Below are 72089 nucleotides of genomic sequence, written 5' to 3' on the forward strand. Positions count from 1 at the left end.
TCGTCATTAATGGCAATTTTGACGTCCTATTTGTCCAGATACTTTCGAATACTTAGCTTGAAATAGAGTCAGTATTCATTGAAATTAAAATTGATGATTACTCCACTATTGACGTAAGAACCCTGAAATCGATGACTCTCTCATAAATTCGATCTGAAATATGACAGGGTGACCTTCTTCCAATGTACACATGTACATATATGCAATTCGTCGGCAATTAATAAGAACTAAAAGGAGAAGAAGCGCAACCATAACGACCGAGAAATGCTGAGGTCGCCGGGGAGCATCATTTCGACAGAACAGGCGAGTGGAATGAATTAGAAGAAGATGACCAGTTGCGAAACCCTTGACAAGCGGACTGGACCGGTCCTCCGACCTCGATCGATCGAGATACGATTCGAATGCAGATTTTTAAACAAGGGCCAACAGGCTCATCTAGATTAACATTTATGTAATCCGGTTTGTAGAAGAAGTCCTCTGAAATCGCGCAACGATTCGCGATGTACTAACTATGACAAGTGTTGCGTCAAGTGCAATAGATCAATATGCACGCTGCGTCTTCTTCAACTCAAACGACGAGCGGTCAAGTCATAAAAGTAACATAAATCTTAAGACACCGATAGTTTGAAAGTTTATGCATCAGGAAAATTTTAAAATTAATCAATACGAATTCAAATTGTCGAATGTGTGTTTAATTCCAAATATTAATCTATTAACCTTTTGTATTCATTTGGGGAAAAATCATAATTAGTTCAAATAACAGAAGGTTGTTTTCGACCGAGAGAACAACTGATTGATATAATGGCGGTCTGGGTCGCGCTGTGTAAAGTTTTGTGACCTCACGTTGATTTCTGTTGTTAGTTTCACGCGATGGCAATATTACTTTTCATAGATGATTAGGCGAAAATAAGCGTTCATTGAGGTCACGGTGACATATCTTTGGTGATATTCAATGATGAATTATTCACTTGTAAACGACTGCTTATGGGTTCAATGTCTTTTCTGTTAATTATTAATTATCATCAGTGTAGTTCCTATTAATTTCCCTTTCATAGAAAATTTAGTTGAATTGCAAGGCTGTGTTGCTAATTTTCCGTATACATTTATTTTGCGATTTGTAATTTTAGTACGTACCTATTATATTTACTTAAATAGTGCTATACATAGATCGTAAATGGTTTTTGAAAGGGTTTGGAGTTCGTAGTCAAAGGGTCTCTAACGCCGAGCAAATCTAATTGTACGATAAGCAAATCTACAGATTTCAATTTCAAACCACAACAGACATATGTACAATCTCATGTTACTTTAAGTTCGAATCTAAGTTAAAGTAACATGAGATTGTCATCTATGGTCAAAGTCTTAGACCATAGATGTTTTTGAAAGAAGTCGGTAGCAGCAATTTCGTTTAATTTCTGCAATTCCCAGAATACTGGAAAACAGCCAACATAATTCCCATACCTAAACCCGATAAAAGCCCAAAAAATCCGGCCAATTATCGAGCCATTAGCTTACTTTGCACGCTTTCAAAAATTCTAGAAAAAATAATCTACACTCGTTTACTTAAAGTCGTAAATAAGAAATTAATAAATGAACAATTTGGATTTCGCACTGGACATTCCACGACCCAACAACTAACAAGACTAACTCAACACGTGACGAAAAACTTTAATATGAAGAGAAGTACCGGAATGGTATGTCTCGACATAGAAAAGGCTTTCGACACAGTTTAGGACGATGGACTCATTCATAAGCTCCTTATTAACAAAATACCAAACTACCTAATTCTCATCATCAAATCGTACCTAACTCGTAGAAAGCTAGTGGTCAGCGTAAATAATGAATTATCGTCTCCAAAAATAGTCGCAGCTGGCGTTCCGCAGGGGAGTTTGCTTGGCCCACTCTTGTTCTCCATATATATAAATGACATACCTATTCCAAAAAACTGTCACATATCTCTATATGCAGACGATACCGCTTGCTTCACAAGTAGCAAAAAACCAGACACTATTCTTAAAAATCTTGAATTTGCAATTAAAACAATGACTGAACACTTCACTAAGTGGAAAATTCAAATTAATCAAACCAAAACAGACGCCATATTCTTTAGTGTTAGAAGCATAAGAAAAGTTCAGATCTGAAAATCCCCTCTGGAGAAAGTCTGAAATGGCAGTCAGTAATAAAATATTTAGGAGTAACGTTCGATAAAAGAATGAGATGGCACCTCACATTGAGGCAGCGAAATGCAAGGCGATGCGGGGTATATCCTCAATATATCCAATATTTAATCGCCATAGTTCTTTATCAACTCAAAACAGAATAAAATTATATCGCGCGCTCATATTACCATTATTAACCTATGCTTCACCTGTATGGAATAACGCCTCGAATACTAACCTTTCCAAACTACAAGTAATAGAAAATAAATCCCTAAAAATGATTTATAATACACCCATATATACTAACTTGAAAAAACTGCATGCCATATATAATATTCCGTTTGTTACAGACATTACTAACAAACTAACCAGTAGATTCTATAACAGAATCACTAATAACCATACTAACACACTTGTGAAGAGTCTCGGTGATTACAACAAAATGTCTATACCCTTCAGGTATAAACACAGATTACCTAAACACAATCTGCTTTAGGTCATCGACTTTAGTGAGTCTTTAATTAATATTATGTATTAGATGTATTATGAGCATTTATAAGGATTGTAAATAGGTTTTTGAGCTCTTTTTCCTATTATGCTGTAGATTAACATTAGAATTATATAATACTATGATTACTAACCAAATTAAATTAAATTGTAAAATAGATATAAGATGTATTGTGAACATAATTTCGTAATAAAAAGCATTTAAAAATCAAAAAAAAAAGTCTGCAACAACGGGTTTTCAACTAAGCATTCCTCCATTTCAAATTGGAGCTATAAACACGAAAAGTTCATTTTTTTCTACTATTTTTTTACAACTTAAGTCTACATATCTAATGTATAATTTCAAAAGAGACTTTGTATGTATGTTTTGGTTCGTAGAATCCGTGACGTTAAATTTAATAAAAAAAAACAAACGAATATTCAAATAAATTTAAATAAAATAAAACTATTCAAATAAATTTAAATAAAATAAAACTATTCAAATAAATTTAATAAAATGTTTACTATTAGATAAGCCATGTTTAAGCGGTTTATATTACAAATACCGAGTGAAGCCGGGTAAAACCACTAGTGTATATATAAAATAATAATTATTTCAACATATGTACTATTATAAATTTCATAGTTTCGTAATGTGATCTTGTTCACTCCCTCCCCCCTCCAAATTAAGTCAGAAATTGGCTATAGGCAGACATTATAATCATGATTCGGTTTATAAGAAAGACGAAAATTAATTGTGATCAGTGACTTAATTTTAAGTTACATTTTTATCAATAAATAAATAAATAATACAATCTTTGCATTTATTTTAGTTGCCTTTTTTTAAGTTTACCAACAGCAACAAGTGTTTTTATTGGTGGGCGATGCAATCCAATTACGACATCGTTCGTCGAAATGGTCCCCTCTTATTGCATCACTGCAACAACATGATGCAGTCCATTGACGTGTCGTTTCAAGGTCGTCACTTTATGAAAATAGAAAAGCGTAAGAGATTTTCCACGCCTCGCATGCTAGATGAGGTCGGTGTTGAAAAGGGGAGCGCTTTCGATTTCACGGCGTGACGGCGACCTTCTGTTAAATTTTTGACAAATTCTATTGAGACCATGAGTACAATAACCGAGTGAAATATATTTGTATCGATATCCACTTTGATTAAAATTGAAAATAAAAAAAACTTCTCAAAATAATCTCACGATGATAATATGAAAGGATCTACGAAATGCTCTACGATGTTGTTTTTCTCATTAATTTAGGGTAATCAATTGAAAATTCTTAATAGAAAAATTAAATTAAATTATACCCCGACTGTGATTGAATTAATAAAAAAATAAACCGTTTTTTTTTCTTTTTTATATACATATGTGAATAAAATCATCGAAATCACAATTTGTGTGCTGTGTGATTAATGAATACTTATATTGAAAAATTTAAATAAAATATAATATACGGTTTTATTTATTAAAAATTTAATTTATTTTAAATTTAACTACATCTATTGATGAATCGTAAATTAACTTTAAAAAATGTTCTAAATATAATAATAATTGGACACCTATGATACGTATTTACTTTGGTGGAGACATTTTGAGGGGGGAGGGGAAATACCCGGCTTACGTGCAAGTCGTGAAATAAGAGCACTATGCATATATGTATGTATGTATAATAGGGTTCGGTGATTACATCCCCAATGTGAATCGCTACCAGGATAACCGTCGCTATGAAAATCATTCGCGCGGTCTCCTGTCGTACGAAAATTCGTCGCACAGGAAAATTGCCGTACAGAAAACTGCCCAAATATTGCTCAAAACTTCCGGTTATTCTGGTAGCGATTCACATTTGGGATGTAACCCGTTTACCATAGAATAGATAAATATGGATAGAATAATATAAATATCTTCATGAAAAAAATGGAAAGATAAATTTAAATGTGGTATCGTTAAAGCCACAATTGTACATAGGTTGACTGTTGGCCACATGGTTTTTTAAACTTGAAAAAATAAAAACTTTGTGCCATTACTGAGAATCTTTTTTATGAACCTTTCTTAGTTTATTAGTGTCCTTGTTCACTATTAACTAATATCAATATATTATTTTTCAGTTATTCAGCATTAGTGTATTATTTTAATTTAAGTGATCAGCGATTATTGTACATTCGTGTATGGCTACACATTTATACGTTATGGTTTGAAGTGCCCGCGTTCTTTTGACAGTTCGAAACATCTAACAGTCAGTTGAAATTGAAGTGGACGCCAACATTCAGATGGCTGGTGATGATGATATCGGTAATGAGGCTAATTTTGGAAGTTATTATATAAAATGTTGTCTCAAACAGAACGACAAGAAGTCAACACCGCTCGAGGTGTGCGCAGCAACACGAAATTCAATGGTTGCCCTGCATTTTGAATCCATCAATAAGTACGAGCCGGTTTGTAATACTAATTATCACCGTTTTATACAATAATTTTTGTTTCATAATAATGTTTTTAGACTTAGCAATGAGTCAACTTGTTTATTACTAAGTGAAAATCTAGCACGCTATTCTCAAATCGTTGATGACAATTCTACTACAGACTCTGTGAACAATTTTTCAAAGCCAATTGAATCTCTTGTCAGTGGAAAGATATCGACATCCCATTGTTCTTCTTGGAAAAGTAGTTTAAGGTTAGTAGTTTATACACTGAAAAGCCAAACTTATTTAACTTCCATACAATATTTAGAATTTTTACTTTATTTATATTTTTATAGGCACTCTGGTATAGATCCGGTTGCGATAATGAAAAAAAATCTTATTGCCAGCGGACATTGCAACATACAAAATAATTTACCATGTCCACAGAATTTTATTACTGATGAAAATATAAAAGCACTTTTAGAAAGAAAAGCCTTGTCTAAAAATAAGATATTTACTAAATTTGAAAATTCGAACTTTGAAGCTAAAAAACGTACTGAAAATATTATGAAGATCGAAAAACCCAATAATAAAATGTTTACATCCACCAGCAAAAGTACTGAAAGTATAAATTTTAGTAATCCCAACAGTGAAATGAATAAACCTCCATTGGTGTCGCAAAATTTTGTGGCTAAGAAAAAAATCGTTTCTAATTTTAACAATTGTAAAAAATTTCATTCATCCAATTATCGAAATGAAAATTCTTCTTCGTTTACGAACAACAGCAATTCAAAAGAAAGTTCTCAAAAATATAACAATATAGCAACAACAAAAATAGAGCGAGCTGAACCAGACTGCCCTTTTAAGACTGCTCGTGCAGAACTCATGATACAAAATAAAAAGAAATATGGCAATGCTAATCACAATAGTCATCAAATTCAAGACCCACCAGTTCAAAAACGCAGCCTTGGAACGACAAGATCAGTACAAAATAAATTCATTCCACCAATTATGAATAGGTTAAAAATACTATATCTGTTTCATTTGACGGAATTTTATTGTGATTTTTATATATATTTTTTTGAATTACAGCGAAGATATTACAGAGACTGAAAGCGATACAATTCAAGACGAGCGCTTGAAACACATTGATCCAAAAATGGTCGAGTTGATTACTAGTGAAATTATCGACTCAGGGGCTCCAGTTGGTAAGCAATAAAGCTGAATGAAGGACTACGATGATAACAATACCTTTAGTTACTATACAATAGTGGTTTTACCAGGCGTAGCTCGGTATTTGTAATATAAACTGTTGAAACATGGTTAATGTAATAGTAAACATTCATTTGTTTTTTTATTAAATTTATTTGAATCGAAAAAAAAAAATAATATTCATCGATATCGATATCGTCGTCATAGAAACCTTGATTTGTTTTCGATGTTCCCAACAAACCTTACATAGTTACAAAATCGCTTTCGAAATTATATATTAGATATATCAGTGGCGTTGCTTAGGGGTGGTCACCTAAAAAATATTTTTTATTAATTATTAATATTTGTTAATTGTTATGACTTACGCGAGAGAAGATGCCAAAAGAGATGCTAAGTTCACACGTTGTTTCTGGATTGTGTCACTGTCTGACTGAATCAGTTAACCTTTTTACCTTTAGGTACATAGAATGATTTCTCAGGAATTTGAACAAAAGCCAATTATGGCTCATATTTGATGCTATATAGCTGCACCAGACGGATTTCGCGGTAGCTGTATAAATACAGAAAGCTGTATATATACAGAAATTGTAATGAGGCGTGTAGCCGCTCGAGGACATTCACCCCAAAAATGGTGACCGGAAAAATACACTCGAGACATCCAAACTTTCAAAGATGCTCAAGGAGAACTAATGCAATATAATTCCATAAAAAAGCGTCAATGGGTAGTTACATGTTATCCGAGGGTGCTAACCTTTTTTTGTGAAATTCTATTGTGTGTAAGTTCTTTTTGAGCGCCTTTGAAAATTAGGAGTTCTCAAAACTGCACTACTTACTATTCAGCAGTGGCGGCTCGTGATAATTTTTAGTGGCGGGGCTGCACTGAAAAGATGTCTAAAACATGTCACCATAATTGTTCTATCATGTCATAAACTAGAGGTAGGACCGGAAGCGCGCCGTCTATTGTTCCATTATTGTAAATGCTTTGTTAAAAAGGTTCGGCAAACCTTTAACAATGCATTTACAACATGTGAACAATGGACAGCGCGCTCTGGGTCCGCTCTTTAGTCATAACAGGACAAAAGTTTTCGTTATGCTTATCTATTTCCCGCCGATAAGCTTCGCTTAAATGGGTTTTTATGTTAGCCGATCCCAAAATCGTGAGATTACACACATTTTTTAAGTGTTCGACACTTCCCTCGTGTTTTTTTAATTTTATCGTTTAAATGTTTTAAGTCAATAACTCCTGTTTTCGTCCAAGATGCTTCGCCTGGCGCCTCGCCTCCAAACAAAAGACACGGATAACAAAATAACACGTTTTTTTTTCATCCCGTTGTATTTTTTATAAATGTCTGGATTAAATTTTCGCGAGTAACTAAAGGATCTACTAGTAGCAGGCTGTGAAATAATTAAATTGGGCGTGAGGCAGCCTAATGCTTTTATAGCGACTTTTTCGGTAAGTTCTAGTCGCGAAAAGTGCAAATTTTGTAAATATTTTACTGAATTCTTTTTTTCTTCCATTTTTGAAAGAAAAAAAAACCTTAATATATTTAAATAAAAATTACGAGAAAAAATTAAACAGATTTGAAAAAAGTTTGCTGTTATCGAAATGAAAACGACTCACCGAAGATTTGATGAGGGCTCGTACACAACCAATTAAGAGTAACGAAAACGAATAAAGCTGTGATCGTGCGATTCAACTAATCAAATGTAAGATCAAGCGCGCGAAATCTTACACAAACTGACAGATGAATGTCGTTTAACAGGCGAAGGCTGCCGACTATCCAGCCCAAAACGGCAGAGTGAGTGAAAGAGAAAGAGCTATCTGCAGTTGCAAATAGCTCTTTCTCTTTCTCGTTCCGAGACTCCGGGCTGCGTGGCGTTCAGGGCGGCGCTGTAAAACTTTACAGCCAGTACAGCAACATTTTAATTCATCTGTCACCATACAAGTTAGTGGGGTCTTCGAAACGGTTAACATTACTTACAATATCACCCTTTTGGATATGGGTGATATTGTAAGTAATATTTACTCTGTCGAAGGCCCCAATAGTTCGTCCATCCAACTAATAAAAAAAATATCATTAATAAATAAAATATTAAATGTATTATTGAACATATATTTTAGAATTTTAAAGGAGGGGCTGCAGCCCAGCAGCCCATTAGGACGAGCCGCCACTGCTATTCAGTGCAATTTAGTGCATCTTTTCGGGAACCACTGCATATATGTACATATACAAAAAATCATATTTCAGATTGGGACGATATTGCGGGACTCGATTTTGCCAAAACGGCAATTCAGGAAGCCGTAGTGTGGCCTTTGCTTCGTCCTGACATATTCACCGGCTTAAGAAGACCTCCAAAAGGAATTTTATTATTTGGACCACCGGGAACGGGAAAGACACTCATTGGTAACTTTTAAAATTAACATACATACAGAATTCAAAGAAAAAAAAAAAATATATATATATATATATATATGTACATATGTACAACGGTTTTGAAATTTGTAGGGAAATGTATAGCGTCACAGTGCAGTGCAACGTTTTTCAGTATAAGTGCATCTTCTTTGACTTCAAAATGGTTAGGAGATGGAGAAAAGATGGTTCGGGCTCTGTTCGCCGTTGCCAGGTGTCATCAACCCGCTGTAATATTACAAAAGTGACTTTTTTAATATGAATAAAAGTTTCAGAAATTTTAATCAGCACAAAATTTTCACAGGTTGTTTTCATAGATGAGATTGATTCTTTGCTTACTCAAAGAAGTGATAGTGAACATGAAGCTACTCGTCGGATAAAAACAGAATTTTTAGTCCAACTAGACGGAGCTGCAACCGGTATGAAATATACATATACTAAATGTTTTTTTAAATTTATTTCATATTATTTAATAAGTTATGATATTAAAGGCGATGAGGACCGTTTACTGCTAGTCGGTGCAACAAATAGGCCTCAAGAGTTAGATGAAGCTGCTCGACGAAGATTAGTTAAACGACTTTATATTCCACTTCCGGATTTAGCTGTAAGTCTAACTGCATTGTATATTTAGGTGAACTCAAATCAATTCATTTGGATTAAATTAAATTATATTTCATGCAGGCTCGTCAGCAAATTATCAACAGGCTAATGGGCACTGAAAGGCATTCCCTGACAGATGAAAATGTGGTCAACATTGCCGAGATGGCAGATGGATTTTCCGGAGCTGATATGAGATCTCTGTGCGCTGAAGCGGCTTTGGGACCAATTCGATCTGTTCCATTTTCGCAAATCACAAATATTCAAAGTGATCAGGCAAGCGTGTAAATTAAGAATGTAAAAATGAATTAGATACGAGTTTCGTTTAATGCTTTATTTTGATGTTCTGCAGGTGAGGCCAGTTAATGTGGACGATTTTAAGAAAGCACTAACCAGAGTGAGGCCAAGCGTTTCAGCCAACGATTTAGAGCACTATACTAAATGGGATCGAACATATGGCTCCGGAAGTAACCTCATATAGTTTCGGTGATAATTGTTCTGTTCAGTTGTGTCGATTAAGTAAAAATAATAAATACAAAATGAAGATGTTTAATTAATATATTAAAATTTCAATTTTTAAATTACATTTTTTTGAATAGATGTTTGTTTTACTGGGAGGGCGTCTTGCAATAAGTTTTGTTAATTTGATTCTAAAATATTTGCAGTCTTTTCTCTATAGTACCAGTTCCCAGAGTTTACATTGAAAATCCCATGCCACCTACTTTTTAACTTAAAATATGACAAAACCTAATATTCAAATAAATATTTATAAGTTTAAATTTTATTACGCTTGTATCCACATTGAAAAATAAATAATTTTATTTAATCATTCCGTAGAGAAAGAAAAAAAACAACGTGCACTTGCAAATTGCGTACAAGTTTTATAGAAACAACGTAAAAATAATACAGTAATATATTATCCCTTTGAAAATAATTTTGTTATGCCATTGTGTATTTAGCGGCGTCATGAACATAAAAAATATATTATCTCTATTGAGAAACTTTATAAATTAAAATTGAAAAAGAAACAAAAAATGTGTTCTTAAGACAGTGAAAGTATTAAAAATTTGAGAAATGAATTTCAAACTCAAGAAATATACACTTGTTATGTACGTAACCATATATTTCATATAATTACAAAAAATATTCAATAGGCCTGAAAGTGAATTAAATTAAATAATTAAAATTATAAACCTAATAAAATACAATGAACAATAGACATCTGTTCTTATTTCATCTCTTCGTTTCTTAATAATCATTGATAAATATGCACACAGCTCCAACTTGTCACCTCGTAATTCATTCACAGAAAAAAGGCATAAATGCAATAATATTTACAGACTGTTTGTACTAAATTTATTATATTGTTCATTGGGGATAGATAATTATCCAACAAACAGTATCGTCAAATTAATTATATAAACACAATCACTTCATAATTGCGTAAATATGAAACAAACATGCCCTAAAATGAAACATATATTCCGATATATTTCACATTCGGGATAATCGTGCATTTATTACTACGTACAGAGTTAAAATATAAAAAGAGAAATTATAAGTTTTTTTTTACATATGTATAAAAATGAAAAGGTATGACGGCAGAAGATGTTGCTCCAGATTAAGACCTTATTGCACAGAAGTATATTATATTGTAAGCAATATAAACATTAAGCGTCAACGTAGTGAGAAAAATAATTTAAATTAATAAAATAAAAAAGATAACTTGTTATACTGCATAATGTCAATTAACCGTGTTACACACTAAGTTGGATTATTTGATCCCATGAATTTATTAATTTCAAATGCATAAATATAAATATATATATATGTATGTATGTATTGACTATTCACTTTTAGAGAGTACTTTCAATGCATGCCAGCTCTCTTTAAAATACTGAAATGAATTGTAGTTTTAAAACCAACTGAAAAATATTTTTTAAATTGTCCCGTTAAAAAATAATAAGCAATAGCCATTTCAATAACAATTATTTATGTGCAATAATGTGATATTAACAATGAATTCTCGTATAGCTTCATAAAAGAAACAGAATTATATTGTAAACATAATAAGTGTTTTTTCGTGAAATATGCAATTAAAATTAAAAATTACAGAGATGACCAAAATCAATTAAACAGAAATAATAAAAAATGAAATTCTTTTTATATAGATGGTGAACGGGTCATTTATATAAACACTCATCGCTTTAAAGAGTGTTATTTATCATATTCATTAGCGGGATATACTACAAAACTCTATAACACTTTCACATAATATCATTTACAGACAACACTTACAAATAACATCTCATATCCACAGGTGAATTCGAACGATTCTCATTTCACACACATGATAAAAGTTCATGACTGATATTTATTTTTATGATAAATATATATTTTATGCACATATATATTTTACTCCATTTTTTTACTATTTTTAAATGTCATATTGATATAAAACACATAAGTGTTTATCATTATTATAACACAACTAGTTATAATTTAAGTTTTTCCTTTTTTTTTTATTCGTTTTATTACATGCAGATTGTTGTAAAGTAACAGTTTGTCTGCGAGTTTGTTCACTCTTTCGACTCATGCACGTAAACTTCTAAATAAACCACCAAGATAAAAAAATGTTTATTTACAATTTATTCACTTTACACTTGTTTTATTACAAAATGCCCCACATAGCTATTTTTGCTGATCAAAATCGGATAAGATCAGCGAATTGAACGTTTGGACGAACGAATCAGGGGGCGAGGCAGACATTACGTCGCGCTAGTGGTGGCTGGTGTGGGTTGTTGTGCGGCAGCAGCGGGTGCCGCTACTATTGCAGGTACTTCATCCTCATCCTCCTCTTCGGGGTCGAATTTAAGCATCAATTGTTTAAACTGAAAGTCGCACAATTTATTGTTTATAAATAGTTTCAATTACATTTTTTCAGCTCAGATTAAAGCAATTTAAGTATAATTAAATACTAACCTCAAGGTATTGATTAATTAAATCTTTCCTTCCATCCTCGTCTAATTCTTTGATACAACCACCTTCCTTAAGTTTACTAACGGTAGCTTTCGGATTAAACTTGGCATTATTCCTTCTATTTACTGCCTTCTCATATACTTTGGCACCTTCAGAAGGTGAGTATTGAGATATTTTTCTGTGACAAAATAGAACAGTTAACTTATTAAATTATTTTCTGCAACATGTTAAAAATGCAAATTTTAAATTTACTTACGCATCTGTCATTCCGAATGTAGCTTTCAAATGCTGTTTGAGCACGAGCAAAAGAAAGCAACCTTGGGCAGTGCCTAAACATTCTTGTAGTTTGGTAGTCTCGGATGGCAGTCTTGCCATGAGTGCTGTAGCATCTTCTTCGTCTTCTTCTTCATCATCAATCGGTACATCAGTTATCGGCATACCCGTCACGCTATTTATATACGCTGCAGCTGGATCAGGTGGTGGTTTAAGAGATATCAAGCCCTGAAAAAAATCAATTAATATATACGAACAATCAAGCAATTGATCAAATAATAAAAAACAATATACTAACATCCCGAAAAAGCTGCAACAGGCTAGAGCCAGATGTTGATATTATAATATCTATGTGATGTATTATAAACAACGGTTCATCTTGAACTTGGTATGGAAAGTATGCTAAGTTGTCAGCAAGATACAACATTTGTGCCAAAGGCGTTTTCTGAAAATCGAAAATTCGCAAAAATAAAATTAAATCAATATACACTTATTGCATTACAATTCTGAAGATACACACCGCATGTTCATCAAAATGTTTCAACATAGATAGAGCAAGTGCTCGTCTCTGCGGTTTTGTGCTACGTAAAAGTGAATATAAAAATCCATTTAAGGCTGTGGGGTACTCGTCTGGTTCTTTGATTCTGAAAGAATTATACAATATATATTAGTTATGAATCAAATGCAGAATTCTATTGAACGTTCTAAGTCAATCATCAAAAATTTACCTGAAACCCCGTATGATTCCAAAATTTTTAGGACAGATTTGTAAAATTTTCTGTAAGTTATATGACAATTTGATTCCCGACTGTGATTTCATGTGTATGAATCCAGGATATTTTTTGTCAATTTCTTGTAACTGTTTATCAGCAGTATGCGAAACAGTGACTTCTATGTCAGTGCTCATGCAAATTAAATACGGTACAATCTAAAAGAAAATAAAACGTTATTGTTTTCAAACAAAATCATTTATACTTTTTGTTATGAATGTAATGATAAATCACCTGCACAGGATGAATAAGGCCTTGAGCGAGTACCAATTGTGTGACTTTCATTGCGCTAGTCCTTACAATAGTACTAGGATGAAGGAATGAATCGAGAATCTCTTTTATGTATAATTGAATTACAGTAGAAGCCATTCCGGACGAGACATCACCCATTTCTTTCAAATTCTCCTGTTTGGACCTCTTAGACCCTATTAGAATTTCACATAAGATATATAACAAAAAGAGTTAAATCAGTAAAAAAAATTATAAAAAGAAAATGTTGCTTACATTCTTTGTCTTGACGTATCATTCTTTGTTCTTCTTCTAACAAATACATTTCAATATTTTTCAACACTTCCGCTTTCATATCCAATAATGTTAAATGTGACGTTAATAAATAATGATAATATTCTTTTAATTCTGGTTGTAGCATGAATTCATAGTGACGTACACACACAGAACCCACAGATTTCAGAGTATGTGCTTGGAAATCCTCATCATCAAGATGTAGAAAAAACATAAGCGTTCTAAATACTTGGTCTTTTATGTCCAGCTGAAATAAAAACAATATTAAAAATGAATCCACTCAAATGGACAAATAAAGAGTTAAAATAAATGTACTTACCGCTAAACCTTGAATCACATTCGTATCTGTAAAATCAAAATGCCTCAATAATAAACCAATGATGAAGAGAGCTCTCCGGAACTGTGGCCTTCTATGTGTTGTTCGCATCATTTCTGGATTAGTTTGCCACCCGTGTTTCCAATTAACAAGAACGCCTAAAATATATACAAGGTATAAAGAAGTCGCCTAACAAAAATTATTTGTTATTTAATAAGATTATTAAATTTTACCATGATATTTGTGAAAGACATCTCGAATCAACTTATAGTTTTTAGTGACGTTATTTACAATCGATCCGAGACACGAAAGACAGCTGGCAATCACGATTTGACCATGCTGTAATATTAGTTTTACAGAATCTTCTTCCAACTGGGCCAGGAACGTTTCACTCGGATGTTCCATCAACGGCACAACTAATTCTAGCGTCGAAGCTACAAAGCTAATTACTTTTTGGTCATTTGAAGTCTGTAAAATTCACACATCAATATTGCACAGTTAAAATTATTGCGTCTCCATATTAGTACAAATTTAAATGTAATTAAACAATCATACCTGGCACTTTAAACTGAGATATGGTTGCAAGGTCAAAGCATGATTAACTAACAACTGAGGTCTTATTTTAGCAAATAAATGCAATGTACTTATGCACGCTACTAATCGTTCTGAATTTCCTTGACCACCTGCTAGTCAATATTGAAATGATTGCAAAGTTAAAAATTAGATATAAAATATTTTAACAAAAAAATAAATCGAATAAATGCTAACTGACCATCAGGAAGGGAGGTTTCTTCAAGTCGTAGAAGATTCTCAATTAAACAATCGACAATTTGTTGGCAGGCTAACAGTAACGATTTTGGTGGAGTAAATACAATTTTTGTTGAATCATCTTTGTCTTCCTTCGGTTTAAATAACTAAAGACAAGAATAGACCATCAAATAAGAGTATTGAGCAAAATTAAAGAACAAAAAAAAAAAACTTACACTTTGTAATAATTGTTGAAACCATTCTAAGCCGATATCTCTAGAAGACAAAACGACATCGGTTATATTCAAAACTTTTCTGGTAAGTGGATCTGACGTTGGATCAATATTTCTCTGATGTGATGTAACCGGACAAGGACTAAACCACATGTTTTGAAAAACTTCCATGACTAATTTCCTAATACCTTCCTCATCATTTACCCGTCGTATCATTTTGACACATATTTCCGGTATCTTTGGAAATTCAGGACACTCTATACAAATATCTTTGAGTATTTTAATTACTCTCTTTCGAACTGACACACCAGTATCCTAAAAATGAGGGAGCAATGCAAAATATGATTTTTTATATGAGTAAAATATAATACTTTTTAATATAAAAATTATCAAAATACTCACCAAAATTCTACAAGAGAGCATACAATAGTATTTATCGATTAATTCTGGACGACTTAAAACAAATTTGCCTACAAGATCGACAGCCGCTTCTCTCACGGACGTAGACTGATCGAGAAAAGACCGATGAACACCAGCTTGCATATCATTACGAGCCAGCACACCAGGATCTACTTCGACTATCATCGCTAAGCATTTCATTGCTTTGGTTCTGATAGCGATTGAATTCTCGCATAAAATAAGTAAAATCTGTGAATTAATAAAAACTTTCAAAATAAGAAGAAACGAATCATAACAAAAAAAAATACAAATGATTTGAAATGAAATTTACCTTTTGTAAATATCTATCGAAACTTTGGGAAAAAGACCTCTTGGAGGCCAAATATTGAGATATAAGCTCAGCACCGCTATAATCTATATAGGACTGCATAACTTGTACCTGACTTCCACCCTGATAACGAAAAGGTCGTATTTTCGAAACGTAAAATTCTTTTCGTCTTTCAATCATCCTGTAAGCTGCTGCATTTTCTACAGCGCTTTCAGTATTTTTAGAATTCGAGTGTCCATCAGAATTTTTGAACATTCTCTCGATTTCTTCTTCTTGATCAGAGTCTTCGTCGCTAGAGGCGTCTTTGTGCTTCTTCTTGCGTTTGTGCGGGGTTTGTTTCTTTGGCTGTGTTAAGCTTTTCTTTTGATGAGCAGTGTCACGATACCATTGCGTAAGATAGAAATGTCTCGCATAACCCCAAGCTTGGTCTCGTTGCCCATTTACAGCCAAGTAATCAAGGAGAACTCGTTGCAGAAACTGAATACGCTCCTCATCAACATCTAACCCGTCTAACATACCCTATAAATATAAGATAGATATAGTTAGAATCCTACAGTATAAAATCAAAACTAGAAAACTATTACGATAAAAGTAAAATCTTACATCCATATAAACGCCATCTTTTTCCTCTTCAGCTTTGATATCTCTGATGATATGATCCATCGTGCTGAGTTTTCCTCGAGATTGTACCGTGTCCTTTCTTAATCGAGCAGCCACCAATCCGAGATATTCCAATGAGGCGACCCTGACAGACATCTCCATAGACTTATCTGATGTATATTTAACCTTAAAAAAATATTGGGTGGTTAAATACCATAATAAATAATGTGAATAGCATCTATTCATAAAATTAATAATTAAGTTATGTTACAAGCATTGTTCCGAGCAAACTAAGTAGGAGTTCAGTTGCAGGCCATTCTGGTTTGTTGACTGTTGATAACAGGTCATGCACAAAGTTCTCAAACAACGGTCTGAAATCAATTTCTTCAGAACGACTTCGACACTTGTTCAAAAATGAGGTCAAAAAAGTACCACCAATGCTAACAGCAGCATCATATTTAGAATAAATAAATATATCTTTATCGACCTGTAAATAACAAAAAATATTTGTAATATTCTATTTGTAAACATGACACAAAAAAATAAAGAAATTAGATATACCTGACTCATCTTTGAAGTAGACTGTTCGTCACCCTTTTCTGGTTTATCTTTATCACTTTTATCTAAGGTGTCTGGAAGAACAACGACACACTGAATTAATTGAAGAACCAATGCTGTCAACATCTGTATATGTTGTTCTGAGTTCAGTCGATAAGAGCGTAAATTTCTTTTTGTGCTAGGTATACGTGCTATTGAAGCCAAAATATCGTCAAGTAATAATCGCCTGTGTTGTTCATACTTTGTGAATATCTGCCAAATTTTGTTTAGAATATATAGAAATACGAATAAAAATAATAATATGTATGTACATAATGTAAATGCGGTGAACTTACAGTGGTGACCAATTTTAAGGCTGAAAGTTGCAATTCGCTCACATTTTCTACAAAGAAAGGAGATACCCCCGCAGAACTGGCATGCAAAACAGTTGTATCAGTCAGAGATGCACCAGCCAACAACTCGGCAAGTAACGATACGGTCTCGTGTTGCCTGCTATACAATTCATGGATACCTTTTTCACGTCCATAGCCTCCGCTACTTCCGTGCGATCGTTTTTTACGTTGATCACCTGAAAGAACAAAAATAAATATGTACATTTTAATCTTACTGCACTTCTAGTCTTCATACTCCACATTAAATATTCATTTATATATAATGATGGATGCTCTCACCTTTCTTTTTTGAGGTCGACTGGATTCTATAAACGGGATCGTATGAACAATAAATAGTGTTGTGTAGTTGGTATTTTGTAAATAATATTATACGATCTATAACATCCTCCAAAACCACTCTTTTTGGCATATTGGGGGCTGTCATGATATACAAAGCCGTAAGACAAGCATCCGCTGCCGACATTACTCTCTCTAGGGTGGTTTCCATCCACATTAATCGCACATCTTCACTATCATCCTAAAACACCACATAGCACAATGTTAGTAAAGCAAAGTATAAAATCATCTTACTGGATCAAAAAACAATACTTACCGGATCGCCAAGTGGCGAAATTCTTTCACCAGCTCGTATATTCTTTTCTAGAATATTTAAAAGTCTGACAAGACGGTCTGCCGGTATCGCTTCCATGGCACCAAGAGTTTTTAGCTTGGCAGCCTCAGCACACAGTTCTTGCAACTGAAACCTCGGTAATAACCATTCCTCTGGTACATCACATATATCTGAGTAAATGTTTTAAAATTATAAATATTTTGCATAAACAGAAAAATTTATTATAACGAATGATGTATCAAAATACACAAACCGGCATCGTTTACGAAATTTTCATCATCCACAACATCAAACACTGCATCTATCAATCTATTGAATCGTTGATAAGTATTTGTTTCCATGAGTTCGTCGACAGATAACATTTCCACAACTGGTACAAGTCGCCTTTCAACTTTTCTCAATTTTGGTTTCACTATGATCAAAAACAAAATGTAATGGAACACAAAATTTTTTTGAAAAGATTGGAAATTTATTGAAATTGTATTCGAATAGAAAATGTACCTATAGCTGCTGACTGTTCTTCTAATTTATTAGCTTCTTCGTGTTTTCGTTTAACAGCCAACCAATTTCTTTCTCTCGCTTCGTCTATTTCAGATTTAACTTTATCGCTAGATTTTGGCTTCAAGGGAGCATCGTCAGAGTCTGGATCGGTTTGAGGTGTCGACCGTCTATTTTCAGACGGTGTACTTTTCTTTAATAAGGCATCCTGCGAAAAAGAAAACAAGGAATGTAAGATTATACGTATCATAACTAAAGAAAGTAAATATTGTAAACGCAAACGTACATCCAAATTCAGTCTATTCAATTTTACAATTGGAAGGCGAGCTTCTGCGAGTAAATTGTGTTTGGCAGGTTCAGGAGCATCCTGTTTGACGTCAGTCGTTGACTGCACGGCATTCATGGAGTATATATCCTGCTGCAAAGGTATAGACACTTGTGGCTCGTGTCGTAGCGGAGAAGGCGCAACACTTGCCTGTGCGGGAGATTGACCTGAAATCACAACGTTACCTATTCTTCAAATGCAGAATTTGTATAATTATAATGCATTTGGGCGTGAAATTGATTCAAGCGTGATAATGACAATACCTCTCTGTTGAAAGCTGATTTCCTCCATGAGGTTAACAGAAGATTGTGGCTCATGTACAGGTTGGTGTGGTGGTGATATGGCGAGCGGATCTTTCTCCGTTGCCATATCGGACAAGTTCATCGATTGAGTAGAGATTTGGTCAAACGATTCACTACTCGGCATGCCGGTAAAATATCCACCGTTTTGGGGATGCTGCATCGGTTTTTGTTCAGTGATAACAGACGCTCGGCCTACCATTTGGGAATGTTGGGGTATGGAGGGGGAATTGAGCATGGTCTCGGTCGAATTCCAATCCATGGATGTGGGCATGTGATTTTGGGGCGTCGAAGTCGCCGGCTGTAGGAACGTACTCTGAGATGGCGGTGAAGCCATTGTGACGTGGGGAGAAGGCTGCGGAGGTAGGACATTGGACGGTTTAACCGATTTATAGGATGGTTGGCAGGGTACGAAGCCTGCTGCTGGGAGACTATTTTGTATGGAATTTTGGGGTGAGTATGAGTAGGGAATGTAACTGCCAGGCGATGGTATTCCATTTAACTTTGAAGTGTAATTGTGATTATTCCATTTTTTAGCGGGTTGATCGGTGAACACGTTGGGATTTATATCCAATATTGCCTTTAACAGTTCAGGCATGTTTTGCCTTTGAAGCATACTAGGTTCTGTGCCCGCATAGTTATCTTTTAATTCTCTGAAAATTAAATTTTAAAAATTAACAGCTGCTTTTTGACGTAACTAAATTAAATATATATGTATGTATATATACTGACATATGATCGACAGACGTATGTATAAGAGACTGACTCAAAATGTTTGCTAGCGCCTCGTCAGGATTCGCCAATAAGATTGCTGCTTCTTCAGCAACCCTCGGGTGAAACAATTGAGATTTATTGCTCAATGTTTGCGGTAACGGTGTAGGCAAAGGCAACACCGGTAATACTAAATTCGAAATAACAGAAAACATTTTCATATTTTAAGATATTATATTATAAGTACTTAACAATAATTTGAAGACAGCAAAAAATATGTCTTACAAAACGAAATCAAAGTAACTAAACTCTTTGTACAAACATCTGACTATGCATAAAATAAAACACCCAAAATTGTTATATCTATAAATATTGTAATTCCAAAATGCATTCTCCGAAAAAATATCAACATTTTCCCTTCTAATGTGCATATAGAGATTTAATGTTAAAGCATTTAAATTCACAGCAACAAATATTAAATTTAAACCGATAGAGTTAAATTTAGAAAAGCTGACCTGATGTTGCAGAATATGTAAACACTGTACAATTAGCATTTGACTGCTATGTAAAAGGACAGCAAAGCTGTTGTTTTTGCAGAGTCAGCTTTTGTCGATCTACCTCTACCTTTTAGGTTTATGTGAAGCGATTCGCCTATAGAAACAATGAGAAGAAATAGGATAATTACCGCTAAAAGTGGATAATTTGAATATACTACTTAGTTGCATTTTTAAAAAATTGTAGATAGTTAAAACAAAAAGCATTTTAAAGAATTACAATACAATATAAAAACTGTTTCAAATAATTTTAAAACAATATATAAAAGTACATAATTCATTAATATGGGGGGGGGGGGGGGGGCATAATAATGTGACAAGTGGTGATATTATTTTTGAATGATTGATAGGTGCAATTTGGAAAAGGAATTGGAATACTACATAACAAAGAAATAATATTAATTTTGAGTTTATTTCACGATTAAGTTTAAACGATTTTAGACAGTAATATTTTTTTTATATAAATGAAAGTTTAAATGTTTTTGTTTGGTGAATATGCTAAGCATTATTTTTTTTTTTTTGATATCCCCTTTCATTATCTAAGTTACGTCTATTTTAAACCATTTTGTAAACATATGTATACATATATATATTACTATATTTTGGTAAGAGTGCACCTCGATTACATTATATTCAAGCAAATGAAACGATTCTTATATAATCTTAAGTTTATTAATCGATTAGGAATATGGACAATTTTTCAAAATTATGATTGATTTCATTCGAATTATTCATCTATTTTACTAAACTGATTAATATAATTATCGTATTTTATGTATTTAATTGCGATTCGTTTTAATTCAAAAACAAAAGAAAAAGTCTAAATATAAAAATTATTCGTCTTTATATACAAAATTTTGGGTACTTTCCCATTATCTGGAGGCATCGATATAGAATGTATAGATTGGCCCTTCCATAGAAATTTATCGCCCTAAAACGAGCCATACGGTGGAGGGATTTGAGGGGCTCGGAGGATTAAGTGTGAGGAGTATAGGAGCCAAACACTTTTTTTTAGTATTTTGGAATCATATCCCAGACAACTTACATTGATCATGTTCAACCGACGACTATTGGATCCGATATTTTTGTTTTGCGATTTTAGATCCGTTTTTATGGTAACATTTTTGGCGAGTAAAGGCGCATATATACATTTCGAGGCATTTCTTTAAATAAAATATGTATTTTTTTGTATTTAAAAAATAGCTACCATTCACGAAATTCAGATGACGTGACATTCTTACAAAAGAGAGACAGCAAGTATGCTGCGTTCCAGAAAACATTAAATGAAGGTGATAACACACTGACTTGTATGTCATGCATGTTCTCGTGGATTGCAGCTGGGAAGAGCGTTTCTTCAGGTAAGATTTTATTATTTAGACAAGTTTCTCCTACATTTCTTTAAAATTGGGAATCATCATTTTCGATCACTATTAAACCTACAAGGAAAATATATCGTCAAAAATATTCCAGGTGATTTTGACCTGGCATAGATATGAATAGATTAGGTGTGCTAGCGTTTTTTACATTTGAAAAACTATCTAAAAAAAAAAAAAAAACATGCTGCGTACGATTCTGTGTCTGCGCCGTAATCGTCCTGTCGAAAGAAAGTCAACATCCGACACGGAAACTGATTCGGGAACAGTTGTTCGTTTTTTATATCGTTGGGCTGGAGTATTAACATTGATCAAATTGTGCAAGGAGGAATTAGGCACAACCAACGACATGAGAGTAATTTGCGCCAAGAATCTTAAGAAACCACCCAAACAGGAGGAAGCAAAGTTTGTTTACAAAGAGAAATAATAATGTCGGCAGAGTACTTCCTCAACGATGGATATTTGGAGCTCTGTCGAGAGATTCACGAATGACGTTTAGTTGAGGTGGCCAACTGCAGTTGGAGAATTGGATTTGAACATTGTAAAGTCAATCAGACGAACTACACTTTGGTGTCCAATTTCAGAGCGTTGAGCGCAAATATGGTGGTGTAATAAACGACATTGAGGAACAATCTGCGTCATTTACAGCCGAGTTCATTCGGAAGACATCCAGAAACGACATGGAGTTTGGATTATAATTTAATTTAAAATTACTCGCATTATATTATTGAATTATTAAAACGATAGGTTAGGTTTTGTTTTAATAAAAAAATAAATACAAAAGTACCAAAATTTGAATTTTATTTAATTGAAAAAACAAAAGAAAACAAAAAAAAAACAAATGCGCGATCGACGTAAATAATTGCACAAAAGTGAAATTCATTTATTTCAGTGTGCAGTTCAAAAATGATTTTCGAAACTGGCATCATTGGAGGCGACGTACGCGCCTCGGAATATGCGGTGGACGAAAGTGGAAACGTTTGAAAATTCACAATTCACAGTTGACAATTGACAAATGATAACTGGCAATCGGCAATCGACACTCGAATCGAAATCGACGCAAAATAAACGCCAACGGTGTCAAATTGACGTTTCGCACGAATAGCGGTTAGTCGGCGGGTGGGTGAGGGTGGGGGGAGGGGGAGGGGAAGTGGGTCAGCGAAGGCGGGGTGTTGTTGTTGTGAGGGGGGAGCGGGGGGAGGGGGGGAGGGGAGGCGCGGGCGGGGGTGTCCGGTTGTTTACATGTGTGGGGGGCTGTCAAAGGGTAGCGGCGGGTGGGGGGTGGCGGGTGGCGGGGAATACGTACGGTCGGTGAGGCTGGCGACGCCGGCCAGGGTGGTGATGGGCACCATGGGGATGTCGCGGTCGGCCATGGCGATGTTTGGGCGGCGCATCAGTCGGGCGGCCGGCCACTCGTCAACGGTCAGCGGTCAGCGGTCGGCGGTCGGCGGTCGGCGGTGACTCGCGACTCGCGCCTCGGCGACTGTCTGCCGTCGGCTCCGCGATGCGATGGCGATGGCGATGGCGATGGCGGCTACGGGGCGGCCATCGCGGGCGGCGGGGCGCCCATCGCCCCTCACCCCTCACCCCTCACCCCACGCAGCTTCGCGCCGTCGCCCGACTCGGACTCGGACTCCCGACTCCCGACTCCCGACTGCCGACTGCGACTGCGACTGCGACTACGACTCCGACTGTGACTCCGAATGCGACCCGACTCTCACTCACTCCGCTGACGCCCGTGGTGCGCTCCAGGCCGAGATTCGCAGCCGCGCTCACAACACCCGACACCCGGACACTCGAGCACTCGAGCACTCGAACACTCGAACACTCGTACACCCAACACCCAACACCCAACACCCGCGGGAGACTCGGCCGAGACCGCGGCTACACTACACCACACTAACACACCCGCACACACATGCACACACATCTACACACCCATTACCCATACACGCGAACGCGCTCCGCCTCATAATATTTATGTACGCACTAGCGCCACCACCGCGCATTACGTAAATACGATTGTTTCCATTTTTGCGCTCAATTTCCCTACCAATATTCGAGTAAATATCGATATTTTTGTTCTTTTCATTTATCAACCGTGTCGACAGGGCGGGGGCTCAGATATCTAAATCTCTAGGTTTTAAAATTCACGTGTTCGAAAGTTTCTATTTGCATTTGCATCTCGAACTATGCAATGAACAGATTGAAACAATACAAAAAAATATTTTTGAGATTCATTAATGGTCGTTTTGGACTTTACCATACGTCTTATGATTAAAGGTAGGATAGTCACAGTGCTATCCATTGTTCGGCAAACCTTTAACAATGCATTTACAACCTTTGAACAATACACGGCCCCCTCAGACTCCGGTGACTATTTATGATGATGCTCGTAAACGTCTGTGTTTTTGAATATTTTACAACTGTCAAGCTCCGTCCGAAGGGTCGAATTGGTATATATCACCGTCAAGTTAGTATAAACAATTCTATAGAATTTCAACGAGACCGCTCCATTGATGAATAATACACTAGATCCGCCCTCACGTGTTATACTGGTCTCCCTTTTGGCGCATGCAGTTTCTCTTAGTAGGTAGGTAGGTAACGCTGCGTCGTAGGGAAAAAAACCCAACTTCCCCGCTAGTTAAACCCCCCGTTAGTGAAAACAAGATCTCCGACCAAAATCACACGTCAGGGCCCATCTATGTGTATTATACATCAATGGACCGCTCCAATGAATAGACGATCCCATGTATATACCGCACGATACCGCGTATACGACCACCGTCTATCATGTTTTTTTTGTATGTTTAAAACTATCTAAAAAATATATCCCACGTACAAGATACCGCATCCCTGGTGTGTTCGCGCCCTAAAACGTTTCTTGTGTGCGATAAATAGTGAAACAGGGAACTACACATAATGGCACTTGACATTGTGAACATATATAGATAGTTTCTTTCCGTTATTTTCTTGGTGCACAAACAACACACTTTCTCGTTGCTGGGAGCTTTGTCATAACCATGCTGGCCTTTCAATATACGAGAATTCGACGCTGCAAATCTTCGCTTTCTCGCCCCTATTTTATGTTTCGCTAATAGTTGCCGAATCACTTCTAATTGGAAGTCCGCTATTGACACTTTCTTTCATATATAAGGCTTGGGCGTTCAGCAAAGATAAATCCATGAAGTGAAAAAAATGTTTTTTATACCAATTTAAAGTTTTTCGCAATGAATTTACATTTGAAAGAACCATACCGGCTCTATCTACAGACCCCATATTTTTGGAATAATGAACAACGCTGCTTGGTTTTTTATCGGTTCTTTTGTTATCCGATCTATTTTCGCTGTTTCTATGAATGTGTTTTTATGTAACGTTGTAAGCATCGTCACATCTCTCTTGTCTTTCCATATCTGCGTGGCTATTTTGTTTGTGTGCATGGTAATCAGTTCACCTTTTTTCACAGGCGGAATATTTTGGGGCATATATTTTCTATTTCTGCGTACAATCCCACATGCATTCGTCTTTTGATTGTGTACATTTTTGAATAATAATGGGCTGGTGTACCAATTGTCTATATACAAAGAGTGGTCACGTCCGAGATCAGGGACAAACTACATTGAAAGACTGAAGGAAATTTGTCGAAAATATAATAAAAATAAATATGACCCTGTTCCCCACCTTTCGCAGTAAAGCGGGCTCCACATTTTCGTCGAGACATCTCGCATGTACATACATACATAAGTTTGAAAAATATATAAATACTAGCTGTATTACCCGGCTTCGCTCGGTATTTGTAATATAAACCGTTTAAACATGACTAATCTAGTAGTAAACATTTTATTAAAAAAATATAAAAAAATTTAAAAAATTATTTTTTATTTTTTTGTCTTCTTGGGCTTCGCCCTCGGCGCCCACCTGAGCCTTTGCCTTCTAGGGAATCGCCCTCAGCGCCCGCCTGAGCCTTTGCCGTCTAGGGCTTCGCCCTCGGCACCCCCTGAGCCTCGGCACCCCCTGAGCCTCGGCACCCCATCTGGCTGCACCCCCTGCGGGGACTTTGAATCCTTTGAATCGAAAAAAAAATAAATCGAACGTGTTGTTCCCACTCAACCAACGACGAACCCAACCAACGACCACCCAACCACGCACTGGCACAAACATATATATAGTGTTTTATATGTAAGACTAGCTTTATTACCCGGCTTTGCTTGGGGTGTATAAAAAAAATAAAAAATAAATTTAAAAATAAATCAAAAATTTTTTTTTAAAAATAAAAAAAATATATATATAAAAATATATTTATTTATTTTATTCGGAGCGGCACCCCCAACAGGGGCCCCATGGTGGCTGCGCCCCCTTCAGCGGGGACCTATGGGAGCTAGGCCCCCTTCGGCGGGGCCCTATGGGGGTTGCGCCCCTTCAGCGGGGCCCCATGGGGGCTGTGCCCCTGGTGGGGCCCCATCTGCTGCGCCCCCTGCGCAAAAATAAATAAATAAATTGAACGTGTTTTTAACACCCAACCTACGACGGACCCAACCAATGACCACCCAACCACGTACTGGCACATACATACACCAAACATTAGTGTTTTTTACAGTCGCGGCTGGTGCATAGGAACTGCGGCGCTGCAGCACCCCCAGAAAAATTAGAAAAAATCGCATTTACAACTTGTATTTAGATATGTATATTTGACATACTCATTAATAATGATTATGTCAAATATTTAATCATTCTTATTTAAATTATATTCACAAGTTGTAAATGTATACAAATGTGATTTTTTTTGGGGGTACTGCAGCGCAACAGTTCCTATGCACGAGCCGCGCCTGGTTTTATATACATATATAGATATATACATTTGTAAAAAAATTATCAGAAAACTTCCATTTTATTTATATGAAATAAAATGTTTGTTAGCAGTGTGGTCCTTAGTGCATAGCTTGAAATTTGCACTTCCACGTTTTCAAAATGGGGAATATATAATTACACTTAGGCTTAAATAGTATACACTTAGTACTTGGAACTTATAATATATTCGAACAGTTTGAACTAACTTTTGGACAATTTGCACTAAGTTTTAAAAAATTTCCAATAAACATTTTGCACTGAGATTTGGACAATTTGAAAATTAGAAAATTAACACTAAGATCTGAACAATTTCCACTAAATTTGGGGTCAAATCCACATTCAAAAGTTTGTACTAAAATTTGAATAGTTTGCAATGTAAAATATCAATCTACAGAGACAAGTTGTAAAACAAAAAACATTTAACTTGAATACATTGCAGATTGCAGTTGGATATTCCCATATGTACATTTTAAAACTTTCTTTATAATCAGAATATTTTTTTTTAAAAACCACATTATAAACCAAATTATATTTTTTTACAGTTAGATGATAGCATGCCGCCCGCTCCTTTCTAATGCAATTACCGGTCGAGTTAGTAGGTTTAGAAAAAAAAAATATTGAGATAGAAAACCAGCCCTTATAAACGTGATGAAATAAATAGCAAGGGGAAAAATCCGTAATAAAAAGAAAATTGTTCGGTGATTATTCCACATAAAGGTTCGCACACGTCACTAAAATCTCGATCACGGTACATTTGGAAAACGAAAATTGCACCCACGCAAACTGACAGACTAACGAGAACTCGATTGCTAGATATTTTGTGATCACTATTTAAGTGGCAACGATTGTGATGTTCGACAACGAATGTGTAAAATAGTTTAACAAAAAAACTTTGATTGAATATGCCCAACTATCGGTATTTTATGACCACTTACGCATCTGTCAATATATAGTCATTGTTGACATAGATGTCGCTAATAACATTTTATTTCGACAGGAAATTAATAAATAATTAAAAAAAAATACATTTACTTGTGTAATTTTTTAATATCGATTTTAATTTTATTTATATGTTAAATATAGTAAACTGAGTTTTTTTTTAAATTTCTTTATTTTTATTATAAGCTTTTTAATTTTTACTGTCATCTGTGGTTCATTATGTACACAACTGTTCTAAATTATTTCTTTGTTTGATTGTTTTATCATACATATAGAGATATAAAATAAATTCAAAATTTTCTAAATGTGGACTTTTTGTAGTTGCCTCTCGAAAGAATGCTTAATTTTAGTATTCTCTCGTAACGAACGTAAATACACTACAATAAATTCGCTTATCAGGATTGTTAAAAAAAATCTAATGATTATATTGATGTAATAAAAAGTATTAAAATTGAAAAAAGAGATGTTTTTGCCCATTTTCTCAGAATATCAAATTTTTAGAATGGAATCTGATTAAAATATGCAAATATATGTACATACATACATATACATATATGTATGCCTATTCAAGTAGAATGACGTAAAAATTTTTTTTTCTGAAAGATTGGATCCCGATTGATTGCGCTCACACGATTTAATAACTAGAATTTCAAGTCTTGAAACAAGCTTAGCAGGTTATTAATTTAACAAGATAAATAAAAATAAACATTTGATTGTTAAACATGTGACTTTTTGAAATTAAATTAATTTTGAATACTAATAGGCACAATCAATTTTAAACTAGAAAATTTGGCATCGTCAAAAAATAAATTACTAAAGTTAAATGACAAACTTAATGAATCTATTTGAAAATGAGAAACATTTGTACAAATTCAAGACTCATCAGATGTACTACGCAAAAGTAAACAACATAAACATGTTATAAATATTGCGTTGTAGAATGATCACAATCAATTTTCACCTTTGACACAATTTCAATAAGACGGTAGAGTAAATGTTTCCAGCTATTATTATTTCTTTCATACAATTTTTTATAGAACCTGTGATAATGAAACATAAAAATAGGATGTTTAAATTGAGTCCTATAATGAATACTTTTCATTAAAAAATATTTATTTGCTAACGATGAATATGTATAATATTTAATACTTGTCAGTTATAGAATTTGCTTGTCGTTTCAAACGAGAATTTCAGGAATATTTTTTCTTTCTCATACATAATTAATCACTGAAAAGAAATAAAACGAAATCAGATTGTGCGATCAGCTATCGTTGGCAAGTTTTACAAATTGAAAATGTAAATTTCAAAATGCACTCCAAAATCCATGCCGGATCTGAGGTAAAAGGTATCCATTGCCAGATTTTCGATCACTAACTGAACATATTGACGTCGACGAGTAAGTAATTATTTACTACTTCCACTATTTTATCATCTGATGAAATGCTATCAGGCATGCAATAACTATTGAACATTAGTATGGCCTTATCTACATTAATTTTTAATCTTACTTTCCTACTTTTCCTGTCCAGCTGTGTTAGTCTGTTATATACATCAGTTGGATCGCGAAATATTAAAACTATATCGTCTGCGAACCGAAGATGACTCAAGAAGCGACCGTTTTTTACTCCTACTGTGTTCCATTCCAAGTTCCTGAAAACTCCCTCATGTACCGCATTGAATAACTTGGGCGAGATGGTATTTCCCGGTCTCCGTCACGGGCCCGAATGTGAAACGCCCGAAAACGCAAATATCGGAAGGCAAAGATCAAAAATCGAAAGATAAAAAAGGGTGCATGGTTAACGGTACATACTCACTTAATTTGCGCGAGCAGGATACAACAGGAACAAGAGGAACAGGCTTTTCCTCCCATATTAATGTGCGCGCGCAGAATACGGTAGGAAAAGCCTGTTCCTCTTGTTTCTGTTGTATCCTGCTCGCGCAAATTAAGTGAGTATGTACCGTTTACCATGCACTCTTTTTTTATCTTTCGACTTAAGATCTTTCGATTTTCGATCTTTGCCTTCCGATATTTGCGTTTTCGGGCGTTTCACATTCGGTCCGTGAGGTAGACCCGGTATTTCCTTGCATTACTTATTTTCCTGTGCTAAATCTATCTGTACCTGAAAAAAGTTTAACCGAAGTTGTGGCGTATAGCCCCACATAGCCTTAAATCCTAAACGGTATACGCTCCAATCATTTCAGTGCCTTTGATGTTGGTCGGTGGATCTTTTTCAGAACCCTAAGATAAGAACAAAGACAGCAGCTCTCAATGTCAAAATTTTAATTATATATGTATATCTTATGTGTATTTATATCTGTCACAGTGAAATTATATTTCGAGTAAAAATATATTTTCACTGACGTTTCAGTGAAATCATAACCAGTTACATTTTCAGGGTTGGTTTTATTCATTTAAGATTAGATTTTTAGGGTTGGTATTATTTACGGGTTAGGATAGGTTAGGTTAAGTAAGGGTTGGCCCTATTCATTTAAGATTGGGTTGTTAGGGTTAAATTTATAGAGTTAAACGTTGTAAATTCATTGTTTGATAAATTTTCACTGCATGAATTGGTGAAAATATATTTTAACTAGTGAAATTATATTATAATAAGGATAACTATAACTACTATGACCACATAAACGCATCGTCAACTTGAAAAATATATTTATTGAAAGACCCGTTCTGTGTTATGAAGTAACTGATTAATGTACGTATTATATTAAAACAGCACACCTGGTCACCCTATATTTGCTTCACCTTTACACCCGTAGACAGCAGTGATTAATCCACCAAAAAAGTGAAGATCGACGACAAATCCTAAACGACGACCATCTTAAGAAAGTGAAATTGTAAGTGGAAGGCGATGAGCTCATCGCACCATATCGCTGAGCTGTATGCAGAGTACCGCTACGTTCAGTTGTTAACCCAGTTGTGTGCACAAAGCGCAACGTGTCGCTACACCAGTTGGAACCAGGGTCACACTCCTGGCCATGAGACGTGTTATCTATCCGCGAGAGATAAGCCGCCGAAGAAGACCAGATTAACCGGAACCCCGTGAGAATGGAGTATAAATAATGGTGTGTGGCTCAGCAAATGTGGCACTGTTTATCCGGCAAAGGAAGATGCGGTTCTTCGTATCGCTGGTGATTCTGGTGTTGGTGGTTTTCACCGTCGTAACCTTGGCCGCTGTGGTAGACCGCCCTCGTCCATCGGAGTCCAAACGAAACGACAAGGAGCTCAAATTGGTGCATGCGGTATGTCTTTTGTTTTCAAATTGGACTTGGGTATTATGTTTGATTCGTTGTGTAATGTCGAACTGAATTCATTAGACACTTTCGAATTCTTAAATGCGTATATATGAATATTGTCTACTTGTGTTTTTACCGGGCTTCGCTCGGTATTTTTAATATAAACCGCTTAAACATGGCCAATCTAATAGTAGTCGTTTTATTAAATTTACTAGCTGAACCCCGGCATGCGTTGCAATGCCATAATAACGCATGCAATTCCCGTTCCCGTACTCATTTGTCGGAAAAACGCAGGTAGCGAACACATTTGAAATTATTGCGTTGCAATTACACTCATTCCCGTTTCCGTTCCCGTTTTTTCCCGTTTTTTTTTTCACAGTAATCTTCCCGGATATGCACACAACAAATCCTGAAAGTTTCATCGTAATCGGTTCAGTGGTTTAGCAGCCTATTCGAGACACACACACAAATACATTAATTTTTATATATATATAGATTTGAATAGTTTTATTTTATTAAAATTTATTTGAATATTCAATTGTTTTATTAACTACGAACCAACAATAGTTACATATAAAGTCTCTTTCGAAATTATATATGTATATACATATATTTTTTTTAATTAAATTTATTTGAATCGAAAAAAAATAGTATTCCACCATATATCGATATCGTCGTCATAGAAACTTTGATTTTTTTTCTATGCTCCTAACAAACCTTACATACTAAGTCTCTTTCGAAATTATATATTATGTAGATGTAGATGTTGTTGATTTTTTCACTACGTGTAAAAATCGGGCAGAAAAAAATTTAAAAAAATATTGTTGTAAATTTTCAAATATTTAAATTGACTCGATATTCACTGTAGTCTTTCGTGTAGTAACAAATTTGTTTTTAAAAGATTTTTATATTCATCAGGAGTCATCTGTCTGCTTTATATTCTCAATTTTATTTATTTATTTTTAAGAATAATAGGAAGAATGAAGAGCAGTATTTATTTTAATCAAACGTTGAGTTTATTATGAATTTACTTTAGACTTTTCTTTAGATTTGTGTATAATTGAGAAGTTGTAAACCAAACAAACGCGTTTCCATGATGGTTCAATATTAAAACCGGTTTTAGTCGAAGTGAAATAATTTGACTTTGGTCCATTGAAATTATATGATATTTAAATGTTTTAAATGGAGTCGATTTTTTGATAATTTATGTTAATAATACAATTTCATACATGTATGTACATATATGTATATGTATTTAAATATTATATATTATATTATATTATTAATAAAACTTCCTGTGGGCATATAATATTATTACATTGCAATATGGAATATATTTTTAAATAAATAAATATTAAGAAATAACTATTAATTTTCAGATTTTTCGTCATGGTATAAGAACCCCAGCGGATACTTACCCCAATGATATCTATGTTAATCACACCTTCCACCCATATGGATGGGGACACATTACAAATGTCAGTGTACATAATATTTTATTTCTTTTTTATGTTTTGTAACTACTACATCTATGTATATATTTACTTTTTAAAATAAAAAAGCTAAGAATAGTGAAAATAAGCAAAGTAAACTATCACCATATGTTACTTGTTTATGTAATTTATCGTACATGTGCCAAAATGAAAATCAATAGAAATATAAATTTGATTTTTGCTATGATATAGTCACAAATGTATGTAAATATTTACTTGTATAATGTTTATTTTCAGAAAGGAAGAAACCTTCAATTTTCAACTGGCCAATATTTAAGAAAACGCTATGATGATTTTTTGGGAAGTCTCTTTTATAACGATTTGGTGTATGCTCGCAGTACAGAGTCAGAGCGTGCATTCATGAGCTGTGCACTTGCTTTGGCTGGATTGTTTCCCACTAAAGGCACAGAGCTCGATTGGAATCCTAATCTGAATTGGTCACCAATTCCAATAAAGAGTGAACCCATCAATGAAGATACAGTAATATTTTTACCATTTCATAACGACACATATACCCAATAATTAAATGTAAGTCTTTTAACAATGCATTTAAAACATTTTATGTAGCTTCTTCTTGCTAGAAAAAACTGCCCAAGATACTTTGAAGAACTGGAAAATGTATTCAAAAGCGTAGATGTCAAAAGAATATTTAGCGATAATGAAAATTTAATGAAAGAACTTACTGAAATCACAGGAATGCCTATTAATACACCCGACGATGTCCAATCTTTATACAGCACACTCAAAGCTGAGGTACATATTTGTTAATTGAATTTTCATTTTACTTTATGAGTCACTCAATTTTTTTTTGGTTATAAAAACATATTTAATGTTTTCTGTTGATTAATTTTGTACATATTAATATGTATATATGTATGTATGTATGTATATGTACATAGTACTTATAAATAAAATAAAGTATGTAATATAATACACATAGTTGACACTAAGAGGTTTATATATTTTAAAATGTATGTAATCAACAGGAGGAATTTGGTCTTACACTTCCGGACTGGACTAAAAGTTACTATCCAGACAAGATGATACCACTGACTGAAACTAGCTTTATATTAAATGTTTACAATGATGAGCTCAAACGCTTGAAAGGAGGTTTAAAATTGTTAATTAGTATAAATACTACATATTAGTTATTCACTGTCTAAAATTTCAATTGCTTTCAAATAGGACCATTGTTGAAGAAAGTTATCACAGATTGGAGTGAAAAAGCTGCAAATAAACTCTCGCCCAAAACTAGAAAATTATTTGTATTCACCGGACACGATTCCACGATTTCTAATTTCTTATTAGCTCTTGGTGCTTGGGAGAGACAAATACCCGAATATGGTATTATGATCTTATTGGAATTGTATGAAGATATCAGAACGAAAGAGTATGGTGTTGAGGTAAATTTGTTTACTTTTATTTTTTTCTTGATTTTTTTTTATCAGTTTTGATTGTTTTGATTATTATCCAGGTATATCTTAAAAAACCTTCAGAATCAGATGCCAAACTGCTTAAAATTACAGGTTGTGAAGAGCATTGTCCCTTGAGTAAGGTATATTAAAAATTATATTTAATTGATACTATTCAATGCCAATTTACAATAAATTATTATTATATCTTAAGATTGTTTTATAAACTTTTTGTTTTCAGGTTATTGAACTCACCAAACATGTTGTACCTGTAAACTGGAGTGAAGAATGCAAAAGCAAAAACCCAGATTTTGTTACCCCTCCACCGAGTGGACCATAAGCACCAATTTTATGTAAAATCTCAATACGCAATAAAATCTCCTATTTTACACTAGTTTATATTATATCACTTAGAATAGTGAGAACTAAAAATATTATATGCATATCATGAATTGATTTACAGTACACTCTCGATTATCCGAGCTAATGTTGGGAAGGAAGGGCACGGATAATTGAAAAACACGAATAATCTGAATCATCAAATTTTGACTTGGTTTCGAATATGATATCACATTTACAATACAAATTTTTGTTTCATAATTTTAATACTCATTTATTTATTAAGAAAAACGTTCATAGTTAAGCAGATAAGTGGCCGTTAGTAGTTAGTACTACTGTTGTACCGTTTTATGACTAATGTAACTACTGGTATCTTATTCACTTACAGTGTCACTCTCATTTTATTTCTCTTGAGAAATAAATGAAACGATATCTGCATCATCCATGCGTTTAAAACCTGTATCACTTAAATCATGATTGAGCCACTCCTCGATGGTTTCCTTATCCCCGTTTCAAAACATTTCAAATTTTCCAATAATCCACATATTTCAGATGTATCATTTGCTTCATTCTCTTCACCATCCACTAAATCGGTTTCTATGTCAGGAAAAAACTTTCTCCATGATCGAACAAGTGCCACTGGCTTTACTTTCAACCAAGATTGTGTTATTCCGTGTATAGCATCCAATATCGTCATTTTTTTTCAGAAATTTATCAGGTTCTCATTTTCTTTAACAAGAGTTTTCAGAATACTTTGACGATAAAGACGTTTCATTGATGATATAACACCTTGGTATATGGGAGCCGACTTTTCACTCATTAAAACCAGCGTTTTTGTCGGCAAGCACTTCCAGTACAGGCCTGTTTCATTATATGTATGTAGATTTGATCAGGTTGCAAATTTTCTCTTTGCAAATATTCTCGAAATTCGATACAGAATTCATCAGCAATTGAAAATAATTAAACATACGTATGTTACGAAAAAATCTGCTCTGAATACACGCACTTGTTACTTCTTCGCTAATCAAAAGCGACTGAAATAATTAACGCAATAGTAAAAGACATTTAAAAAGGGAAAGAAAAACATTTCTTTGTGACATCATTTGTTTCAAAAACATAGCAATCAATCGGTGAGTTTCCGATAATCCGCGCCCGGATAATTGAGAGTTTACTGTATATTGTACAAGGTTATTTAATTCTTAAACATTAGTGTGCACATGTGTATATGTACATATGTATATGAAAAATGTAGAATAAGTTACTAATCATTCAAAGATGATTTACGACGAATAAAAACAAAACCATTATTGAAGTATACATTTAATTATATTCATCAACTAAGGACATACCTTGAGAAACTAATCATGCGTACTTACATACATAGATATGTCCATATATGCTTGTACACATAGCGTATTACGGCTTTTTCTAAAGTGATAATGATGAATATATATATTGATAATAATCACGGTTTATTCACATAAATTATCTTTATAAATCTTCAAAATGTAATTAAAAGATCGTTATTATAGTTTTTAAATCTCGAGTGCCATATTTGAAAAGTAATTTGATAACTGAACTTTCATCATAAAGGTAGATAAAATTTTTGTTCATATATATTTATTTTCCTTATGGTTTGATTTTCACTTTATTCAAATGGATAAAGTAATTTCAATGTTTGAAGTTTTGTAATCATAAGAAAATTCAGTCTGATATGAACTCAGAATCAACTCTGATTCGGCTTAGTAACAATAAATTTAATGAAGATCTGTCAATCGAGAGTGGCAGCTTACTTTTATTTTTACTTTATCTATGTACGTAGTAACAATAGATGAAGTTTTGTGATCATGCGAAAATTCGAACTCGAGATTTTGACTGATTCGAATTCAGAATTGATCACTGATCACGTTTTCGTGATCTAGAAAAAATGTGTGTGTGTCTGTGTATTTTGGGGATATTTTGAACACCTATCGAACACCTATCGTTAGTCCTATCTAACTGAAATTTAGTATCGGTTACTGAAATTCTAATCATCTCCCAAACCGTTAACCGAATCAGAATGACTTTTTTTTACATGTAATAGAAATTATAAATTTTATACCCTAATATGTTTACCTCAACCGGAAGTAGTACTTTTGTTTTGTGTAAGTCTCTCTAAATTTGCTCTCAATTTGTATCAAAAACACTCTTATAACCGGTATTTATGTTTAATTATTGAATTTTGTTTTGTGACCTTCTTATATTCCTCAAATACATAGATAAAGTCATGGGTTGGTCACATCCGAATTTTTTTTATTGTATTAAATACAAATATATAAATTTATTAAAATATAAAAATCACTAGAACTAAAAATAAAAAATAAATTACAATTTAAAAAAAAAATTCAATGTCGCAACAACGAAAACATTTTTATTTTTTGAAGTTTTGTGAAAAAAAATCTATATTAGATCCTATAGACATGTATTTCCTTTTTTTATAATTTATCTATTATTTTTCTGAAACAAGCAAAAAAAAAGGGCCGCAGGAAAAAAATTGTCAAATAAATACTATAAATTTATCAGTTTTTGAATTTTGAGACCTATGTAAAACAACGTCACGAATTGAAAAAATGTATTGGAAAGCGATAGCTAGGTACAAAAATCGTTTAACGAAGCATCGCATTGATGCCGAAGTTCCATTTTTCCTTATTCTATTTTCCTTATTCTATTAGATTACTGTAACTTGAAAGTTTTAAAAAAATTTTTATTTAGATTTCTTACGTCATAACGACATTATAAGAAACCAAAGTGGGGTTGGAGGGGGACTTACGTCTACCCTATTTGCAATTGCCTGTAGGAAAAAAACTAGCTGTTTGATCTGATTCGATCCGCACAGATATCGTTGTGACAAAACGACCCAATCATCACGTTCGGAGCGTTAGAAATGAAAAGTAAATTGGCGAGGAGTGGTGCTTTTGTGTACTGGAGCGGGTCCAACATGCTCCATTGACCACTCGTGCATCTTTTTATCTAGCACTTAATTCGTTAGTGCGTCACGGTTATATAGTTGCAAGCTGCGGATATTGAATGTTGTTTCAAAACAAAACTTTTATTGGATTTATTGCATTTATCATCAAGTTCTTGGGGCGCAATTGCAATGTTCCAAAAGTTGACATAAGTAATTCATATACAACTGGATTTTATAATAAATTGCCTATATTTCCTATATAAAAAATATAGGAAATTTAGGCAAGCAAACTTTTTCTAAGGCACAATACATATAAAAGTGGTTATACAATTAGAAAGGCAAGTCATACTGGTTTGTAAATTAAAAAGTTGAATGAAGTTTGTAATTCTACATCAGGGATATCAATAATGAAGATTCAAACTTTTTATATACATATAAATGTATGTACATCAGTGGCGTATATTGGGTGTGTGCTAGGTGTGCGGCGCACACCCGTGAAAACCAAAGACCACATAAAGTAGTATTTTAATACAAAATAATGTGTTGTTGTATAAGCAGGCATTGATGTGTATGGTGTATTTACCGCGTGCGCTAAATGTATGGTGTATGGTGTGGTGTGCAGTCTGCAGCGTGTTGTGTGATGTTAGATGTAGTTTGTGCGCCGCGACGAGAGAATACCTATGCCGTGCAGCAAATTGGTGGGTTTGGTTGGAGTGTGCAGGCGGATATTCGCTTGTATAGGTTTGTTCGCGATATTAAGACGTACGGTGTGCTACGACTTCAGAGCACCGCGCACCGCATCGCACCGCACCGCACCGCACCACTCGGCAATTGACCGAATGCGATGCGGCACGTGGTCTCGTACTTTTTCGCACATTCGTATTTTTATGGTCATATTATTACCTCTAATAACTAATAATAGCTAACAGTGTTCAAGACATTTTAACTATTCCGTTTTCAAATAGAAGTTTTGAGATAAAATTAAAAATAATTAAATATGGGAAACCGTGTCCGTCTCTTCCAAATTTATCCAGTTTGCATAAAGAAAAAACAAAAGTTTACACTAGACATTTTTGCGTTTCAAATTATAAAAAATTCGAATGGATTACAGGCTGTGAAATTCGATCCAAACTTTTCTGCTGGCCATGTTTATTGTTCTCCAAAGATATTAATGTGTGGAACAAAGAAGGATTTGCTGATCTCAACCATTTGACAGCAGCACTGAAGAAACACGAAGGATCGCAGGCACACGTTCAATCATTTCTTTCCATACAAATGTTTGGCAAACAACGAATCGACGTATTAATTGACAGTCAACGTAAAGCCGAAATAAGTCGACATAATGAACAAGTAAATAAAAATAGAGATGTTTTAAAACGAATTATTAACGCAATAATCTATCTAGGAAAACAAGAACTGTCCCTGCGAGGTCACGACGAGTCATGTAATTCCGTAAACAAAGGCAATTACATTGAATATCTAAATGCTCTTCGAGAATATGATTCTGTTTTAGATACTCATTTAAATACTGCTACTACCTTTCGTGGTACTTCTCCAAGTATACAAAATGACATAATCGAAGCAATCTCTCATGTTATTAAAGTTCATATAAAAAATGAAGTAGAGTCAGCAAGTTTTGTTGCTATTATTCTCGATGAAACTTCAGATATAATGACAAAATCACAGCTCTCAACAGTTTTACGTTTTGTATGTAAAGGCAATGTACATGAACGGTTTATTAGTTTTACAGACGTTAGTGCTGATAAAACATCTAATGGTCTATTCTAATGGTGAACATAGTTGAAGAATTTAAAATTCAAGACAAATTGGTTGGACAGACTTATGATGGAGCAAGTGTAATGAGTGGACACGTAAATGGTTTGCAATCCAAAGTCCTCAATGCTTATCCTTTTGCTCTTTTTACACACTGTTATGCTCATGTATTGAATTTAGTATTGCAGCAAGGTCTTTCTGATATTAAAGAAAGTAAATCATTTTTTCAAACTTTAAATGGATTGTCTACATACTTTTCAAAATCTTCCAAAAGAGTATTCGCTTTACAGGAATTTGTGACAAAAAGACTTCCCTCTGTAGCACCCACAAGGTGGAATTTTACATCTCGTTTAAGTAGCACAGTACAACAATACAGAAGTCAATTTACATATTTTTTTTCGACATGTTATAGAAAATTGTGAATTATGGGACACAGATACTGTTATAAAAGCACGAGGGTTTTTAGGCTTTTTAGAGGATTTTCAAACAATTAAACTTCTTCAATTTTTTTCAAAACTGTTTGGAATAACTGATGTTTTGTATAACATTCTTCAATCTAAATCTTCGGACGTTTTATATTGTTGTAAAAAAATTAATGATGTTTTGCAGCAACTGAAATACGAAAGGTATAATAATTTTGAAATGTTATGGAATAATTATTTAAATGAAAAAAATGATGATCATGATCGTGGCCACAAAGATTAAAAAATTATTCAGAAGTAGAAGATAAAACTTCATTTCGTCAATTATATTTCAAAATAGTTGATAGCATAATCGCACAAGTCGAATGTAGATATTCTTCACTTTCCAAATTAGAATATTTCCACCTTCTTTGTAATGATAAATATGACGAATATAAAGAAAATTTTCCAAATGTTTTAATTAATAAATTAAAAGATTTTTATGGATCACTGTTTGATTATATTCGATTGAAAAACGAACTCATTGTGCTATATTCCAGCTCTGAATTTTCAGAGAAACCTGTTCATGAATTAATACAATTCATGACAAAAAATAGCCTCGAATCTGGTTTTAAAGAGGTGTTTAAGCTGGGAGAATTAACATTAACGATATCAAGCAGTACAGCTTCAGCAGAACGGTCTTTTTCGGCGCTGAAAAGAATAAAAACTTGCTATAGAGGTACGCAAGGTCAAGATAGATTATGTGGGCTTAGCTTAATTTCAATAGAAAAAAAGTTATTGGTGGAATTAAAACAGAAAGACACATTCTATGCAGACGTGATTGAAAAGTTTATGTCTCAGAAACGTCGCATTGAACTTATGTATAAATAACTAATAAATTAAACATTTTTGTAATGCAAAACGAGTATTTTTTTTTAATTGCTAATTTTATACCCTACGCCCTACGGCATACACAGCACACCCGGTATTAACACCCACCGTCCGCCACTGATGTACATATGTACAATACAGAATTTTCATGTTATTTCAAATTAATAAATGGATTCACTATTATGAATTTAAATGGTTTTTGAGCATTCAAGAATCTGGAAAATTTTAGAAAAAAATCTTCATATATTTCTTACAAAATAAATATTTTTTCAAGATACCAGAAGAATGGAACAACGCAACGGTAATTGTAATCCACAATAAAGGAGGTATGTAAAAAAGGAGATAAAAGCGAAATTAAGAACTACCGACTTTAGTTTTAATTACCGACTGCCGACAAATTAAGAAGTACCGAATTAGTCTACTTTCAGCGGTTTATAAGCTCTTCATAAAGATTATTACAGAAAGGTTGAAGAATACCCTCAATGAGAACCAACCTATAGAACAGGGTTTAGCACAATGGACCATTAAAATTTCAGCACAATGGACCACCTCCAAGTAGTAAGCGAACTAATGAACAACCGAGCGCGCCAACGAATATCAACGACCACTGTTTCGTCGACTACGAGAAAGCCTTCGACACAGTTAGGGCCGGGCTGCACCGTGCAACTTTGTTGGCCGAAAAGTTGCGCGACACGAAAAAATGTATGGAAATGTGTGCGACAAACAAGTTGACGGATGTAGCATGTCCCATCTACCTGCATGCATTGGTATGGTCGCCCTCAACCAAGTCACTCGCAAGTCGCACGGTGCGGCCCGGCCCTTAGCCATAATACAGTAGTTAACGCTCTACAAACACAGGGAGTGCCGGAACCCTGTGTGGGGCTGTTAGCTGCAATAAATTGATAAACTGATAAATTTAGCATAGGAAAATGAGTAAGGCAAGGAAATACCACCTCGCCCAAGTTATTCAATGCGGTACATGAGTGAGTTTTCAAGAACTTGGAATGGAACACAGTAGGAGTAAAAATCAACGGTCGCTTCTTGAGTCATCTTCGGTTCGCAGACGATATAGTTTTAATAGCTCGTGATCCAGCTGATCTACTTAACAGACTAGCACAGCTGGACTGGAAAAGTAGGAAATTAGGATTAAAAATTAACGTAGATAAGGCCATACTAATGTTCAATAGTTATTGCATGCCTGATAGCATCTCATTAGATTATAAACCAATAAATGTAGTAAATAATGATCTACATTTAGGTCAAATAATTGACATGTCCGGTAGTAAAGATGAAGAGATAAAGAGACATATGAAATTAGGATGGAGTGCACTTGGACAAATGAATGTTGTTTTTAAATCAAAAATGCCACCCTGCTTGAAGAAAAAGATCTTCGATCAATGCGTTTTGCCAGTGATGACATATGAATGTTAAACTGTACGCTAAGATGCTACACAAAGTCCAATGCACTCATAGAAGTATGGAACGCTGTGTGCTCGGCATAACGATGAAAGACAGAATGCGGAACACGTGGGTGAGAAGTATGACAAGGGTAGTGGACATAGTGGATAGAGTAAAGAGATTGAAATGGCAATGGGCGGGCCACATGGCTAGAAGAATGGACGAAACGTTGACAAAATAAGTGCTTGAATGGTACCCGAGAGAATGCAAAAGGGTAAAAGGAAGACCGCGGGGAAGATGACGAAGGTAGACGAAATTAGGAAATTGTGTGCGGTGAGATGGATGAAAGTTGCGTAAAACAGAGACGAGTGGAGGCGTGTTGGAGAGGCCTTCATCCAGCAGTGGATGGTGAGCGGCTGTAGATGATGATGATGATGATGATATAAATATATTTTGAAGTAATACTCGCAAAGTTCCGACCCTTTCTTTACATATACACATATAATTTTTCATGCAAGTTTAATCGTTTTGGACACATGTGTACCAAAAGTTACATGAAATGGGTGTAGAAACCTCGCGAATCGACCGTATGCGGTTTCGTAGACGTGACTTTACATATGTACGTGACGTGACCACTGACCGATATTGCTACTGTAGATTAATTTTGACGATAAATATACATAAATGTAACATGGGCATGTCATGTGTATCGGGAATGTACATACATTCATTCATATGCACATATGGAAATAAAAATGTATGTACCTACCGTCGCGGTTTCGGAAACCGGAACACTTGTGATTTTACGATTTTTGGGCACTAAAAATATTTTCCCTTTAGGTCTATGGTTTTTAACGATCGGGTCTTTTACATATAATTGTTTTCTACGATTTGAGTTCAGTTTAGTGTGAGCTTTTGAGGTTTACGGATCGAAATCGTTGAAAATAAAAATACCATGCAAAAATACACTCAACTATCATTAGAGGAGAATATAAAAATCGCGGCTTTGGAAGACTATGGACATTCATTACAATCAATTTCTCAACAAATGGGACGTTCTGTATCTACTGTGTCAAGAATAATGAAAAAAAAAGGATTTTGGAACTTTTGATCGTAAGAAGGGGACAGGACCGAAAAGATGCACATCCGAGAGACAAGATCGCCTGATAACTCAATTATCTTTACGGAAACGGTTCAAAACTGCTGTAGAGATAAGAAAAGCGATCTAAGATCAATTTTCAATTGAAATTAGTGATGTAACCTTAAGAAAACGACTAAGAGAAGCTGGACTGTAAGCTCGGAAACCTGCGAAAAAACCATTACTTACGAAGAAAATGGTGAAAAATCGATTAGAGTGGTCGAAATATCATAAAAATTGGACGACATCGGATTGGCGACAAGTGATATTTTCTGATGAGTTGAAATTCAACCTCTTCAGCTCCGATGGTTTTCCGTATGTTCGAAGAAAAGTTGGAGAAAGATTCGACCAAAAATGTACCATGAAAACAGTGAAGCATCCCCCAAGCCACATGGTTTGGGGATGTTTTTATTATTATGGAATTGGTGGAATACAGTTTCTGCAAGGTTCCATTAACGGAATAGCATATAAAAAAATTCTAGAAGAAAGTTTTATCCCATCAATGGAAAACCATGTCATATTTCAAGATGACTCTGCCCCTTGTCATCGAGCTAAATTAGTGAGTATTAATTTTATTTAATGGTTATTAATAATATTTCGGTCAAAATACTGATATACTTTTGTTACTTTTTTTTAGGTTCGGGTTTATTTGCAGGAATTGGGTGTTAAGACATTAACATGGCCTGGGAATAGTCCCGATTTAAACCCAATTGAAAATTTATGGATGGCTATTAAATATAGGATTAGTAAAACAAATGTGTCTAGCCATCAATCATTAAAAGAGACCATTGAAAAAGTATGGTATGAAGACTTCCCCATCGACATTTTAAGAAACTTAATAGATTATATGCCTAAACGTATAAAAGCCGTCATAAAATTAAAAGGAGCCGCAACAAAATATTTATTAAGTTCTTATAATTTGTAACTAATACCATATGACTAATAAAATTAAAAGTTTACGCTCAACTGTGTTTTTTCATTCAAAATTTCATTCAACTGTGGAGACTGCGTTTGGTTATAAAAACCGGCTCGGACTAAAATTCTCCATAACTTTTTTTTTGTTGTTTCTTTTCTTAACAATTGTCGTTTAAATAAAGCACTATGATATAATCTACCATTTTAATGACTTTGGGTGTTTATTTTATTGAAGATCACTGATATTTCACGCAAAATCACATTTTTCTATGGTGTTCCGGTTTCCGAAACCGCGACTGTATCTATTTTCATCTTGTTTTTCAAAAATCATATTTACTTAAAAGACAAAAATAATCATGAATTTGTAGCTGTCGAAAAATACTCACACAGATCCACCAGGCAAAACTAGATTCATGTAATCAAGTTAAGCATGTATGTACATACGTATGTATATTTAAGTGTTTCAAGATCGGCGAGAGATTTTTGCCAATTAACATACCCGTGGAATACAACAAACAATATTATAAATCATTACAGTTATCTTTATATTATATATACATATATACATAGTATATGTATGTATAATTTTATAATATTACGTATATTTATTTACATACATAAATACTTCCCAATACTATGTATTTTCACAAACAACACATGTTGGACTCATCCAATCTTATTTACCAGCTATGAGATATAACATGCTTATTTGACTTCCATTAAATATTTTAATTGCTGTAGTAAAAAAAATAGAATAAACATATGCACGTGTGCCAATAACGTCTGAGCAATTTTATAATGAATATCAGTGGGTAAATAGTATATATTTTGTGCATCAATATTGTAAAAACATTTATAATAAAAAACAATAACAGTAGGAATAGATACATATTCGCGGAGAAATGCTATATCATAACATTTTTCTGCCTATACGTCTATAATATATTATTTTTTTTATTTGGGTGTGGAAAACAAGGACTGTCATTCATAGTTTTTCATCTAAATTTTCAGACGATGATGACAAATGGAAACTGACGTATCGTTTAAGTACGTCATTAGATGTTTTTTCATTGAATCGTAGCGAAAATAGATTCGAAATTCCACATCAATTGCGTGAATATTTTCTAGAAAAATCCGGGGCGAGAATTTTCCAGCATTTCGTCAACTTTTTTGCGAATGGAACCGAACATGCATTTTGAGAACATGCATTGGCGTCACGTTCGACTTTTCTGTGTCATCAAAAATAACCCATCGTCCCGTTCAGGACAACAGGAGTACTGAACCGTGTGCGTGTGTATTAATTCAATGTGTCAAATCATAATTGTGGAACAGAGAAATTCTCTGTTGTGGAACATATATATATATATATATATATATATATATATATATATATATATATATATATATATATATATATATATATATATATATATATATATATATATATATCATCATCATCATCATTTACAGCCATTCGCCATCCACTGCTGGATGAAGGCCTCTCCAACACGCTTCCACTCGTCTCTGTTTTGCGCAACACTCATCCATCTCATTCCGCACATTTTCCTAATTTCGTTCACCCATCTTCCTTGCGGTCTTCCTTTTACTCTTTTGCCTTCTCTCGGGTACCATTCAAGCACTTCTTTTGTCCACCTTTCGTCCATCCTCCTAGCTACGTGACCCGCCCATTGCCATTTCAATCTCTTCACTCTATCCACTATGTCCACTACCCTTGTCATATTTCTCACCCACGTGTTCCGCTTCCTGTCTTTCCTCGTTATGCCAAGCATACAGCGTTCCATACTTCTTTGAGTGCATTGGATTTTATTTTGCATCTTGGCGTTCAGTGTCCAAGTTTCACATCCATACGTCATCACTGGCAAAACGCATTGATCAAAGATCCTTTTCTTCAGGCAGAGTGGCATTTTTGATTTAAAAACAGCATTCATCCGTCCAAATGCACTCCACCCTAATTTCATACGTCTCTTTATCTCTTCATTTTTACTACCAGACATGTCAATTATTTGACCTAAATATAAATAATTATTTACTACTTCTACTGGTTTATCATCTAAGGGGATGCTATCAGGCATGCAATAACTATTGAACATTAGTTTAGTCTTATCTACGTTAATTTTTAATCCTACTTTTCTACTTTCCCTGTCCAGCTGTGTTAGTCTGAAAGTAGGTCAGCTGAATCACGAGCTACTAAAACTATATCGTCTGCGAACCGAAGGTGACTCAAAAAGCGACCATTGATGCTTACTCCGGCTGTATTCCAATCCAATTTCCTGAAAACTCCCTCAAGCACCGCATTGAATAACTTGGGCGAGATTGTATCTCCTTGTCTTACTCCTTTTCCTATGCTAAATCTATCTGTACCTGAAAAAATTTTAACCGAAGCTGTGGCATTCTTATATATTGCAGCTAACAGTCCCACATAGGGTTCCGGCACTCCCTGTGTTTTTAGAGCGTTAAGTACTGCATTATGACTAACTGTATCGAAGGCTTTCTCATAATCGACGAAACCTAGGCACAATGGCCGTTGATATTCGTTGGCGCGCTCGATTAGTTCGCCAACTACTTGGAGGTGGTCCATTGTGCTGAAATTTGCCCTAAACCCTGCCTGCTCTATAGGTTGGTTCTCGTCGAGGATATTCTTCAGCCTTTCTGTAATAATCTTCGTGAAGAGCTTGTAGACCGCTGAAAGTAGACTAATGGGTCGGTAGTTCTTGATATCGCTTTTGTCGCCTTTTTTGTGTATTAAAATGATAGTTGCGTTATTCCATCCTTCTGGTATAGCTTGGTTCTGGATGCATTTGCTGAAAAGCCTAGCTAAGATATTAATTAGGGGGGGCCGCCACATTTTAGTAAGTCAATGGGAATATTATCTTCCCCTGGGGTTTTACCGTTCTTTGCAGTTTTTAGCGCGGCCTCTACTTCGCTAGGCAATACTGCAGGAACCCTTTGGCCGTGTGTCGATTCCGGAGCGGGAAATTGACCGTTGTTGTTCTCGTAAAGTTTTGCATAGAACGTATAAACTCTGTCTATGATCTCTTCTCTATTCCTAATTATTACTCCGCTCTCTGATCTGATTGCGATCATTTGGTTTTTGCCTAAGAAAAGATCTTGTTTGCACTTTTTCAGGCTACGGTTATTCTTAATGGTATTTTCTATTAGCTTGCTGTTAAAATCCCTGACATCCCTGACTATTCTCTTCTTAATTTCCTTATTTACTAGATTGTATTCTTGCTTATTATTATCCCTATCTAACTTCCTTTTATGCTTAATTAGATTTTTGGTTTCCTCTGAAATTTTGCTAAGCTTAATCTGTTTCCTGAGTCCAACTAATTTCTTACCTGTTGAGGCTAGAACCGAACTAATTACAGTGTTCAATTCCTCGATGTCTGCTTCTGGGTTTAATTTCCCGTATCGATTTCCAAGTTCGAGTTCGAATTCCTTTTTCCTAGACCTTAGTTGAGCGAAATCTGGAGAGTTACTGCATCCTTTTATTAATTTCCTACGTTCGCAATTTATATTAATGGCCATCCTGGCACGGACTAATCTGTGATCGCTACCTATATCTACTTTACTTAAAACACTAACGTCTTTAACGGAGTGCAGGGCATTTGTTAGGATGAAATCGATTTCGTTTCTGTCTCCTTTAGGACTCTCCCAAGTCCACTTATTGTTGGTGTTTTTCTTGAAAAATGAATTAGTGATAAAGAGCCTGTTGTGTTCTGCGAATTCTATGAGGCGATCGCCTCTGTCGTTTCTTTGGCCGGTACCAAAATTGCCTACTGCTCTTTCTGTATTTGCCTTTTGTCCTATTTTTGCGTTAAAGTCGCCCATGATTATTTTAAAGTGATGACGGCTATTATCGTATGCGCCCTGTATTTTTTCGTAGAAGTCTTCTATTTCCTCGTCTGGGTGGCTAGATGTGGGGGCGTACACTTGGAAGATTTGACAAGTATACCTGCTCGAGATTCTTAATACTATATAGCATATACGTTCCGATATGTCACTTATTTCTATAATATTTCTTTCTATTCTCTTATTGATAAGAAACCCTACTCCTCCTATTCTACCATTTGGTAGCCCTCTCCAGTAGAGACAGTTACCACTTTTTAGGATTATTTGGTTTTGCTGTTTTCGTCTTACTTCACTAAGTCCTACTATATCCCAATTGATATTTTCTAATTAATTCTCTAATGCAAGCACACTTCCTTCACTCGATAACGTTCTTACATTGTATGTAGCTACATACAGATTTCTATTAGCTAAGCTATCATCCATCGTCACTCTTACCTTGTTGGAGGTTTGGATATTATTTTTCTCGCATTTATCCAAGATGTGTTGAGAAAAAGGCGGTACTTGAGAGAGAATTCCATTCAAGGATTGAGTCATAACCGCCGTAGACTCTTCTCTGTATTCAGGTCAGGTGTCGGATTTTCATCCTAGGTATCACTTGGATCACTTATGGGTTATAACATGCCATTGAACAGGGTTACTTTGTAAGTGGAAGTAGTTAGTTATGATAATAATAGATTAGCAATTGTTATACTACTTTTACAAATCTTTATCGTGAGACGCCTCTTTGGAGACAACGGATTTATATATGTGAGTGCGGTTTGCAATTTAATATTTTAATAATAACTTTTAGTAAAGAATATAAAATTACACGAATTACTTTGATATAATTTAAATATGAAAAAGAACTGATAGACAGTTGGGAAACACTGTTTCTGCTTGTTATTAAATAAAGTTCGTTAAAAATTTTGCTGGAAGCAATTATGTGGAAGATTTATTGCTTCTGTGGGACAAACTATTGACTGACGGGAAAGGACCTTTTTTTGTATTCAGGTAGGGAGATATTACGAATATACCCCGGCCGTATTGACTTTGCACAGATTTTAGACACAAAAAAAAAACTAATATGACAAAATTTTACGAATTCACTGATATAAATACGCTTTACGACCGATCTACTGATTATTTTTACACTTAAATTATACTAGGATGCAATTAGTAAAATAAGTGAGTGGATGGTTAAGTTTTTAGATTTAATTTCGTGCAATAGCCGGGTTTAAGCGAGTAGTAGCGGGGAGAACGCAAAAGCACGTCTTCCCCGCATGACACGATAGACCGAACTCATATATATATATATATATATATATATATATATATATATATATATATATATATATATATATATATATATATATATATATATTTTTTTTTTTAATTTGTATAATACCGACAGCTTAGCACCATATAAACATATGGACATATTTAACTTGTGTACGTATTTGTGAAATATTTTTTTCTTACTTTAGTAGATTATATTAAAACATTGAACTTCCCGACTAATATTAAATGTATTTATGATATCATTTTTACATATTTTTCGTTTCGGCAATAATCATTACATGTTCATACGTTTGAAAACATTAATAAAAGTTTGAGAAAAGCTGGTCTATACATAGTTAGCGATTCGTTGCTAATTAGAGAGACGCACTGCTCTCATAAGTTAAATAGAACGTTTATCATAGGCGATTCGCCAGCACAAAGTCAAAGTTCGTATTTACTTCATTGGCTACCATAGAGTTGAAAAATTTAGAGAACTCGTTACCAATGTTGTTTTAATCTTATATGTATTTATATCTGTCACAGTGAAATTATATTTCGAGTAACAATATATTTTCACTGACATTTCAGTGAAATCATTACCAGGTACATTTTCAGGGTTGGTTTTATTCATTTAAGATTAGATTGTTAGGGTTGGTATTATTTAAGGGTTAGGATAGGTTAGCTCAAGTAAGGGTTAGACCTATTCATTTAAGATTGGGATGTTAGGGTTAAATTTATAGAGTAAAACGTTGTTAATTCGTTGTTTGATACATTTTCACAGCTTGAATTGGTGAAAATATATTTTCACTTGAAATATGCTTTCACTGTAACATATCTAATATATGATTTCTAAAGAGACTTTGTATGTAAGTTTGTAAGTATTTTTGGTTGGGAATTGAAAATAAGTCAAAGTTTATATGAAGACGATTCGATTGGTTGAATATTATTTTTTTTCGAGTCAAATAAATTTGGTAAAAATGCAAATAAATATTCACTATTAGATTCGCCATGTTTACGCTGTTTATATCACAAATACTGAGCGAAGCCGGGTAAAACAACTAGTAAATAATAAAATAAACTTGTAATGAATATCGCTGTGCGTGTAATTCGTTTCTGATTGGCTGTCGTTAAATTTTTTTTTTCGATTCAAATAAATGTAATAAAAAATCAAATGAATGTTTAATTGTTTACTATTAGATTAGCCATGTTTAAGCGTTTTATTTGACAAATATCGAGAAAAGCTGGGTGGAACAACTTGTAGTAACATAGTAAAACAATTTCACAGAGTTTTTCATTTCGGTTCTACATATGTACTATACAAATGTACTAGACTAAACCAAATAAAGTTTATTCGATTCATCGAATACTTTGGCGTAAAACTGGCATTTCAACGCCACCGGTTGAAATTTTTTCAGTTTTAAAGATAATAAATAATTATGCTCATTTAGAGTTAATGCACAGTTTTAATTTTTGTTACGTATCATACAAACATTTTTTATACAATGTTCATAATAATATGATACTTTTGCTTATTGGGATATCAATATAAGAATTTGAAAATATACATATGTATGTACATACATACATATGTACATAAATATATAAATGTGCATAAGAATGAATTAGTTTTTTTTTATATGCTTACATATACATAAGTATAGCGTTTAAAGATAACTTTTACACATATACCACCCTACCATACATTTGTTCATGTGGATAATTAATTTTAATTTTATTATTTGTTTGCTGGCAAGATTTGGAGTAAAAGAGAGAAATACCTTCTCTATTTTTTTTACGATTGACTGAATTCGGTGATTGTATTGTTGAGACGTTTCCATGTAAACATTTGCAACAGCTTCATAACCATTGCTAAAATTCGATCATGTCGTTTACAGAAGGCGACAGTAAGCCCTAGAAAAATGTCATTACGCAAGATATTTCAATAAATGAGATACCGTTATGTACATATTTCGCGGATAAAATGTACGTATATAGCGACATTCGAAATAAAGTATGCACAAGATGAATGTTTGTTTGTTTGTCTGATATACATACTAAAGTTTTCCAACTTTCACTTGTTGAATAATGTCTAGCGATTCGGCTGATTTATGACAAAACGAGTCTAAATGATTGCCGATCTATCAACATTAAGACGGTATCTTTATCTCACGATTCGAAGTGATCTAATACAACTATATGTGCATTTTCTTCTTATATATGTATGTGTATGTACTTAAGACCCTGCCAAATAGAATTGGTAAAATATCGAGAGATGAAGACATCGAGTTTTTCAAATATGTATGTATTTTGACGACGATATTCTTATTTTGCGAAAGTTCATTGCAACATCGATCCCATGATTCATCTCCAGCGACGCCGACGACTTCACCGCTTGCATTCCGAGTTCTATAATTACCGAAACGTCTTCGTGTCCAGGATGGACGCGCTCCTGTCCATCCGGATGGTCTTGGAAGAGGTCGCCGATGACAGTGCGAGCGGGACACAAACCGTCAGTTTATTTATACAGTGGGAATGTCGCGCACGCTAGTCAATCTCCTTCCCCTTTGGTCGTGGTGGTCGTCTTCGTCGTCGTGGTCGTCTTCGTGGTCGACACCACCAAACCAGTGTCGCCAAGAATACCGCAGGGCTGCCTAGAGTCCCAATTGTGCAACGTGCCTCTGCTTCGCCAAATCGTTACACTTTCTCCAACGATTGCGATCGGAATTCCGCAATTGCGACCCATACGTACCCAGCGGTCGTTCCTTCCGTCTGCTTTTTTTGTGCTTGTCGCGGCTGGTTGACGTCGTCGTCGCGGGTGTTGACTGGTGTTTGAGGAATATGCCTTGCGAAGTGCGTCTCTCCCGCAGGGACAACTCTGTGGGATGGGGTTTTCAGCTCACCGGAGGGGTTACCTTCAACATGCCGCTCACCATCTACGAGGTAAGTGTCTGAGCTTCGACATTGTTGGGTTCTTTCTTGCTTCGACTTGTACTACATACATACATATATATGTACATAGCTTGACGAAACATTGTAAATATGTATATGGAAACGTGAAATGAGAATCATAATTCTTCAAAATAAGATGGAAAACTATTGGTTTCGAGATTGTAGCCACAGATTTTTTTTTCTATTTTGAGAAATTGTACTCTGTGCTACACAGTTTTGATTAATGAACAGACTACATTTTAATCCTGGAATAAAACAAAAATGTATATAATGAATGTATCCATTTTTAAAAGAAACGCTCAATTTCTTTTGTTTTAATTTTATACATCGGGACTGTAGATTGGCTTCAAAATTTATCAACGACTCCGACTGTATCTTATAATTCGACTCCGACTCCAACTCCAAACTCCAACTTGGACGATTTTAGTAAGATGAACTTCTTTTGCCAACGTATGATATTGTCACTAATAAAAATAATAACGATTTTCAAAATGTAAAAATGTAAAGGAATATAAAAAATCACTAAAATTAGACGAGTAATCGAAGTTATTGAATTATTGGTAATGAAATATGTATAAATAAAAAGTACATTCATAGTGTATGTTTATGAATTTCATATACAAATAAATCAGTTAAATAAACAAAATGAGAATCATAAAAATGTATGAGACGAAGGAAACAATCGGTTTTGGCTGCAACACATCAAAATACGTGTACTTCAACGATTTAATTTATAATGTTTTCATGATTTTTATAAAGAAATTATTAAATTTCAATTTATTAGTGGATTTAATTCAATAAAATTGGATACTCTAGTTAACACATACCGTAATACGATTAATTAAAGAAAATAATAAAAAAAAGTAGTCAGAGTCGGATTTTTTTATTACATCTTCGACTCCGACTCCGATTGAAATGCTTCGGCACCGCGACTCCTACACCGACTCCACAGCCCGGACATACCATACAAACGTTCATATTGAATTGGACTTATTAATTCGATTAAAGATTATTGATAATAATCTGATCTTAATTTGTTCACATAAAATTTCTAAGGAAATCTAAGGAAATTTTGAAAATGGCTGTACATATATGTATGTACGTCGTGATTAATTCTTAACTTTTGCCTATGCGCAAAAAATGATAAAGATTTCAACCATGTAGGTACATATATTACCAAAGTGTGATATTTAAATAATGTAATTTAATCAAATTAAAAATAAAACAACTAAAATATTACTTTATGGGCAAAAAAGCAAAAAAAAAAACATAGATAAAGTAAAAAACCAACCCGTATTAAATTATCTACATAATATGATATTTGGTACATACATACATTTGTAAATACGAATATATATGCATTCATACTCTTCCCGACTTACATACGATTTTTTTGGTACGAAATGCAAATGTTAGATCTATTAGAGACTTTTTCAGGTCTCGATTGAAAAATTCAATTATTTGTTGCTTTTGAACATCAATTTTTCGTTCTTATGGTAATTTTGACTTTTACTCGATGTCATTTTCCAATACATCTGTTTCTTATAAAAAAAACTATTTATATTTCTGATGGTTAAAAAACAGTACAAATGATTTAAAGAGTAAGTAAATAATCTTTTTATGAGACATTGGTGATTAATGAGTTTACATTGTTACAATGTTACTATGTATTTATGTATGTATGTATGTACATATTTTGATTTGTATGAAATGGAAAATCCTTTATTTGTATACATATTTGAAATAAAAATAAATCTTCCTTCGACTTAAAGTCGATGTTTTTTTTTTCGATTGTTCAACGAACCGTGAATCTGGCGACATAATAGGACAATGCAATAACTGATTTTGCAGTTTCTTCACGATTGCGATTCACTTTTACATGATTTTCATGCATCACATTTCACAATCACATTTTCGGTTTATTTTGAATGTACTAAATTTTCTTACTCCGAAACTTTTAATTATCAGTATTACTGCAATTCGCGCCATAAATTTTATATATTTTTAATTGATACTGTAAGTGGCCTGGGTGCACACACTTGTGCACTCGGTAAAAGATCGCAATTGGATCAACGGAAGCCGCCATTTGATCGACCGACATAAACAAAACAATTATTATATACGATACTCACTGCCCAAAGTGACAGCTACATCGCTCATGCGCAAATGCCTTATGCCCACACTATGCCGCGTCTCTTTCCACGATATACGATTCCAAGGGGAGAAAGAGAGATGGAGCATGGTTAACAGCATGCACTACACACGCACGCATTACGCTACTATTATATGCGATGTACAAATTCCAGTCTAAGCATACACACATTCATATAATATATTATTATGCATGTATAAAACATAAAAACCGTATTTGTGTAGAATAGAAAAAAAAAACAAATTAAAACAAAACCGCTCATCTCACATTGAAAGTTTTAGGTTTTTATGTTACTGACTGTCTCAATAGTTCATGTGTATTGTTGAGACACTTCAAAATACTAAATGATGCATATAGGACTAATCGATGTCTGTTTCAAAATTGATGGGCAACGTCGAACTAAAACCGATCATTAAAATTTAACAAACGGTAAAGACAAGCCAAGAGATCTTGCGATATTCTTACAATTTACTGCCAGGCAGACTATGAAGTTATCAATATCGGAGATTCGTTTTTCAGTAGCGAATATACTCTCGCACAAGTACAAACTCAAACGAAACGAAAACATTTCGATAATTATTATTATTATAATTAACCGGTTCATTATAGTTAGTGCCAATTGCTTTTTCACGAGGAACTCGCTAGGAAAAGTTAGGAAAACTCGTGTGTAGTTTGTTCATTTTACAGTAGATGTCATTGAAAATAATCAACAACAACAATACATGAAAAATCATAAAACTCTTTGTGTATATATTTTGTCTTGAAATATATGTATGTACATCTCGGTGTGTTGACTTTAAATGTATTGATAATTTATAAAATATTTGTTGATAATGAATTTAATAACACTTGCGTATGTGTATACATATGATAATAATAACTAATTTAATGTGCACGACGCTACACGCAATATCATATAGTTATTATATATTGTGATTAAACTTTAATTGGATTTCTTTTAAATTTCACACATTTTTCACTAACAGTAAATATTTGACGAACGATTATCATAAATTAGTGTGGAGCTCGTGCCAAATTTTCGCTGTCCAGTCAATGGGTTTTTGCTTTTTTCACAATGACTCGTTTATTAAATTACGACGCATCTTCTTTTTACAAAAAATGAACTGAAAAAAAACAAAGCTAAACAAAACATTCATTCAGATATAGATTACTACCATGTGTTAAAATAGGTAAACATATAGTGCGGCACAAAGTGCAGTGTTATCATAATGGAAAAACAGAGCCAGCGTCGAATTGTAATTCAAGCTATGCAACTTTATTCTTCATATTATGGAAACGTGAAAGATATCAATTTCGACTTGGCATCGTTGGAGTCAATTGTAAATATTGCATTTATATTTACATCTTTACTAGTTTTAAAAATTGATTGTTTTAATTTGGCATGTTCACAAATATTTACATAAGTTGACTGTTAAAATTTAAACGAGCATACAAACTGGTACATAAATTCGATGATGTAGGTATACTTACATTTTAAGTCACACAAACTTCCGTCACCCGAATCAATATATTTTGATCGATTGCCAATTTGTTTTTCAAATTGTCATAATCTATGCTTGTGTTGACCTTTTATTGGTGTGAGGTCATAAACTTCAATGGGAAAAGTGTCTAAGTATGTCAGGGGCCATCCCAAAATATTAACATTTACTATCATATTTATACTTTACCAATAAATAAAAATCATATTTAGAAGTTTTATTTTAATTTTGTAATGCTTTTTATTGTTTATAATTTATGTTCATAATACATACATAAATCCAGGGCCGCCGAAAGGAATTTCGTGCCCTGGGAAAAATAATTCCGGGCCCTATGGCAAACTGAAAAAAAAGATCTTATTGATATATTTTTTTTAATATGCGATAAATCTATCAGAACTATTAGAAAAACACCTATATGTTGGTTGTTATTTTTTTTAAATAATTGAATAAGAAAGTATAATATAATAGGTAAGATTTCACATGGACACAAAGAATACGTGGATATAGTAAATTATTTATTTTTTGTTTGTATTTATAGTGTTACCGGCTTTGCTTGGTATTTGTAATATAAACCGCTTAAAAATGGCCAATCTCATAGTAAACAATTTATTTGAATAGTTTTGTTTTATTCAAATTTATTTGAATATTAATTTGTTTTTGTTAATTTTAAATATTCACGGATTCACTGGCGCGCCTAGGGCCTTCTTCCTTATTGAATAATTTCAAATTTGTTGGCCGCCTGCGTTTTTCCGAGAAATTATCATTACTCTAATTTAATTTGATTATTAAGTATTAATTTGAAAGTGAAACATTCACTTATCGAAAGACATCGAGAAACGGGAACGGGAACGGAAACAGGAACAGGAATTGCATGTGTTATTATGGCATTGCAACGCATGCCGGGTTCAGCTAGCATATTTATAAATTACACTGTTCGGCAAATGACGACTTTTTTTTTGGTTCAGAGACGAGATATGACTTTTCATATAGATCTATGCCCAGTGAACACGAATCTGGTAATAAAAAAATTTTTGATTTGCTCGAGATTCGGAGATATATGTGTTTTTTAAATCGCGCAATTTTTCTATATCTTGGTGTTGTTCGGTCGATGTCTCAAAATCTGTCAATTTTCTGTTCAAAATGAATATTGGAATCTATATTTGGGTATTTTATCTTTCATTTGTAATACTTTTCAGCTTTCAAATCTCTCTAAGTAGTCGTCCAGTTCAAATCAAAAGTCAAAAGTACGTATTTTCACTTTGGATTTTTTCCCACTGTTGATACTATTTTATATTGAAACATCTTTATTGGGATTGTGTTCTGGCCACACTATTTTTTGATTTCATTTAAAAGGGTTAACTAGAAGTGTGCTGAATTTTAAATCGGTAAAATTTCCAACTAAAAACTCGTACTAATATTTACTCGTATTTACACGAATCTGAATTGAATTAATAGGGATAATATATTAAATTGTCTTTATATGAGAATTAAATAAAATTCCACTTAGAAAAATCATATTTCGACTATTCTTGTGGATCAATAACAAAAATTCTATTGATAACTGGCTTATCTCGATAAAATAAACGAATCCACTATTTCGAATAAAATTTCTCTTTATGCCCGCAATTTTTACAATGCATTTTGTTTTTTATATTCTTTTCGATCGAGAGGAGAAATTTTCACAGTTTTTCACCTGACTTTTTTATCGCTTTTTCAAATCTCACCAGCTAATTTCTCTGATGTTTATCTCTACGATTTGCCGAGAGCGCCCGGTCGATTTCGCGTCAATATCACATTAATTTAGTAGAAAGAAAGCGTAATGATGATGTCGAGGAAGAGTAGATAGACGGGCGTGCCAAGTGCGCCCCTCGTCATGGCACATCTCCAAACAGTTCTGGCTAAAGCAGTTGACGCAACACGAACAGGCTGCTCCCTCGCCAATTCTACCGGGAACAACAACACCAACCACTGCTGTTGCCGCCGCTGCTTCTGCTTCTGCTTCTGCTCCATTGTATTCCGCCGGCAAGTGCCCTACCCGTCTCCGAGGAACTGTCCTGAAAACTATTTATATCCATCTATCTATCGATTCGGATTGATCAATCGTTAGTGTAAGTCGACACCTTCATCGAGTGTCCCATCCATCTGAATCCATCGATACTCCTGCTATTCTCACGCCGAGGTCAATTATAATACGTAATGTACACATCATTTAGAATTAAGAACGAGTGTATTTCAGTTGATAGATTTGACGATATTACGTCGTTCTTGATTTTTTTTATTATTCTTATTGTTATGTGAAATTTCGTTACACTAACTAAATCCAAAATGCATACTTTTCAACGGAGAATAGAAACTGTTTCACAATCTTCGCACTCTTTTGATCTTATTTTTACGTACACACAGAGCTATCTATATTTGAAAAAGTTCCTAAAAATAGCATGAACATATTGGTTTTGACCAAAATTGAATTTTAAAGGTTTAAAAATTAGTGCGAAGATTTATTTATTGCGATTTACATATTGTACATCGATGTTGGGTACCTGGCAAAATTAAATCAATTTATCAAATTATCATATGTCCAAATCGATTTTTATCAATTTAATCTATTTTTATTTCAAATATAATTGTGCATACATCTACATACAATATATGTATGTATGTATATGTATTATATCTTATTTTATTATTATTTACTAGTTATTCAAAAAAAAAAAATTGTTACATACATATATAGCTTTATTACACAATTTTAAATAAAAATATTATATTTAACAATATTTTATGAAATAAAATATTTTGATGGAGTGTCTACTCAATGTCAATGCAGTGTATTCACCTCGTGGTCGTCCACTATACAGGTGTATAACATTCTCACTTCCCGATTCATAAATGTATAGTACTATAGATAATAATTTAAACAATCTTTTCTTTTACAAATCGGATGTGCAAATATAATTTTTATTGTTTCGCACTTGGCTTCTGTCCAAAAAACTTTCAGCACAAATTTAACTTTCGATTTATACCAGATCGCATATACCACATGGCATTGAACTGCGTTTTGTAATCAGTATTCATAATGTTTAATTTTAGATTGATTTTTGTAAAGGTTCAAGAAGGTGGCGAGGCGAATAGAGCTGGATTAAGAGTTGGGGACGTAATTTTAAAAGTTAACGGAATGGCTACTAATAAATTAGCACTGAAGGAAGCCAATGCGCTCTTGGGATCTGAAGACAGCGTTGACTTAACAGTCACAAAGTAATCACCGAAATATCGAATAAGAATAATGATTATAAAAAAAAACAAACCCATAAATTTTAAATATAAATTGTAGTCTCCAAGATCAAGAAGCGGCAGAACTTGAAGCAAAGATGATGACTGATGAAGATGAGGAGTTTGAAGCGCAAAGAGGCGACGTAAATTTGTTGAATCTTTCTCCACCACGGCCTGCCCCTCGTCCTGAAACAGCCATTAGAAAATGTTGGCATCCGGTAGTTCTTGATACTAATCCTCCGCCGCTTATCGAAGAAGCTACTGGAGATGAGGTGGGTATTTTTCATTATTCAAATGAAGTAATCGATTGAAACGAAATCGATGAACTTTGAGATAATTAATTTATTTTTAGGAGGCACCACACAAGAAAATTTTGAGAAACTTCCGCCAAGCAATGGCGCAAAAATCTTTGGACCCCTCTCCAGAGGTAATCATTTACTTTCTCTGCAACAAGTTCACAATCGGTGGAGAGAAAGTTTGACGAGGACCACATTGTTGGAAAACTCCCTTTTTGCATTTTCAAATTAACATAATATGTATTGTTTAACAAAATTTATGAAAAAATTGCATGTAGGAAAAATTGAATAATTGTTTTACGATCTCGAATATTTTTACAAAATATACATACGTACTTGATATGTATAATATATGTACGTATATTTTGAATCAGAAAATTAATAAATCTGTATAGCATTTTATTAGTTTAAAAAATGTAATATTATTATTATTTTTTAATATAAGGTATGTGTGCAAGGAGTGATTTGTGTTTTTGGAATGTTGTAAGGAATGTGTTTCCCAAGCAATTCCCATTTTTGTTAGGAATTACATATATTGTCCAAAAAAATAAATGAATATTTTTGAAAAACTATATACATGTTTTGTTTACATTATTAAATTCCTTTCCGTTCCATATTAAAGCATTTTTAATACATCGTTTTCATATCAAACGGATGTATCTTTAAAGTTGAAAAAATGTACACGAAATTTTGAGTACTACATTCTGAAATAGCTATGCATCAACTTTCAGGACATTTAGATTTGTTGTGAAATCGTTGGCGTTATGTTAATTCTTCAAACCCCAAAACATATTTTTTTACGAGGCGAATATGCATTCCATTAAAATTTGTGATGTAAGAATTTCTATAATATGTATATATATATATATATATATATATATATATATATATATATATATATATATATATATATATATATATATATATATTTATATATATATATATATATATATATATATATATATATATATATATATATATATATATATATATATATATATACTTTATAGTATATACATATGTAGGTACATAAATACCTATATATATATGAATAGTTTCAAGAAAATATATAATAATATAAAATATAAATATAATTTCAAGAAAATAAAGTACTATTTTTAAACTTCGTGAAAATACTCAATTTTTTAAAATTTTATTTGGATGCATAATTGAACCGTTTGCTTGAAGAATGCTGAAACCTATCCCTCTTTGGTTTTTATGTGCCCTTATTAAATAGAAGACCAAATAAATAAATTATAAAAGTAAAATTAGATAAGGCGAACATTTCAGAAACCACCAAAGATAAAACCGCCTCAACCGCCTCCCGATGAAGAGATAGCAGTACCCATCATGCCAGAAGAGATGCCCGAAGCAGGTATTTTAAAAATTAATCATTACATATTAACTCAAAAAAGTTGACTGCAATTGATTTTGTGATATAACAGAGCTCAGCATGGAAGAACAACTTCGCAGTATGCAACGTCAGCTAGCAGCACTTTGCGCACTTCCGGCTGCATTACAAAAGTCTCTAACTGCAGTTAGTGAAAGAATCTACAGACTTTTGCCACCGGAACAAGAACCAGAAGTAAATGCATTTCAAATACTTGGGTTATTTATGAAAAACGTCTCTGACTAATATGAAACTTTATAGCCCGAACCAGAAGCTGAATCGGAGCCCGTATCTGAAGTGGTAGAAAATGATGGTAAATGATTCATTTATAAATAATTCATACAAATGATTTATATACACTAGGTTTCGCAAAAAGTGCAATTATTTAAAAAGCATGTAATGATTTCCACATTTAATTATTAAAAAATCCAGTAAATTTACAGTTCCTAGTGTAGGTGGGATATACTTAATATATCCATCTACACTAGGTATTAATATTGGGATACTATTTTTGGCACGGCTGTAAAATAAATTACAAGACAAATGTCAAAACGACATTTAATGTCAAATTAACAACTCTAAAATAGGGTCTTTCGATTTTTGATATTTGCCTTCCGATATTTGCGTTTTCGGGCGTTTCACTTTCGGTCCTGTGAGGGAGACCGCTAAAATAGCTAGCATGAAAGAATCGGCGTTCACCCGGCAAATCAAACAAATCAAATCAAACGGACTGTCAGTAACAAAAATAAAATTTGACGTTTCAGTGAAATCATAACCAGTTACATTGTCACTGACTAATCGTAATATCTTAGCAGCCAAAACTTATTTATTAAAGGGTTAGGTTAGGTTAGGTTAAGTTAGGATTGGCCCTATTCACTTAAGATTAGGTTGTTAGGGTCGGTATTTATTTTTGTCATATTTTATTTTTGTTACTGGCAACCCATTTGATGTTTGATTTACCGGGTGAAAACCGAATCTGTCGTGTGAGCTATTTTAGATAGGGGCATTTTTTTTTATTTGCCGGGATGATGAATGGTACCCATTAATATTTATGGAGAAATGTTTTTCAGAAGAAGAATACGAAGATTTATCTGTGGCTGAGCCAAATTCTGAACGTGAACAAATCACAGAGGAAGTGGAAGTAGAATCAGAAGAAGAAATTGAGCCTGAGCCTGAATCGGAACCAGAATCTGAGCCCGAATTAACCGTCGAAGAAATGGAGAGAATTGAAAAACTAAGAAAGGTAAAAAAATAAAAATAAAAATATTTAAATTATTTAAATTACATATTCTAGCAATGGTACATCAATGTTAATTTTAATTGTTACAGATGGAAGAATTAAATAGAGCATGGCCATGGGGAGACGAGATTAAACCAGTTTACAAGTATTTTATGTTACATAAATTTATATTTGTAGATGGGAGCTAATAATTAATTTATATGATAATTTCTATTTCAGAATATCAGATCGCTATAAGGTACCTCATTCAAAAGTTTTCAACAAAAAGTAAGTATAAATGTACATATTATATTCATGTATAAATAGAAATTTATTAAATAATAATAGTTCATATATAATTTTTTGGGAAAAAAAGATTACATTTATTTAATTTCACAGAATCCAAAGCATAGAAAGTAAGATGACTTTACGAAAACTTCCATCAGAAACAGAAGAATAGTGATATATTTTATTATTCATTAGGAAAAAATTATAAAAATATTATTTTAACTTCATAAGTATTGTATTTATTTAAATGATTTAAATGTACGTAGTTATATTAATATGTATGATAATTAATATGTGAATGTGTATGTATGTGTGAGAACAATAAATTTATTTTAGTATTACTTTATGTGTAAATTATTAAAATTCTGTGTACATGGATCATATTTCTGAAATTAAAATAAGTATACAGATTTTATTCCTCGTTCAATTTCGATAGTTGAGTGATCAACCATTCGATTTGTTGCTAAACATTGATGTTGCGCTTTGTAGATTGGTGACCCAATTAATAGTCCATCTCTTAAATCTGGACATTGCTTAGATACAAAATATTTTTAATATGTCACGTTATCGCCAACAGTCATCAGAATATTATGTCAGTAATGTATAAAAAGAAAAACATTTTATATTTTCGAGTTCAATAGAGTATTGTAGCACAGTTTCCACGTTTATCAAACGATATTTGTTCGATTATGACACCTAGTGTCCACCAGGTCGGTGGCCGAACATTGCCATACCGCGACGATGGACACGGTTCACTACCGAACTCGCTCCAATGCTTTGGTTCTTTCACCAAAACGTATCAGCAACAGTATTGTGGACAAAAAAAAAACAATTGGTTACAAAACCCAACTATAAAATGCTTCAGTGCCGGCTGACGCCAGTTACTTTCTTCAAAGTGGTCTCCGGAGAAGTCGCCAGTGCTTTGTGGTATTCATATAACGATATTGTTCTCGAGTGCTTCCCGTACGGGAGCTTTCTTCTCCTGACAGGATTATGGACTACGCGAAGACGTTAGGACTTACGGTACACATTCGAAAAATATGTGATGTGATGTTCATATGAAAAATGAATTATCAATTACAACAGTTAAAATTTTGAAAAACAAAATACAATTCTTAAATTTTCGTGTCAGGATAGAGTTTACATTCATCGTTGTAAATGCACCGTTACATTACAATATCTTTAAATTGCAGGTGACGGTACTTTACTTGGCAAAGTTTGCCGTTTGCCAACACTACGATGCTCCATACGATTATTCGTCTGAGAGTGAAGCAAAAGATGATACGCCCGAGGACAATGGATTTGTGACGCCCCTGGATTTTTCGCCCCTTTTCGGTGAAGGCAGTTTTGGTATATATTCAGTTTAATTTTTCAGCTTTATCCAGTTTTAAAAAATGTATAATTACGATATACATATGTATATGAACGTATAAACATAATATTAATTATATTTAGGTTTGAGCAGTGCAGCATCTGCAGATGTCTTTCAAAAATTACCTAAACAGTACCAATCCGCATTCGACGTTGGAGGCTCCGAATCTCAGGTTATAGGACAGGATATCTTCGGCGGCCAGTCAGCATCAGATAAGCAATTCTCTCCACAAAGTTTTGGATTCATACCGACTTTTAGTCAAGGTTTAGCTGATGATGTCGTACCTCAGCCGAATCGATATCAGCAAAATAGAGTTGAAATTGAAAGAACGAAAGCGACCGCGCAAACCTCAGCTATAAGTCGAGCACCTCTTCAATTCAACTTAAAGACTAAGCACGAAAATAATTACAAGAAAAATCAAGAAGCTGGCAGTGGTGGTCCGTTGGCCGCTTATAAAGAAAAGTCTTCTCATCTATATACTCCTCCGACAATTTCCAATTATAATGTGCCACATTTGAATGAAGCTCCTCGCCCCAAAAGCGAAGATCACCTACTTCCTTATAAAAAGTATAGTTTTCAATCTGTACCTGCTGCCATCCCCACTTACCAAACTTTAGCAGCTGCCGGATACTCTGGGGGAAATCCATATGCCCAACTGCCTATACTTGACCCAAAATTATTCCGTTCCAAAAGATACTCTGGAAACAGGAGGAGTCAGAAACAAAGAAAATCCGAACAACAAAGTGATGAGCCTTCTTATGGATATCATTCCGATTACAATTCCAGACCTAAAGAATTTGACGAAAGTAGTCGTTACACTGCTCCAGATTTCGGAGGCTACGGAGATGATTCTAAGCAAAAGGAATACGAATACGGATCAGATGAAGAGTATGGATCTGATGAGTACGAAAAAATAAAAAGTCAATCTGAAGAGCAAGCTGCTGAAGTGAAAAAGAATCCTGAGAATTGCAAGAAAGTACAAAAAGATTCTATGACGTGCATGGTGTGTCAAGATCCGAAAACGGGAGGTAGTTTCGAATCATGTTCATATGTTTCAGAGCCTAAAAACAATAAATACGCGTACGTGAAAGAGCAAAAGTACGACAGCAATGATGAGCCAGAAGAACCAGAAGAGACTGCTAAATCGGAGCACAAAGAAAAACCAACGACTCAAGAATCGGCACCATTGACAAAATCTCAAAAAATTATTGAAAGTAAACTGCCAACTCGAGGCGAAGCTAGATATCAAGTGAACCCCAAAAAATCACAAAAGTTGGTAAAACAACCAAAGTATCACAGTTACTATACCCAATCTCAAAATCCAGAGATTGATTCTTCTGAATCCAATAAATATTCAGAATACAAACAACAACAACCTGAAAAATCTGATGACTATGATGAAGAAGAGAAAGATTATAGTTCGTCTATTCCTGGATTCTTTACTGACAACGAACCAAAGAAGAATGTCGAACATGTATTGGCTGAATTTGCGAAGAAAGATAGATCAGATTGTAAAAAGGTGTTCAAAAACCACATGACATGTTACCAGTGTACTGATAAAAATGGTTTGAAACACGAGGAGTGTATGTTTGTATCAGAATCAGCACCAAAAAGCAGTCATTTAGCATATAAAGAAGTTAAAGAATTTAACTCAAAGCCAGAATCCCAAAATCCAAACAATTCCGGAAATGATGAGGCAGAAAGTCAAATCGTATCTACATCTAAACCTGCTCCAGCGAATGAATTTATCTTGTCCACTACAGAATATCCCATTTATCCACCTATCAACCTTAAGAAAAAACAATTCTTCAAAAAATATGGAAGTCAAGATGACAAAAAAATATCCGAGCTATCCGAAAGTGAGGCTAATAAATATTACATCGTCGGAGATCCCACAGAAGCTAGCAAACTTGAGGGTCCAGTTAAAAGAAACGTCAAAAGAAGTGCCACAAAGGAGGAGAGGAAAGCAAGAGCAAATGAAAATACACCACTAGATGAGAGTCCCTCAGCTCACTCGAGATTGGACGATATTGCTGATCCTACAGAGTTTGCATCAGAAGAATCAAAAGGTGCGTTTTGGGTAGAAACTGTTCCTAGATATAGTAAATCCTTGGGAGTTTCATTGCCAGAATTTATGCTGACCAAATCGGAACACGAAGCATATTTTGACGAGCATCTATCTCGCGATACTTGATTTAAAAGTTCAAGTTATAAATAAAAATGAACTAAGAAGAGGTTAGTAATGAATACCAACAAACATAATCATATTAAAAAATAGCCAAAGAAAATGATGACATTTGTTTTAAACCATAATATGCTCGTATAATATAAAATTGAACATTTGAAAATCAGAAATATGAACAACATTTATTAAAAATTGTTACTAAATATCTGTTATTTAGTTATAGGATGTATTGTTTTTAATAATAAAAAAATATCTTTTTTATAACCTATTTTTATTATTATACTTGAATGTATGTATATACACTATATGTACTTTTATTGCTATATTTTATGTTTTAAAGGGAATTAAAAATAAGATGATATACATACATATGTATGTATATAGAAGACGGAGGACTTACATGTTGTCAACTAGTAAAGGTAGGAATGTAAGGAGATATAAAATGAAATTAAAAAACAAATGTATACATGTGTAAATGTATGTACGTATGTACAATTGAATTCTAATATAATTATTTTTTTTAATAAACATAGCTACTACATTTGGGTATATACTAAAAAATAAATTTCATTGGTGTTACATCTTCAATTAAATTTTATCCACTTTTGTAGTTATCATCTCTCAAAATGCCGCCACGAGCCTTTGGGAAAGGACTCTTTTTGAAAGCAAAACCAAATTCGAAATTGGGAAGATCACAGCAATAAGTATAACCATCGACAATTGTCTTGCGTTCAAGGAAATTTAGCCAATTAACGTTTTTGCATATATCTTCACATAACACAAAGCTGTCAATGTCGGTCAAAGTTAGATGAGGGTTGTTGATTTGAATTATTGCAACAGACTTTTGTGAATGTGGATCGTATACAACCTGAAATTAATTTATGGTCAATCATTTATATGAAAGTATTTTCTTCATAATTAATATGCAAATAAAGAATAAAACAAACCTTCCAGATGTAAAGTGGGACTGGAATTGCTTTATCAGAATCACTATTATAATGTAAATACATGTCTTTGTATGAGAATCCCCATTTGGCTGGAAGACTCATTTTCCTGTATGTGCCTGTATATACTGTAAGCGGCCTATTGAAAGATTTAGCTAAATTATTTACTCTTTTCTCAATTTCAATCCAATTTTTCTGAAATATTATAAATTAAAATTAGTATTATTTCATTACTATTACATTACCAATACCAATAATAATGAATATAATTTTTTTACCCTGTTGCACGTACTCCATTGTGGTACTGCATTTAAGTAATGAGAGGTTGATGCTTGTTCCGGTAAAAATAAAAGATCTGAATTTGAAACTAATTTCCCTTTCTCTAAATAGCATCTATCTTTATCAAAGAAATCTTTGTTCAGTATTTTTTTAAACGTTTTTGCTTGGTTGCTTGATACATAAGCAGAATCAACATCAACGTTGCCAAACTGACTTAGACTTGTCGTCCAACTCTGATCATATTTAGCCGTTACTGCTTTTTCAATGTCGCCAGAAACTGTCACTTCTGTGTACAAGGTGAGCTTTTCCTTTTTGTTGAAACAAACTGTATATTCGGCGACAAAATCTCTATCAATTTGGAAACCAATTTTAATAAGCTCAGTGTCAGACCCCAGGCATTGTTGCCCTGTGCTCACTTCGGTGAACTCAGGAGGATAATTGCACATGAGGTCACTGAATTTATATGTCTTTTGGCTTATTTCAAACTCCTTGCCGCTTTTACATTTCGCTGAAACTACCGTTGACCGAAGATCAGCAGATTTAAAAGAATTCTTTTTGGACGAACTTGCCGATGGGCATGCAAAGCGAACAATTTCATCTCGTTCTATATCGACAGATCCTTTAGAAGAGTGAGCCAATGATATCCATTTATCATCATGTCCTGATAATATTAATGGATGATTTTTGTTAAGATCTTCTTTGACATTCAGCACGCAATCTACATCAATTTATAAAAATAAATTTAAGGTTAAACGTAGGTATATGCATATTATGAAATTTGTTTTTTGTGTGAAAAATTTACTCACTTGCATTGATGACATCAACATAAAATATAGCAAATGTGAAAAAATATGCTTTCCACATATCGATTTATGTATATTATTTGAAGACGATGTTCGAGTTCCACCAACGCAGAATGACTGCTCAAACCTCAAAATGAAATCTTGTTCAACGTCAATTATATCAGATGTTGTTGTAAATTAAAATGACCTCTGCTATCTCAATACACTATTGTGTCATAGGTGAACCACGTAAATATATTATTGTAATATTTCATGGAATTAGATAGGATAATTTCATAATAGTTTTATATATATATATATATATATATATATATATATATATATATATATATATATATATATATATATATATATATATTTTAATTATGTCATGATGCTGAATACTATTTAAAAATAATTAATTATAGAATTAGATTCATCAGTGTAGTAAAGCAGCATCTGTATTTTATAGATACATTTAGAGTTCTGATTTACACCTAGAAAATTTTATTACAAATGCTACACACAATTACATATGTAAAAATATTTATGTCATATGTAATGTAAGGTTTCAACAATTTGAGGAGTTTAAAAAACCAAGGTTACGAAAGATAGTTATATTTTACTAGCTGTATTACCCGGCTTCGCTCAGTGTTTATAATATAAACCGCTTAAACATGACTAAGCTAATTTAATTAAAAAAAAAAAAAATTTAAAATAAATTTAAAAATTTAAAAAAAAAATAAAAAAAAAATAAAAAAAAAAATCAAAAAAAAAAAATAAAAAAAAATCAAAAAAAAAATAAAAAAAAAATCAAAAAAATTTTTTAAAAAAATCAAAAAAAAAAAATCAAAATTTTTTTTTGCCTTCTAGGGCTTCGCCCCTCCACGCCCCATGAGCAATTGCCGTTTAGGGCTTCGCCCCCATGATCAGTTGCCTTTTAGGGCTTCGCCCCTCCGCGCCCCCATGATTAAAAGCCGTCTAGGGCTTCGCCCCCCTAAGTTAATGCCTTTTAGGGCTTCGCCCCCCGCGCCCCAAAGGTTAATTGCCGTTTAGGGCTTCGCCCCCCTTAGTTAATGCCTTTTAGGGCTTCGCCCCTCCGCACCCCCATGATTAAATGCCGTCTAGGGCTTCGCCCCCCTTAGTTAATGCCTTTTAGGGCTTCGCCCCCCGCGCCCCCAAGATTAATTGCCGTTTAGGGCTTCGCCCCCCTTAGTTAATGCCTTTTAGGGCTTCGCCCCTCCGCGCCCCCATGATTAAATGCCGTCTAAGGCTTCGCTCCCATGATCAGTTGCCTTTTAGGGCTTCGCCCCCCACGCCCCCAAGATTAATTGCCGTTTAGGGCTTCGCCCCCCTTAGTTAATGCCTTTTAGGGCTTCGCCCCTCCGCGCCCCCATGATAAAATGCCGTCTAAGGCTTCGCCCCCATGATCAGTTGCCTTTTAGGGCTTCGCCCCCCGCGCCCCCAAGATTAATTGCCGTTTAGGGCTTCGCCCCCCTTAGTTAATGCCTTTTAGGGCTTCGCCCCTCCGCGCCCCCATGATTAAATGCCGTCTAAGGCTTCGCCCCCATGATCAGTTGCCTTTTAGGGCTTCGCCCCTCCGCGCCCCCATGATTCAAAGCCGTCTAGGGCTTCGCCCCCCTTAGTTAATGCCTTTTAGGGCTTCGCCCCCCGCGCCCCCAAGATTAATTGCCGTTTCGGGCTTCGCCCCCCTTAGTTAATGCCTTTTAGGGCTTCGCCCCTCCGCACCCCCATGATTAAATGCCGTCTAGGGCTTCGCCCCCCCTAGTTAATGCCTTTTAGGGCTTCGCCCCCCGCGCCCCCAAGATTAATTGCCGTTTAGGGCTTCGCCCCCCTTAGTTAATGCCTTTTAGGGCTTCGCCCCTCCGCGCCCCCATGATTAAATGCCGTCTAAGGCTTCGCCCCCATGATCAGTTGCCTTTTAGGGCTTCGCCCCCCGCGTCCCCAAGATTAATTGCCGTTTAGGGCTTCGCCCCCCTTAGTTAATGCCTTTTAGGGCTTCGCCCCTCCGCGCCCCCATGATTAAATGCCGTCTAAGGCTTCGCCCCCATGATCAGTTGCCTTTTAGGGCTTCGCCCCTCCGCGCCCCCATGATTAATTGCCGTCTAGGGCTTCGCCCCCCTTAGTTAATGCCTATTAGGGCTTGCGCCCCATGAGGCTGGGCCCCCCGGGCCCCCTTCGGGGCCCCACGGGGCTGCGCCCCTTGTGGCGCCCCCTTTTGAGCCCCATGGGGCTGCGCCCCATGAGGCTGGGCCCCCCGGGCCCCCTTCGGGGCCCCACGGGGCTGCGCCCCTTGTGGCGCCCCCTTTTGAGCCCCATGGGGCTGCGCCCCATGAGGCTGGGCCCCCCGGGCCCCCTTCGGGGCCCCACGGGGCTGCGCCCCTTGTGGCGCCCCCTTTTGAGCCCCATGGGGCTGCGCCCCATGAGGCTGGGCCCCCCGGGCCCCCTTCGGGGCCCCACGGGGCTGCGCCCCTTGTGGCGCCCCCTTTTGAGCCCCATGGGGCTGCGCCCCATGAGGCTGGGCCCCCCGGGCCCCCTTCGGGGCCCCACGGGGCTGCGCCCCTTGTGGCGCCCCCTTTTGAGCCCCATGGGGCTGCGCCCCATGAGGCTGGGCCCCCCGGGCCCCCTTCGGGGCTTCACGGGGCTGCGCCCCTTGTGGCGCCCCCTTTTGAGCCCCATGGGGCTGCGCCCCATGAGGCTGGGCCCCCCGGGCCCCCTTCGGGGCCCCACGGGGCTGCGCCCCTTGTGGCGCCCCCTTTTGAGCCCCATGGGGCTGCGCCCCATGAGGCTGGGCCCCCCGGGCCCCCTTCGGGGCCCCACGGGGCTGCGCCCCTTGTGGCGCCCCCTTTTGAGCCTCATGGGGCTGCGCCCCATGAGGCTGGGCCCCCCGGGCCCCCTTCGGGGCCCCACGGGGCTGCGCCCCTTGTGGCGCCCCCTTTTGAGCCCCATGGGGCTGCGCCCCATGAGGCTGGGCCCCCCGCGCCCCCTTCGGGGCTTCACGGGGCTGCGCCCCTTGTGGCACCCCCTTTTGAGCCCCATGGGGCTGCGCCCCATGAGGCTGGGCCCCCCGGGCCCCCTTCGGGGCCCCACGGGGCTGCGCCCCTTGTGGCGCCCCCTTTTGAGCCCCACGGGGCTACGCCCCTTGTGGCGCCCCTGGCGGGGCCCCATGAAACTACTCGCTTTGCGCCCCCGCGGGGGTGAATCCATTGAAACGAAAAAAACAAATCGGCGCCCATGGATCGAAAAAAAAAAAATCGAATCACGTGTTCGATGACGTCACCGATCTACGGACGAAGACGACGACGACGAAAACGACGACGACGACCAAGGATATTTACATACATACAAAGTCCCTTTCCAAATTATAGATTAGATTAAAAGCATATAAATACTGTAGTATGTCAAAAATCTTTATTTTTCAATATTAAATACATGTTTTTAACAAAATAAAGAATTTTTGCTTGATGTCTATATAAGAAATTTAGTAGTTTGTTGTTGTTCTTATGTAAACACATCCTGAAGGCATGGTAACAGTGTCGATACCTTTTGGAAACAATCTTTTTATTTCATCATCAGATACATCAGGTAAAATCATGACCTTTTCCCCGGGCTGGAAAACAAGATAATATAATATCTATTTATTGCAAGAAAGATAAGTAAGAGAATGATAAAACTTTATCACTTACCACCCAGTTTGCAGGAGTTGCGATTACTTTCATTTTATCAGTGAGTTGCAGAGAATCAATTACACGTAGTATTTCACTGAACACATATTAATTCAATAAAAAAAATTACATACATTATAATATTATACATAAATGAAATAATAATATTTGGATACTGACTCAACGTTTCTTCCAGTTGATGTTGGATATTGCATCGAAAGTCTAAGTTTCTTGTTTGGATCTATGATATACAAAGATCGTACGGTCATGGCCATCTCAGGATTGTTGGCATCTTTCTCGTCGATCATGTCTAATTTAATAGCCAATTCTCTTGTCTCATCTCCGATAATAGGATAAGGAAATTCCCCGGGAATATCAAGACAATATGACTTAATATCCTGTGTGAGCAAAAATAAGGCTTAAACACCACTGGCATCAAATAATTTTCGATGTAAAAAAATTCTACTAACATTAACCCAATCAATATGGCTTTGAAGTTTGTCGCATGAATGTGCTAAAAGTTTAACACCCCTCTTTTCAAAAAATGGAAAATGTACAGCGATTCTACCCAATTCAGTTGTGCAAACTGGAGTGAAATCAGCTGGATGAGAGAAAAGAACACACCACCTGATAAATAAAAATCTATTAGTTTTAATCGGTTTTATATCATGATGGTGAAATTTAGCATAATGGATTTTATACTACATGAAAATGTATGTATATGTTTGTATAATGTATTGGAAATTTATGATGTTTGACATAATCTCAAACAATATTATATGTGGTACATTGTCATGTATGTGGTGCATTGTCAATAAATGTATGTATTATTCGTATTATACACTTTAAATAGATAATTCACGATATTTATCATATAAATCAATATCCTAGAGTTATTTTTTACTTCAATAATGATAACACTGTTTAATCTACACTGATTTTCATCATTTAAAAAAATATAATTTTTCATTTTGGGAATCATAAAACAATTTTACTTTTATTTATATTGATTTTTATCTCATTTAGTAAAAAATAACAATTAAATGAAAACTTTCAATAAATCACTAACACAACTATCGCCCATCTTTATTTTGTTTAAATAATATGCAGTACTAATTTAAACTTTTACAATGTCATAAATTCATG

At 34.7% G+C, this 72089-nt stretch overlaps 6 protein-coding genes across 8 annotated transcripts in view; 3 read left to right on the forward strand and 3 right to left on the reverse strand.

Annotated features, from left to right (window-relative positions):
* The first annotated feature begins 4842 nt into the window (after nucleotides 1-4842).
* On the forward strand, nucleotides 4843-10283 carry LOC143912516 (fidgetin-like protein 1). Its single transcript, XM_077431802.1, has 10 exons — nucleotides 4843-5078; nucleotides 5151-5324; nucleotides 5409-6071; nucleotides 6145-6260; nucleotides 8514-8669; nucleotides 8772-8905; nucleotides 8980-9094; nucleotides 9167-9279; nucleotides 9357-9548; nucleotides 9625-10283. Exons 1-10 carry the CDS (start codon nucleotides 4924-4926, stop codon nucleotides 9751-9753), a joined length of 1947 nt encoding a protein of 648 aa, XP_077287928.1. The 5' UTR covers nucleotides 4843-4923; the 3' UTR covers nucleotides 9754-10283.
* Nipped-B (Nipped-B cohesin loading factor) lies at nucleotides 10177-23698 on the reverse strand. Of its 2 annotated transcripts, none has more exons than XM_077431789.1 (27): nucleotides 23066-23698; nucleotides 19854-20022; nucleotides 19086-19774; nucleotides 18784-19007; nucleotides 18501-18705; nucleotides 18253-18411; nucleotides 17982-18169; nucleotides 17669-17906; nucleotides 17333-17565; nucleotides 17001-17249; nucleotides 16711-16926; nucleotides 16443-16625; nucleotides 15843-16358; nucleotides 15515-15760; nucleotides 15116-15427; nucleotides 14905-15046; nucleotides 14688-14815; nucleotides 14366-14600; nucleotides 14136-14290; nucleotides 13799-14063; nucleotides 13529-13719; nucleotides 13253-13452; nucleotides 13045-13168; nucleotides 12823-12969; nucleotides 12508-12752; nucleotides 12255-12429; nucleotides 10177-12163 (listed from the first exon to the last, which is right to left on the reverse strand). In XM_077431789.1, exons 1-27 carry the CDS (start codon nucleotides 23151-23153, stop codon nucleotides 12041-12043), a joined length of 6045 nt encoding a protein of 2014 aa, XP_077287915.1. In that variant the 5' UTR covers nucleotides 23154-23698; the 3' UTR covers nucleotides 10177-12040. The 2 variants fall into 2 exon arrangements, with proteins under 2 accessions (XP_077287915.1, XP_077287906.1); XM_077431780.1 differs by having other exon boundaries at nucleotides 14688-14818; nucleotides 23066-23691.
* Nucleotides 23699-29902: 6204 nt separating this feature from the next.
* LOC143912525 (venom acid phosphatase Acph-1-like) lies at nucleotides 29903-36596 on the forward strand. The gene is made up of 8 exons (XM_077431814.1): nucleotides 29903-30801; nucleotides 32175-32273; nucleotides 32526-32768; nucleotides 32856-33041; nucleotides 33275-33398; nucleotides 33474-33691; nucleotides 33763-33843; nucleotides 33942-36596. The coding sequence occupies exons 1-8, from the start codon at nucleotides 30622-30624 to the stop codon at nucleotides 34038-34040; spliced, it is 1230 nt and encodes a 409-aa protein (XP_077287940.1). The 5' UTR covers nucleotides 29903-30621; the 3' UTR covers nucleotides 34041-36596.
* Nucleotides 36597-51101: 14505 nt separating this feature from the next.
* LOC143912535 (uncharacterized) lies at nucleotides 51102-62035 on the forward strand. 2 transcript variants are annotated; one of them, XM_077431823.1, is made up of 11 exons: nucleotides 51102-51572; nucleotides 58339-58487; nucleotides 58564-58774; nucleotides 58855-58929; nucleotides 60089-60173; nucleotides 60244-60383; nucleotides 60450-60501; nucleotides 61259-61431; nucleotides 61518-61573; nucleotides 61648-61695; nucleotides 61807-62034. In XM_077431823.1, the coding sequence occupies exons 1-11, from the start codon at nucleotides 51471-51473 to the stop codon at nucleotides 61865-61867; spliced, it is 1152 nt and encodes a 383-aa protein (XP_077287949.1). In that variant the 5' UTR covers nucleotides 51102-51470; the 3' UTR covers nucleotides 61868-62034. The 2 variants fall into 2 exon arrangements, with proteins under 2 accessions (XP_077287949.1, XP_077287955.1); XM_077431829.1 differs by having other exon boundaries at nucleotides 51199-51572; nucleotides 61262-61431; nucleotides 61807-62035.
* A 3475-nt stretch (nucleotides 62036-65510) lies between these two features.
* Nucleotides 65511-67495, reverse strand: LOC143919661 (salivary endonuclease-like). The gene is made up of 4 exons (XM_077442092.1): nucleotides 67282-67495; nucleotides 66475-67193; nucleotides 66200-66391; nucleotides 65511-66120 (listed from the first exon to the last, which is right to left on the reverse strand). Exons 1-4 carry the CDS (start codon nucleotides 67337-67339, stop codon nucleotides 65848-65850), a joined length of 1242 nt encoding a protein of 413 aa, XP_077298218.1. The 5' UTR covers nucleotides 67340-67495; the 3' UTR covers nucleotides 65511-65847.
* Nucleotides 67496-70651: 3156 nt separating this feature from the next.
* The window catches only part of LOC143912549 (peroxiredoxin-6-like), a 2809-nt gene continuing 1371 nt past the window's right edge, over nucleotides 70652-72089 (reverse strand). The window contains exons 2-5 of the mRNA XM_077431837.1: nucleotides 71414-71570; nucleotides 71124-71341; nucleotides 70965-71040; nucleotides 70652-70888 (exon numbers count right to left, since the gene is read on the reverse strand). Coding sequence (XP_077287963.1) covers nucleotides 70760-70888; nucleotides 70965-71040; nucleotides 71124-71341; nucleotides 71414-71570 — 580 coding nt within the window. The 3' untranslated portion in view covers nucleotides 70652-70759. The remainder of the gene's footprint in view (nucleotides 70889-70964; nucleotides 71041-71123; nucleotides 71342-71413; nucleotides 71571-72089) is intronic.

The sequence above is a fragment of the Arctopsyche grandis genome, chromosome 1 (assembly GCF_051622035.1).
Source record: "Arctopsyche grandis isolate Sample6627 chromosome 1, ASM5162203v2, whole genome shotgun sequence".
Taxonomy (NCBI): domain Eukaryota; kingdom Metazoa; phylum Arthropoda; class Insecta; order Trichoptera; family Hydropsychidae; genus Arctopsyche; species Arctopsyche grandis.

What these genes read in the sequence shown, in the direction of transcription:
- LOC143912516 (XM_077431802.1), top strand. Translation starts at nt 4,924, where the DNA reads ATGGCTGGTGATGATGATATCGGTAATGAGGCTAATTTTGGAAGTTAT. An exon ending in CATTTTGAATCCATCAATAA is followed by an intron (nt 5,079 to 5,150) that starts GTACGAGCCGGT and finishes TAATGTTTTTAG; the next exon opens with ACTTAGCAATGAGTCAACTT. An exon ending in CAAATATTCAAAGTGATCAG is followed by an intron (nt 9,549 to 9,624) that starts GCAAGCGTGTAA and finishes GATGTTCTGCAG; the next exon opens with GTGAGGCCAGTTAATGTGGA.
- Nipped-B (XM_077431780.1), bottom strand. Translation starts at nt 23,153, where the DNA reads ATGCGCCGCCCAAACATCGCCATGGCCGACCGCGACATCCCCATGGTG. An exon ending in AAATTTCGTAAACGATGCCG is followed by an intron (nt 18,170 to 18,252) that starts GTTTGTGTATTT and finishes ACATTTACTCAG; the next exon opens with ATATATGTGATGTACCAGAG. An exon ending in GCCTTATTCATCCTGTGCAG is followed by an intron (nt 13,453 to 13,528) that starts GTGATTTATCAT and finishes ATTTTCTTTTAG; the next exon opens with ATTGTACCGTATTTAATTTG.
- LOC143912525 (XM_077431814.1), top strand. Translation starts at nt 30,622, where the DNA reads ATGGTGTGTGGCTCAGCAAATGTGGCACTGTTTATCCGGCAAAGGAAG. An exon ending in GATGGGGACACATTACAAAT is followed by an intron (nt 32,274 to 32,525) that starts GTCAGTGTACAT and finishes GTTTATTTTCAG; the next exon opens with AAAGGAAGAAACCTTCAATT. An exon ending in ACAGCACACTCAAAGCTGAG is followed by an intron (nt 33,042 to 33,274) that starts GTACATATTTGT and finishes TGTAATCAACAG; the next exon opens with GAGGAATTTGGTCTTACACT.
- LOC143912535 (XM_077431823.1), top strand. Translation starts at nt 51,471, where the DNA reads ATGCCTTGCGAAGTGCGTCTCTCCCGCAGGGACAACTCTGTGGGATGG. An exon ending in AAGAAGCTACTGGAGATGAG is followed by an intron (nt 58,775 to 58,854) that starts GTGGGTATTTTT and finishes ATTTATTTTTAG; the next exon opens with GAGGCACCACACAAGAAAAT. An exon ending in TCAAAAGTTTTCAACAAAAA is followed by an intron (nt 61,696 to 61,806) that starts GTAAGTATAAAT and finishes TTAATTTCACAG; the next exon opens with AATCCAAAGCATAGAAAGTA.
- LOC143919661 (XM_077442092.1), bottom strand. Translation starts at nt 67,339, where the DNA reads ATGTGGAAAGCATATTTTTTCACATTTGCTATATTTTATGTTGATGTC. An exon ending in TGTTGATGTCATCAATGCAA is followed by an intron (nt 67,194 to 67,281) that starts GTGAGTAAATTT and finishes AAATTGATGTAG; the next exon opens with ATTGCGTGCTGAATGTCAAA. An exon ending in TCCCACTTTACATCTGGAAG is followed by an intron (nt 66,121 to 66,199) that starts GTTTGTTTTATT and finishes AATTAATTTCAG; the next exon opens with GTTGTATACGATCCACATTC.